Source organism: Schistocerca gregaria, chromosome 6 (assembly GCF_023897955.1).
Source record: "Schistocerca gregaria isolate iqSchGreg1 chromosome 6, iqSchGreg1.2, whole genome shotgun sequence".
NCBI lineage: Eukaryota > Metazoa > Arthropoda > Insecta > Orthoptera > Acrididae > Schistocerca > Schistocerca gregaria.
In genome coordinates, this window is record NC_064925.1 from 24927586 (window position 1) to 24999674 (window position 72089).

The window sequence follows — 72089 nt, forward strand, 5'->3', positions numbered from 1 at the left end:
TGGAGGCATTCTGTGATCTGTGGACCTTCAAAGAGTTGATGAAACACAGAAATTGAATCGGGAGTGAATTCAACAGTCACCATCCGCACTTTCCTCCATGGGAGTAATGACTGAAACAGTCCACGCTTTGATCGTTCCCTGGAAGACCTTTAGTAGTTTCCGATGCACATCTGGTATCATTCTGTCATCTGTGCACTATCAGACAGTTGATGAAACACAGAAATTGCATCGGGATTGAATACAACAGTCACCATGCGCACTTTCCTCCACGGGAGTAATGGCTCAAACAGTCTACGCTTTGATCGTTCCCTGGAAGACCAGTTGTAGTTTCCGATGAACATCTGGTGGCATTCTGTAATCTGTGGACCTTCAAAGTGTTGATGAAACACAGAAATTGCATGGGGATTGAATAAAACAATCACCATGAGCACTTTCCTCCATGGGAGTAACGTCTCAAACGGTCTACGCCTTGATCTTTCCCAGGAAGACCAGTTGTAGTTTCCAATTCACATCTGGAGGCATTCTGTAATCTTAGGATTATCAGAGTGTTGATGAAACACAGAAATTCCATCAGGATTGAATACAACAGTCACCATGAGCACTTTCCCCCATGGGAGTAATGTCTCAAACAGTCTACGCTTTGATCGTTCCCTGGAAGACCAGTAGTAGTTTCCGAAGCACATCTGGAGACAATCTCTAATCTGTGGACTATCAGAGTGTTGATGAAACACAGAAATTGCATCGGGATTGAATACAACAGTCACCATCCGCACTTTCCTCCATGGGAGTAATGTCTGAAACAGTCTACGCTTTGATCGTTCCCAGGAAGACCAGTAGTAGTTTCCGATGCACATCTGGAGACAATCTGTAATCTGTGGACTATCAGAGTGTTGATGAAAAACAGAAATAGCATCGGGATTGAATACAACAGTCACCATCCGCACTTTCCTCCATGGGAGTAACGACTGAAACAGTCTACGCTTTGCTCGTTCACTGGAAGACCAGTAGTAGTTTCCGATATACATCTGGAGGCATTCTGTATCTGTGGACCTTCAAAGTGTTGATGACACACAGAAATTGCATCGAGATTGAATACAACAGTCACCATGCACCCTTTCGTCCATGGGAGTAACGTCTCAAACAGTCTACGCTTTGATCGTTCCCAGGAAGACCAGTAGTAGTTTCCGATGCACATCTGGAGGCAATCTGTAATCTGGGGACTACCAGAGAGTTTAAGAAACACAGAAATTGCATCGGGATTGAATACAACAGTCACCATGCGCACTTTCCTCCATGGGAGTAATGTCACTAACAGTCTACGCTTTGATCGTTCCCTGAAAGACAAGTAGTAGTTTCCGATGCACATCTGGAGACAATCTGTAATCTGTGGACTATCAGAGTGTTGATGAAACACAGAAATTGCATCGGGATTGAATACAACAGTCACCATCCGCACTTTCCTCCATGGGAGTAATGTCTCAAACAGTCTACGCTTTGATCGTTCCCTGGAAGACCAGTAGTAGTTTCCGATGCACATCTGGAGGCATTCTGTAATCTGTGGACCTTCAAAGAGTGGATGAAACACAGAAATTGAATCGGGAGTGAATACAACAGTCACCATCCGCACTTTCCTCCATGGGAGTAATGTCTGAAATAGTCCACGCTTTGATCGTTCCCTGGAAGACCTTTAGTAGTTTCGGATGCACATCTGGTATCATTCTGTCATCTGTGCACTATCAGACTGTTGATGAAACACAGAAATTGCATCGGGATTGAATACAATAGTCACCATGCGCACTTTCCTCCACGGGAGTAATGGCTCAAACAGTCAAAGCTTTGATCGTTCCCTTTAAGACCAGTAGTAGTTTCCGATGCACATCTGGTGGCATTCTGTAATCTGTCGACTATCAGAGTGTTGATGAAACACAGAAATAGCATCGGGATTGAATACAACAGTCACCATCCGCACTTATCCCCATGGGTGTAATGTCTCAAACAGTCTACGCTTTGATCGTTCCCTGGAAGACCAGTAGTGGTTTCCGATGCATATCTGGTGGCGTTCTGTAATCTGAGGATTATCAGAGTGTTGATGAAGCACAGAAATTGCATCGGGATTGAATACAACAGTCACCATGCGCACATTCCTCCATGGCAGTAATGACTGAACAGTCTACGCTTTGATCGTTCCCTGGAAGACCAGTAGTAGTTTCCGATGCAAATTCGGAGGCAATCTGTAATCTGTGGACTATCAGAGTGTTGATGAAACACAGATATTGCATCGGGATTGAATACAACAGTCACCATCCGCACTTTCCTCCATGGGAGTAATGTCTGAAACAGTCTACGCTTTGATCGTTCCCAGGAAGACCAGTAGTAGTTTCCGATGCACATCTGGAGACAATCTGTAATCTGTGGACTATCAGAGTGTTGATGAAAAACAGAAATTGCATCGGGATTGAATACAACAGTCACCATCCGCACTTTCCTCCATGGGAGTAACGACTGAAACAGTCTACGCTTTGCTCGTTCACTGGAAGACCAGTAGTAGTTTCCGATATACATCTGGAGGCATTCTGTATCTGTGGACCTTCAAAGTGTTGATGACACACAGAAATTGCATCGAGATTGAATACAACAGTCACCATGCACCCTTTCGTCCATGGGAGTAACGTCTCAAACAGTCTACGCTTTGATCGTTCCCAGGAAGACCAGTAGTAGTTTCCGATGCACATCTGGAGGCAATCTGTAATCTGGGGACTACCAGAGAGTTGAAGAAACACAGAAATTGCATCGGGATTGAATACAACAGTCACCATGCGCACTTTCCTCCATGGGAGTAATGTCACTAACAGTCTACGCTTTGATCGTTCCCTGAAAGACAAGTAGTAGTTTCCGATGCACATCTGGAGACAATCTGTAATCTGTGGACTATCAGAGTGTTGATGAAACACAGAAATTGCATCGGGATTGAATACAACAGTCACCATCCGCACTTTCCTCCATGGGAGTAATGTCTCAAACAGTCTACGCTTTGATCGTTCCCTGGAAGACCAGTAGTAGTTTCCGATGCACATCTGGAGGCATTCTGTAATCTGTGGACCTTCAAAGAGTTGATGAAACACAGAAATTGAATCGGGAGTGAATTCAACAGTCACCATCCGCACTTTCCTCCATGGGAGTAATGACTGAAACAGTCCACGCTTTGATCGTTCCCTGGAAGACCTTTAGTAGTTTCCGATGCACATCTGGTATCATTCTGTCATCTGTGCACTATCAGACAGTTGATGAAACACAGAAATTGCATCGGGATTGAATACAACAGTCACCATGCGCACTTTCCTCCACGGGAGTAATGGCTCAAACAGTCTACGCTTTGATCGTTCCCTGGAAGACCAGTTGTAGTTTCCGATGAACATCTGGTGGCATTCTGTAATCTGTGGACCTTCAAAGTGTTGATGAAACACAGAAATTGCATGGGGATTGAATAAAACAATCACCATGAGCACTTTCCTCCATGGGAGTAACGTCTCAAACGGTCTACGCCTTGATCTTTCCCAGGAAGACCAGTTGTAGTTTCCAATTCACATCTGGAGGCATTCTGTAATCTTAGGATTATCAGAGTGTTGATGAAACACAGAAATTCCATCAGGATTGAATACAACAGTCACCATGAGCACTTTCCCCCATGGGAGTAATGTCTCAAACAGTCTACGCTTTGATCGTTCCCTGGAAGACCAGTAGTAGTTTCCGAAGCACATCTGGAGACAATCTCTAATCTGTGGACTATCAGAGTGTTGATGAAACACAGAAATTGCATCGGGATTGAATACAACAGTCACCATCCGCACTTTCCTCCATGGGAGTAATGTCTGAAACAGTCTACGCTTTGATCGTTCCCAGGAAGACCAGTAGTAGTTTCCGATGCACATCTGGAGACAATCTGTAATCTGTGGACTATCAGAGTGTTGATGAAAAACAGAAATAGCATCGGGATTGAATACAACAGTCACCATCCGCACTTTCCTCCATGGGAGTAACGACTGAAACAGTCTACGCTTTGCTCGTTCACTGGAAGACCAGTAGTAGTTTCCGATATACATCTGGAGGCATTCTGTATCTGTGGACCTTCAAAGTGTTGATGACACACAGAAATTGCATCGAGATTGAATACAACAGTCACCATGCACCCTTTCGTCCATGGGAGTAACGTCTCAAACAGTCTACGCTTTGATCGTTCCCAGGAAGACCAGTAGTAGTTTCCGATGCACATCTGGAGGCAATCTGTAATCTGGGGACTACCAGAGAGTTTAAGAAACACAGAAATTGCATCGGGATTGAATACAACAGTCACCATGCGCACTTTCCTCCATGGGAGTAATGTTACTAACAGTGTACGCTTTGATCGTTCCCTGAAAGACAAGTAGTAGTTTCCGATGCACATCTGGAGACAATCTGTAATCTGTGGACTATCAGAGTGTTGATGAAACACAGAAATTGCATCGGGATTGAATACAACAGTCACCATCCGCACTTTCCCCCATGGGAGTAATGTCTCAAACAGTCTACGCTTTGATCGTTCCCTGGAAGACCAGTAGTAGTTTCCGATGCACATCTGGATTCATTCTGTAATCTGTGGACCTTCAAAGAGTTGATGAAACACAGAAATTGAATCGGGAGTGAATTCAACAGTCACCATCCGCACTTTCCTCCATGGGAGTAATGACTGAAACAGTCCACGCTTTGATCGTTCCCTGGAAGACCTTTAGTAGTTTCCGATGCACATCTGGTATCATTCTGTCATCTGTGCACTATCAGACAGTTGATGAAACACAGAAATTGCATCGGGATTGAATACAACAGTCACCATGCGCACTTTCCTCCACGGGAGTAATGGCTCAAACAGTCTACGCTTTGATCGTTCCCTGGAAGACCAGTTGTAGTTTCCGATGAACATCTGGTGGCATTCTGTAATCTGTGGACCTTCAAAGTGTTGATGAAACACAGAAATTGCATGGGGATTGAATAAAACAATCACCATGAGCACTTTCCTCCATGGGAGTAACGTCTCAAACGGTCTACGCCTTGATCTTTCCCAGGAAGACCAGTTGTAGTTTCCAATTCACATCTGGAGGCATTCTGTAATCTTAGGATTATCAGAGTGTTGATGAAACACAGAAATTCCATCAGGATTGAATGCAACAGTCACCATGAGCACTTTCCTCCATGGGAGTAATGTCTCAAACAGTCTACGCTTTGATCGTTCCCTGGAAGACCAGTAGTAGTTTCTGAAGCACATCTGGAGACAATCTCTAATCTGTGGACTATCAGAGTGTTGATGAAACACAGAAATTGCATCGGGATTGAAAACAACAGTCACCATCCGCACTTTCCTCCATGGGAGTAATGTCTCAAACAGTCTACGCTTTGATCGTTCCCTGGAAGACCAGTAGTAGTTTCCGATGCACATCTGGAGGCATTCTGTAATCTGTGGACCTTCAAAGAGTTGATGAAACACAGAAATTGAATCGGGAGTGAATTCAACAGTCACCATCCGCACTTTCCTCCATGGGAGTAATGACTGAAACAGTCCACGCTTTGATCGTTCCCTGGAAGACCTTTAGTAGTTTCCGATGCACATCTGGTATCATTCTGTCATCTGTGCACTATCAGACAGTTGATGAAACACAGAAATTGCATCGGGATTGAATACAACAGTCACCATGCGCACTTTCCTCCACGGGAGTAATGGCTCAAACAGTCTACGCTTTGATCGTTCCCTGGAAGACCAGTTGTAGTTTCCGATGAACATCTGGTGGCATTCTGTAATCTGTGGACCTTCAAAGTGTTGATGAAACACAGAAATTGCATGGGGATTGAATAAAACAATCACCATGAGCCCTTTCCTCCATGGGAGTAACGTCTCAAACGGTCTACGCCTTGATCTTTCCCAGGAAGACCAGTTGTAGTTTCCAATTCACATCTGGAGGCATTCTGTAATCTTAGGATTATCAGAGTGTTGATGAAACACAGAAATTCCATCAGGATTGAATACAACAGTCACCATCCGCACTTATCCCCATGGGTGTAATGTCTCAAACAGTCTACGCTTTGATCCTTCCCTGGAAGACCAGTAGTGGTTTCCGATGCACATCTGGTGGCATTCTGTAATCTGTGGATTATCAGAGTGTTGATGAAACACAGAAATTGCATCGGGATTGAAAACAACAGTCACCATGAGCACATTCCTCCATGGCAGTAATGACTGAAACAGTCTACGCTTTGATCGTTCCGTGGAAGACCAGTAGTAGTTTCCGATGCAAATCTGGAGGCATTCTGTAATCTGTGGACTATCAGAGTGTTGATGAAACACAGATATTGCATCGGGATTGAATACAACAGTCGCCATGCGCACTTCCCTCCATGGGAGAAATTCTCAAACAGTCTACGCTTTGATCGCTCCCTGGAAGACCAGTAGTAGTTTCAGATGCACATCTGGTGGCATTCTGTAATCTGTGGACTATTAGAGTGTTCATGAAACACAGATATTCCATCGGGATTGAATACAACAGTCACCATGCGCACTTTCCTCCATGGGAGTAATGTGTCAAACAGTCTACGCTTTGATCGTTTCCTGGAAGACCAGTAGTAGCTTCCGAAGCACATCCGGAGACAATCCGTAATCTGTGGACTATCAGAGTGTTGATGAAACACAGAAATTGCATCGGGATTGAATACAACAGTCACCATGCGCACTTCCCTCCATGGGAGAAATTCTCAAACAGTCTACCCTTTGATCGTTCCCTGGAAGACCAGTAGTAGTTTCCGATGCACATCTGGTGGAGTTCTGTAGTCTGTGGACTATTAGAGTGTTGATGAAGTACAGAAATTCCATCAGGATTGAATACAACAGTCACCATGAGCACTTTGCTCCATGGGAGTAATGTCTCAAACAGTCTATGTTTTGATCGTTCCCTGGAAGACCAGTAGTAGTTTCCGAAGAACATCAGGAGACAATCTGTAATCTGTGGACTATCAGAGTGTTGATGAAACACAGAAATTGCATCGGGATTGAATACAACAGTCACCATCCGCACTTTCCTCCATGGAAGTAATGTCTGAAACAGTCTACGCTTTGATCGTTCCCAGGAAGACCAGTAGTAGTTTCCGATGCACATCTGGAGACAATCTGTAATCTGTGGACTATCATAGTGTTAATGAAAAACAGAAATAGCATCGGGATTGAATACAACAGTCAGCATCCGCACTTTCCTCCATGTGAGTAACGACTGAAACAGTCTACGCTTTGCTCGTTCACTGGAAGACCAGTAGTAGTTTCCGATGCACATCTGGAGGCATTCTGTAATCTGGGGACCTTCAAAGTGTTGATGACACACAGAAATTGCATCGAGATTGAATACAACAGTCACCATGCACACTTTCCTCCATGGGAGTAATGTCTCAAACAGTCTACGCTTTGATCGTTCCCAGGAAGACCAATAGTAGTTTCCGATGCACATCTGGAGGCAATCTGTAATCTGGGGACTACCAGAGAGTTGATGAAACACAGAAATTGCATCGGGATTGAATACAATAGTCACCATGCGCACTTTCCTCCATGGGAGTAATGTCTCAAACAGTCCACGCTTTGATCGTTCCCTGGAAGACCAGTGGTAGTTTCCGATGCACATCTGGAGGCATTGTGTAATCTGTGGACTATCAGACTGTTGATGAAACACTAAGGTTGCATCGGGATTGAATACAAGAGTCAATATTCGCACTTTCCTCCATGGGTGTAATGTCTCAAACTGTATACGCTTTGATCGTTCCCTGGAAGAGCAGTAGTAGTTTCCGATGCACATCTGGAGACAATCTGTAATCTGTGGACTATCAGAGTGTTGATGAAACACAGAAATTGCATCGGGATTGAATACAACAGTCACCATCCGCACTTTCCTCCATGGGAGTAATGTCCCAAACAGTCTACGCTTTGATCGTTCCCTGGAAGACCAGTAGTAGTTTCCGATGCACATCTGGAGGCATTCTGTAATCTGTGGACCATAAGAGTGTTGATGAAACACAGAAATGGCATGGGGATTGATAACAACAGTCACCATGCGCACTTTCCTCCACGTGAGTAATGTCTCAAACAGTCTACGCTTTGATCGTTCCCTGGAAGACCAGTAGTAGTTTCAGAAGCACATCTGGAGACAATCTGTAATCTGTGGACTATCAGAGTGTTGATGAAACACAGAAATTGCATCGGGATTGAATACAACAGTCACCATCCGCACTTTCCTCCATGGGAGTAATGTCTCAAACAGTCTACGCTTTGATCGTTCCCTGGAAGACCAGTAGTAGTTTCCGATGCACATCTGGAGGCATTCTGAAATCTGTGGACCTTCAAAGAGTGGATGAAACACAGAAATTGAATCGGGAGTGAATACAACAGTCACCATCCGCACTTTCCTCCATGGGAGTAATGTCTGAAATAGTCCACGCTTTGATCGTTCCCTGGAAGACCTTTAGTAGTTTCGGATGCACATCTGGTATCATTCTGTCATCTGTGCACTATCAGACTGTTGATGAAACACAGAAATTGCATCGGGATTGAATACAATAGTCACCATGCGCACTTTCCACCACGGGAGTAATGGCTCAAACAGTCAAAGCTTTGATCGTTCCCTGGACGACCAGTAGTAGTTTCCGATGCACATCTGGTGGCATTCTGTAATCTGTCGACTATCAGAGTGTTGATGAAACACAGAAATAGCATCGGGATTGAATACAACTGTCACCATCCGCACTTATCCCCATGGGTGTAATGTCTCAAACAGTCTACGCTTTGATCGTTCCCTGGAAGACCAGTAGTGGTTTCCGATGCACATCTGGTGGCGTTCTGTAATCTGTGGATTATCAGAGTGTTGATGAAGCACAGAAATTGCATCGGGATTGAAAACAACAGTCACCATGCGCACATTCCCCCATGGCAGTAATGACTGAACAGGCTACGCTTTGATCGTTCCCTGGAAGACCAGTAGTAGTTTCCGATGCACATCTGGAGACAATCTGTAATCTGTGGACTATCAGAGTGTTGATGAAAAACAGAAATAGCATCGGGATTGAATACAACAGTCACCATCCGCACTTTCCTCCATGGGAGTAACGACTGAAACAGTCTACGCTTTGCTCGTTCACTGGAAGACCAGTAGTAGTTTCCGATATACATCTGGAGGCATTCTGTATCTGTGGACCTTCAAAGTGTTGATGACACACAGAAATTGCATCGAGATTGAATACAACAGTCACCATGCACACTTTCGGCAATGGGAGTAATGTCTCAAACAGTCTACGCTTTGATCGTTCCCTGGAAGACCAGTAGTAGTTTCCGATGCACATCTGGAGGCATTCTGTAATCTGTGGACCTTCAAAGAGTTGATGAAACACAGAAATTGAATCGGGAGTGAATTCAACAGTCACCATCCGCACTTTCCTCCATGGGAGTAATGACTGAAACAGTCCACGCTTTGATCGTTCCCTGGAAGACCTTTAGTAGTTTCCGATGCACATCTGGTATCATTCTGTCATCTGTGCACTATCAGACAGTTGATGAAACACAGAAATTGCATCGGGATTGAATACAACAGTCACCATTCGCACTTTCCTCCACGGGAGTAATGGCTCAAACAGTCTACGCTTTGATCGTTCCCTGGAAGACCAGTTGTAGTTTCCGATGAACATCTGGTGGCATTCTGTAATCTGTGGACCTTCAAAGTGTTGATGAAACACAGAAATTGCATGGGGATTGAATAAAACAATCACCATGAGCACTTTCCTCCATGGGAGTAACGTCTCAAACAGTCTACGCCTTGATCTTTCCCAGGAAGACCAGTAGTAGTTTCCAATTCACATCTGGAGGCATTCTGTAATCTGAGGACTATCAGAGTGTTGGTGAAACACGGAAATTGCATCGGGATTGAATACAACAGTCACCATTCACAATTTCCTCCATGGGAGTAGTGTCACTAACAGTCTACGCTTTGATCGTTCCCTGAAAGACCAGTAGTAGTTTCCGATGCACATCTGGAGACAATCTGTAATCTGTGGACTATCAGTGTTAATGAAAAACAGAAATAGTATCGGGATTGAATAAAAAAGTCACCATCCGCACTTTCCTCCATGTGAGTAACGACTGAAACAGTCTACGCTTTGCTCGTCCACTGGAAGACCAGTAGTAGTTTCCGATGCACATCTGGAGGCAATCTGTAATCTGACGACTACCAGAGAGTTGATGAAACACAGAAATTGCATCGGGATTGAATACAATAGTCACCATACGCACTTTCCTCCATGGGAGTAAGGTCTCAAAGAGTCCACGCTTTGATCGTTCCCTGGAAGACCAGTGGTAGTTTCCGATGCACATCTGGAGGCATTGTGTAATCTGTGGACTATCAGACTGTTGATGAAACACAAAGGTTGCATCGGGATTGAATACAAGAGTCAATATTCGCACTTTCCTCCATGGGTGTAATGTCTCAAACTGTATACGCTTTGATCGTTCCCTGGAAGAGCAGTAGTAGTTTCCGATGCACATCTGGAGGCATTCTGTAATCTGTGGACCATAAGAGTGTTGATGAAACACAGAAATGGCATGGGGATTGATAACAACAGTCACCATGCGCACTTTCCTCCACGTGAGTAATGTCTCAAACAGTCTACGGTTTGATCGTTCCCTGGAAGACCAGTAGTAGTTTCCGAAGCACATCTGGAGACAATCTGTAATCTGTGGACTATCAGAGTGTTGATGAAACACAGAAATTGCATCGGGATTGAATACAACAGTCACCATCCGCACTTTCCTCCATGGGAGTAATGTCTCAAACAGTCCACGCTTTGATCGTTCCCTGCAAGAATAGTGGTAGTTTCCGATGCACATCTGGAGGCATTCTGTAATCTGAGGACTATCAGAGTGTTGATGAAACACGGAAATTGCATCGGGATTCAATACAACAGTCACCATTCACACTTTCCTCTTTGGGAGAAATGTCACTGACAGTCTACGCTTTGATCGTTCCCTGAAAGACCAGTAGTAGTTTCCGATGCACATCTGAAGGCATTGTGTAATCTGTGGACTATCAGACTGTTGATGAAACACAAAGGTTGCCTCGGGATTGAATACAACAGTCAATATTCGCACTTTCCTCAATGGGTGAAACGTCTCAAACTGTATACGCTTTGATCGTTCCCTGGAAGAGCAGTAGTAGTTTCCGATGCATATCTGGAGGCATTCTGTAATCTGTGGACTTTCAGAGTGTTGATGAAACACAGAAATTTCATCGGGATTGAAAACAACAGTCACCATGCGCACATTCCTCCATGGGAGTAATGTCACTAGCAGTCTACGCTTTGATCGTTCCCTGAAAGACCAGTAGTAGTTTCCGATGCACATCTGGAGGCATTGTGTAATCTGTGGACTCTCAGACTGTTGATGAAACACAAAGGTTGCATCGGGACTGAATACAACAGTCAATATTCGCACTTTCCTCCATGGGTGTAATGTCCTTAACTGTATACGCTTTGATCGTTCCCTGGAAGAGCAGTAGTAGTTTCCGATGCACATCTGGAGGCATTCTGTAATGTGTGGACTTTCAGAGTGTTGATGAAACACAGAAGTTGCATCGGGATTGATAACAACAGTCACCATGCGCACTTTCCTCCATGGGAGTAATGTCTGAAACAGTCTACGCTTTGATCGTTCCCTGGAAGACCAGTAGTAGTTTCCGATGCAAATCTGGAGGCATTCTGTAATCTGTGGACTATCCGAGTGCTAATGAAACACAGAAATTGCATCGGGATTGAATACAACAGTCACCATGATCACTTTCTTCCATGGGAGTAATGTCTCAAACAGTCTACGCTTTGATCGTTCCCTGGAAGACCAGTAGTAGTTTCCGAAGCACATCTGGAGACAATCTGTAATCTGTGGACTATCAGAGTGTTGATGAAACACAGAAATTGCATCGGGATTGAATACAACAGTCACCATCCGCACTTTCCTCCATGGGAGTAATGTCTGAAACAGTCTACGCTTTGATCGTTCCCAGGAAGACCAGTAGTAGTTTCCGATGCACATCTGGAGACAATCTGTAATCTGTGGACTATCAGAGTGTTAATGAAAAACAGAAATAGCATCGGGATTGAATACTAAGGTCACCATCCGCACTTTCCTCCATGTGAGTAACGACTGAAACAGTCTACGCTTTGTTTGTTCACTGGAAGACCAGTAGTAGTTTCCGATGCACATCTGGAGGCATTCTGTAATCTGTGGACCTTCAAAGTGTTGATGACACACAGAAATTGCATCGAGATTGAATACAAGAGTCACCATGAACACTTTCCTCCATGGGAGTAATGTCTCAATCAGTCTACGCTTTGATCGTTCCCAGGAAGACCAATAGTAGTTTCCGATGCACATCTGGAGGCAATCTGTAATCTGGGGACTACCAGAGAGTTGATGAAACACAGAAATTGCATCGGGATTGAATACAATAGTCACCATGCGCACTTTCCTCCATGGGAGTAATGTCTCAAAGAGTCCACGCTTTGATCGTTCCCTGGAAGACCAGTGGTAGTTTCCGATGCAGATCTAGAGGCATTGTGTAATCTGTGGACTATCAGACTGTTGATGAAACACAAAGGTTGCATCGGGATTGAATACAAGAATCAATATTCGCACTTTCCTCCATGGGTGTAATGTCTCAAACTGTATACACTTTGATCGTTCCATGGAAGAGCAGTAGTAGTTTCCGATGCACATCTGGAGGCATTCTGTAATCTGTGGACTTTCAGAGTGTTGATGAAACACAAAAATTGCATCGGGAGTGAAAACAACAGTCACCATGCGCACATTCCTCCATGGGAGTAATGTCTGAAACAGTCTACGCTTTGATCGTTCCCTGGAAGACCAGTAGTAGTTTCCGATGCAAATCTGGAGGCATTCTGTAATCTGTGGACTATCAGAGTGTTGATGAAACACAGATATTGCATCGGGATTGAATACAACACTCACCATGCGCACTTCCCTCCATGGGAGAATTTCTCAAACAGTCTACGCTTTGATCGTTCCCTGGAAGACCAGTAGTAGTTTCCGATGCACATCTGGTGGCATTCTGAAATCTGTGGACCATAAGAGTGTTGATGAAACACAGATATGGCATGGGGATGGATAACAACAGTCACCATGCGCACTTTCCTCCACGTGAGTAATGTCTCAAACTGTCTACGCTTTGAACGTTTACTGGAAGACCAGTAGTAGTTTCCGAAGCACATCTGGAGACAATCTGTAATCTGTGGACTATCTGAGTGTTGATGGAACACAGAAATTACATCGGGATTGAATACAACTGTCACCATCCGCACTTTCCTCAATGGGAGTAATGTCTCAAACAGTCTACGCTTTGATCGTTCCCTGGATGACCAGAAGTAGTTTCCGATGCAAATCTGGAGGCATTCTGTAATCTGTGGACTATCAGAGTGTTGATGAAACACAGAAATTGCATCGGGATTGAATACAACAGTCACCATGCGCACTTCCCTCAATGGGAGAAATTCTCAAACAGTCTACCCTTTGATCGTTCCCTGGAAGACCAGTAGTAGTTTCTGATGCACATCTGGTGGCATTCTGTAATCTGTGGACTATTAGGGTGTTGATGAAGCACAGAAATTCCATCAGGATTGAATACAACAGTCACATGCACACTTTCCTCCATGGGAGTAATGTCTCAAACAGTCTACGCTTTGATCGTTCCCTGGAAGACCAGTTGTAGTTTCCGAAGCACATCTGGAGACAATCTGTAATCTCTGGACTATCAGAGTGTTGATGAAACACAGAAATTGCATCGGGATTGAATACAACAGTCACCATACGCACTTTCCTCCATGCGAGTAATGTCTGAAACAGTCTACGCTTTGATCGTTCCCAGGAAGACCAGTAGTAGTTTCCGATGCACATCTGGAGACAATCTGTAATCTGTGGACTATCAGAGTGTTAATGAAAAACAGAAATAGGATCGGGATTGAATACAACAGTCACCATCCGCACTTTCCTCCATGTGAGTAACAACTGAAACAGTCTACGCTTTGCTCGTCCACTGGAAGACCAGTAGTAGTTTCCGATGCACATCTGGAGGTAATCTGTAATCTGGGGACTACCAGAGAGTTGATGAAACACAGAAATTGCATCGGGATTGAATACAATAGTCACCATACGCACTTTCCTCCATGGGAGTAATGTCTCAAAGAGTCCACGCTTTGATCGTTCCCTGGAAGACCAGTGGTAGTTTCCGATGCACATCTGGAGGCATTGTGTAATCTGTGGACTATCAGACTGTTGATGAAACACAAAGGTTGCATCGGGATTGAATACAAGAGTCAATATTCGCACTTTCCTCCATGGGTGTAATGTCTCAAACTGTATACGCTTTGATCGTTCCCTGGAAGAGCAGTAGTAGTTTCCGATGCACATCTGGAGGCATTCTGTAATCTGTGGACCATAAGAGTGTTGATGAAACACAGAAATGGCATGGGGATTGATAACAACAGTCACCATGCGCACTTTCCTCCACGTGAGTAATGTCTCAAACAGTCTACGGTTTGATCGTTCCCTGGAAGGCCAGTAGTAGTTTCCGAAGCACATCTGGAGACAATCTGTAATCTGTGGACTATCAGAGTGTTGATGAAACACAGAAATTGCATCGGGATTGAATACAACAGTCACCATCCGCACTTTCCTCCATGGGAGTAATGTCTCAAACAGTCCACGCTTTGATCGTTCCCTGCAAGAATAGTGGTAGTTTCCGATGCACATCTGGAGGCATTCTGTAATCTGAGGACTATCAGAGTGTTGATGAAACACGGAAATTGCATCGGGATTCAATACAACAGTCACCATTCACACTTTCCTCTTTGGGAGAAATGTCACTGACAGTCTACGCTTTGATCGTTCCCTGAAAGACCAGTAGTAGTTTCCGATGCACATCTGAAGGCATTGTGTAATCTGTGGACTATCAGACTGTTGATGAAACACAAAGGTTGCCTCGGGATTGAATACAACAGTCAATATTCGCACTTTCCTCAATGGGTGTAACGTCTCAAACTGTATACGCTTTGATCGTTCCCTGGAAGAGCAGTAGTAGTTTCCGATGCATATCTGGAGGCATTCTGTAATCTGTGGACTTTCAGAGTGTTGATGAAACACAGAAATTTCATCGGGATTGAAAACAACAGTCACCATGCGCACATTCCTCCATGGGAGTAATGTCACTAGCAGTCTACGCTTTGATCGTTCCCTGAAAGACCAGTAGTAGTTTCCGATGCACATCTGGAGGCATTGTGTAATCTGTGGACTCTCAGACTGTTGATGAAACACAAAGGTTGCATCGGGACTGAATACAACAGTCAATATTCGCACTTTCCTCCATGGGTGTAATGTCCTTAACTGTATACGCTTTGATCGTTCCCTGGAAGAGCAGTAGTAGTTTCCGATGCACATCTGGAGGCATTCTGTAATGTGTGGACTTTCAGAGTGTTGATGAAACACAGAAGTTGCATCGGGATTGATAACAACAGTCACCATGCGCACTTTCCTCCATGGGAGTAATGTCTGAAACAGTCTACGCTTTGATCGTTCCCTGGAAGACCAGTAGTAGTTTCCGATGCAAATCTGGAGGCATTCTGTAATCTGTGGACTATCCGAGTGCTAATGAAACACAGAAATTGCATCGGGATTGAATACAACAGTCACCATGATCACTTTCTTCCATGGGAGTAATGTCTCAAACAGTCTACGCTTTGATCGTTCCCTGGAAGACCAGTAGTAGTTTCCGAAGCACATCTGGAGACAATCTGTAATCTGTGGACTATCAGAGTGTTGATGAAACACAGAAATTGCATCGGGATTGAATACAACAGTCACCATCCGCACTTTCCTCCATGGGAGTAATGTCTGAAACAGTCTACGCTTTGATCGTTCCCAGGAAGACCAGTAGTAGTTTCCGATGCACATCTGGAGACAATCTGTAATCTGTGGACTATCAGAGTGTTAATGAAAAACAGAAATAGCATCGGGATTGAATACTAAGGTCACCATCCGCACTTTCCTCCATGTGAGTAACGACTGAAACAGTCTACGCTTTGCTCGTTCACTGGAAGACCAGTAGTAGTTTCCGATGCACATCTGGAGGCATTCTGTAATCTGTGGACCTTCAAAGTGTTGATGACACACAGAAATTGCATCGAGATTGAATACAAGAGTCACCATGAACACTTTCCTCCATGGGAGTAATGTCTCAATCAGTCTACGCTTTGATCGTTCCCAGGAAGACCAATAGTAGTTTCCGATGCACATCTGGAGGCAATCTGTAATCTGGGGACTACCAGAGAGTTGATGAAACACAGAAATTGCATCGGGATTGAATACAATAGTCACCATGCGCACTTTCCTCCATGGGAGTAATGTCTCAAAGAGTCCACGCTTTGATCGTTCCCTGGAAGACCAGTGGTAGTTTCCGATGCAGATCTAGAGGCATTGTGTAATCTGTGGACTATCAGACTGTTGATGAAACACAAAGGTTGCATCGGGATTGAATACAAGAATCAATATTCGCACTTTCCTCCATGGGTGTAATGTCTCAAACTGTATACACTTTGATCGTTCCATGGAAGAGCAGTAGTAGTTTCCGATGCACATCTGGAGGCATTCTGTAATCTGTGGACTTTCAGAGTGTTGATGAAACACAAAAATTGCATCGGGAGTGAAAACAACAGTCACCATGCGCACATTCCTCCATGGGAGTAATGTCTGAAACAGTCTACGCTTTGATCGTTCCCTGGAAGACCAGTAGTAGTTTCCGATGCAAATCTGGAGGCATTCTGTAATCTGTGGACTATCAGAGTGTTGATGAAACACAGATATTGCATCGGGATTGAATACAACACTCACCATGCGCACTTTCCTCCATGGGAGAATTTCTCAAACAGTCTACGCTTTGATCGTTCCCTGGAAGACCAGTAGTAGTTTCCGATGCACATCTGGTGGCATTCTGAAATCTGTGGACCATAAGAGTGTTGATGAAACACAGATATGGCATGGGGATGGATAACAACAGTCACCATGCGCACTTTCCTCCACGTGAGTAATGTCTCAAACTGTCTACGCTTTGAACGTTCACTGGAAGACCAGTAGTAGTTTCCGAAGCACATCTGGAGACAATCTGTAATCTGTGGACTATCTGAGTGTTGATGGAACACAGAAATTACATCGGGATTGAATACAACTGTCACCATCCGCACTTTCCTCAATGGGAGTAATGTCTCAAACAGTCTACGCTTTGATCGTTCCCTGGATGACCAGAAGTAGTTTCCGATGCAAATCTGGAGGCATTCTGTAAACTGTGGACTATCAGAGTGTTGATGAAACACAGAAATTGCATCGGGATTGAATACAACAGTCACCATGCGCACTTCCCTCAATGGGAGAAATTCTCAAACAGTCTACCCTTTGATCGTTCCCTGGAAGACCAGTAGTAGTTTCTGATGCACATCTGGTGGCATTCTGTAATCTGTGGACTATTAGGGTGTTGATGAAGCACAGAAATTCCATCAGGATTGAATACAACAGTCACATGCACACTTTCCTCCATGGGAGTAATGTCTCAAACAGTCTACGCTTTGATCGTTCCCTGGAAGACCAGTTGTAGTTTCCGAAGCACATCTGGAGACAATCTGTAATCTCTGGACTATCAGAGTGTTGATGAAACACAGAAATTGCATCGGGATTGAATACAACAGTCACCATACGCACTTTCCTCAATGCGAGTAATGTCTGAAACAGTCTACGCTTTGATCGTTCCCAGGAAGACCAGTAGTAGTTTCCGATGCACATCTGGAGACAATCTGTAATCTGTGGACTATCAGAGTGTTAATGAAAAACAGAAATAGCATCGGGATTGAATACAACAGTCACCATCCGCACTTTCCTCCATGTGAGTAACAACTGAAACAGTCTACGCTTTGCTCGTTCACTGGAAGACCAGATGTAGTTTCCGATGCACATCTGCAGGCATTCTGTAATGTGTGGACTATCCGAGTGCTAATGAAACACAGAAATTGCATCGGGATTGAATACAACAGTCACCATGATCACTTTCTTCCATGGGAGTAATGTCTCAAACAGTCTACGCTTTGGTCGTTCCCTGAAAGGCCAGTAGTAGTTTCCGAAGCACATCTGGAGACAATCTGTAATCTGTGGACTATCAGAGTGTTGATGAAACACAGAAATTGCATCGGGATTGAATACAACAGTCACCATCCGCACTTTCCTCCATGGGAGTAATGTCACTAACAGTCTACGCTTTGATCGTTCCCAGGAAGACCAGTAGTAGTTTCCGATGCACATCTGGAGACAATCTGTAATCTGTGGACTATCAGAGTGTTAATGAAAAACAGAAATAGCATCGGGATTGAATACAAAGGTCACTATCCGCACTTTCCCTCATGTGAGTAACGACTGAAACAGTCTACGTTTTGCTCGTTCACTGGAAGACCAGTAGTAGTTTCCGATGCACATCTGGAGGCATTCTGTAATCTGTGGACCTTCAAAGTGTTGATGACACACAGAAATTGCATCGAGATTGAATACAACAGTCACCATGCACACTTTCCTCCATGGGAGTAATGTCTGAATCAGTCTACGCTTTGATCGTTCCCAGGAAGACCAATAGTAGTTTCCGATGCACATCTGGAGGCAATCTGTAATCTGGGGACTACCAGAGAGTTGATGAAACACAGAAATTGCATCGGGATTGAATACAATAGTCACCATGCGCACTTTCCTCCATGGGAGTAATGTCTCAAAGAGTCCACGCTTTGATCGTTCCCTGGAAGACCAGTGGTAGTTTCCGATGCACATCTGGAGGCATTGTGTAATCTGTGGACTATCAGACTGTTGATGAAACACAAAGGTTGCATCTGGATTGAATACAAGAATCAATATTCTCACTTTCCTCCATGGGTGTAATGTGTCAAACTGTATACGCTTTGATCGTTCCATGGAAGAGCAGTAGTAGTTTCCGATGCACATCTGGAGGCATTCTGTAATCTGTGGACTATCAGAGTGTTGATGAAACACAGAAATTGCATCGGGATTGAATACAACAGTCACCATCCGCACTTTCCTCCATGGGAGTAATGTCACTAACAGTCTACGCTTTGATCGTTCCCAGGAAGACCAGTAGTAGTTTCCGATGCACATCTGGTAGCATTCTGTAATCTGTGGACCATAAGAGTGTTGATGAAACACAGATATGGCATGGGGATTGATAACAACAGTCACCATGCGCACTTTCCTCCACGTGAGTAATGTCTCAAACTGTCTACGCTTTGAACGTTCACTGGAAGACCAGTAGTAGTTTCCGAAGCACATCTGGAGACAATCTGTAATCTGTGGACTATCAGAGTGTTGATGGAACACAGAAATTACATCGGGATTGAATACAACTGTCACCATCCGCACTTTCCTCAATGGGAGTAATGTCTCAAACAGTATACGCTTTGATCGTTCCCTGGATGACCAGTAGTAGTTTCCGATGCACATCTGGAGGCATTCTGTAATCTGTGGACCTTCAAAGAGTTGATGAAACACAGAAATTGAATCGGGAGTGAATACAACAGTCACCATGCGCACTTTCCTCCACGTGAGTAATGTCTCAAACAGTCTACGCTTTGATCGTTCCCTGGAAGACCTTTAGTAGTTTCAGATGCACATCTGGTATCATTCTGTCATCTGTGCACTATCAGACTGTTGATGAAACACAGAAATTGCATCGCGATTGAATACAATAGTCACCATGCGCACTTTCCTCCACGGGAGTAATGGCTCAAACAGTCAACGCTTTGACCGTTCCCTGGAAGACCAGTAGTAGTTTCCGATGCACATCTGGTGGCATTCTGTAATCTGTGGACTATCAGAGTGTTGATGAAACACAGAAATTGCATCGGGATTGAATACAACAGTCACCATCCGCACTTATCCCCATTGGTGTAATGTCTCAAACAGTCTACGCTTTGATCGTTCCCTGGAAGACCAGTAGTGGTTTCCGATGCACATCTGGTTGCATTCTGTAATCTGTGGATTATCAGAGTGTTGATGAAACACAGATATTGCATCGGGATTGAATACAACAGTCACCATGCGAACTTCCCTCCATGGGAGAAATTCTCAAAAAGTCTACGCTTTGATCGTTCCCTGGAAGACCAGTAGTAGTTTCAGATGCACATCTGGTGGCATTCTGTAATCTGTGGACTATTAGATTGTTGATGAAACACAGAAATTCCATCGGGATTGAATACAACAGTCGCCATGCGCACTTTCCTCCATGGGAGTAATGTCTCAAACAGTCTACGCTTTGATCGTTTCCTGGAAGACCAGTAGTAGCTTCCGAAGCACATCTGGAGACAATCTGTAATCTGTGGACTATCAGAGTGTTGATGAAACACAGAAATTGCATCGGGGTTGAATACTGCAGTCACCATGCGCACTTCCCTCAATGGGAGAAATTCTCAAACAGTCTACCCTTTGATCGTTCCCTGGAAGACCAGTAGTAGTTTCAGATGCACATCTGGTGGCATTCTGTAATCTGTGGACTATTAGGGTGTTGATGAAGCACAGAAATTCCATCAGGATTGAATACAACAGTCACCATGCACACTTTCCTCCATGGGAGTAATGTCTCAAACAGTCTACGCTTTGATCGTTCCCTGGAAGACCAGTTGTAGTTTCCGAAGCACATCTGGAGACAATCTGTAATCTCTGGACTATCAGAGTGTTGATGAAACACAGAAATTGTATTGGGATTGAATACAACAGTCACCATCCGCACTTTCCTCCATGGAAGTAATGTCTGAAACAGTCTACGCTTTGATCGTTCCCAGGAAGACCAGTAGTAGTTTCCGATGCACATCTGGAGACAATCTGTAATCTGTGGACTATCAGAGTGTTAATGAAAAACAGAAATAGCATCGGGATTGAATACAACAGTCACCATCCGCTCTTTCCTCCATGTGAGTAACGACTGAAACAGTCTACGCTTTGCTCGTTCACTGGAAGACCAGTAGTAGTTTCCGATGCACATCTGGAGGCCCTCTGTAATCTGTGGACCTTCAAAGTGTTGATGACACACAGAAATCGCATCGAGATTGAATACAACAGTCACCATGCACACTTTCCTCCATGGGAGTAATGTCTCAAACAGTCTACGCTTTGATCGTTCCCAGGAAGACCAATAGTAGTTTCCGATGCATATCTGGAGGCAATCTGTAATCTGGGGACTACCAGAGAGTTGATGAAACACAGAAATTGAATCGGGAGTGAATACAACAGTCACCATCCGCACTTTCCTCCATGGGAGTAATGTCTGAAATAGTCCACGCTTTGATCGTTCCCTGGAAGACCTTTAGTAGTTTCGGATGCACATCTGGTATCATTCTGTCATCTGTGCACTATCAGACTGTTGATGAAACACAGAAATTGCATCGGGATTGAATACAACAGTCACCATGCGCACTTTCCTCCACGGGAGTAATGGCTCAAACAGTCAACGCTTTGATCGTTCCCTGGAAGACCAGTAGTAGTTTCCGATGCACATCTGGTGGCACTCTGTAATCTGTGGACTATCAGAGTGTTGATGAAACACAGAAATAGCATCGGGATTGAATACAACAGTCACCATCCGCACTTATCCCCATGGGTGTAATCTCTCAAACAGTCTACGCTTTGATCGTTCCCTGGAAGACCAGTAGTGGTTTCCGATGCACATCTGGTGGCATTCTGTAATCTGTGGATTATCAGAGTGTTGATGAAACACAAAAATTGCATCGGGATTGAAAACAACAGTCACCATGCGCACATTCCTCCATGGCAGTAATGACTGAACAGTCTACGCTTAGATCGTTTCCTGGAAGACCAGTAGTAGTTTCCGATGCAAATCTGGAGGCACTCTGTAATCTGTGGACTATCAGAGTGTTGATGAAACACAGATATTGCATCGGGATTGGATACAATATTCACCATGCGCACTTCCCTCCGTGGGAGAAATTCTCAAACAGTCTACGCTCTGATTGTTGCCTGGAAGACCAGTAGTAGTTTCAGATGCACATCTGGTATCATTCTGTAATCTCTGGACTATTAGAGTGTTGATAAAAGACAGAAATTCCATCGTGATTGAATACAACAGTCACCATGCGCACTTTCCTCCATGGGAGTAATGTCTCAAACAGTCTACGCTTTGATCGTTTCCTGGATGACCAGTAGTAGCTTCCGAAGCACATCTGGAGACAATCTGTAATCTGTGGACTATCAGAGTGTTGATGAAGCACAGAAATTGCATCGGGATTAAATACAACAGTCACCATCCGCACTTTCCTCCATGGGAGTAATGTCTGAAACAGTCTACGCTTTGATCGTTCCCAGGAAGACCAGTAGTAGTTTCCGATGCACATCTGGAGACAATCTGTAATCTGTGGACTATCACAGTGTTGATGAAACACAGAAATAGCATCGGGAATGAATACAACAGTCACCATCCGCACTTTCCTCCATGGGAGTAACGACTGAAACAGTCTACGCTTTGCTCGTTCACTGGAAGACCAGTAGTAGTTTCCGTTATACATCTGGAGGCATTCTGTATCTGTGGACCTTCAAAGTGTTGATGACACACAGAAATTGCATCGAGATTGAATACAACAGTCACCATGCACACTTTCGTCCATGGGAGTAATGTCTCAAACAGTCTACGCTTTTTTCGTTCCCAGGAAGGCCAGTAGTAGTTTCCGATGCACATCTGAAGGCAATCTGTAATCTGGGGACTACCAGAGAGTTGATGAAACACAGAAATTGCATCGGGATTGAATACAACAGTCACCATGCGCACATTCCTCCATTTGAGTAATGTCTCAAACAGTCTACGCTTTGATCGTTCCCTGGAAGGCCAGTAGTAGTTTCCGATGCACATCTGGAGGCATTCTGTAATCTGTGGACTATCAGAGTGTTCATAAAACAGAGAAATTGCATCGGGATTGAATACAACAGTCACAATCCGCACTTTCCTCCATGGGAGTAATGTCTCAAACAGTCTATGCTTTGATCGTTCCCTGGAAGACCAGTAGTAGTTTCCGATGCACATCTGGAGGCATTCTGTAATCTGTGGACCTTCAAAGAGTTGATGAAACACAGAAATTGAATCGGGAGTGAATACAACAGTCACCATCCGCACTTTCCTCCATGGGAGTAATGTCTGAAACAGTCCACGCTTTGATCGTTCTCTGGAAGACCTTTAGTAGTTTCCGATGCACATCTGGTATCATTCTGTCATCTGTGCACTATCAGACTGTTGATGAAACACAGAAATTGCATCGGGATTGAATACAACAGTCACCATCCGCACTTTCCTCCATGGGAGTAATAACTCAAACAGTCTTCGCTTTGATCGTTCCCTGGAAGACCAGTAGTAGTTTCCGATGCACATCTGGAGGCATTCTGTAATCTGTAGACCTTCAAAGTGTTGATGAAACACAGAAATTGCATGGGGATTGAATACAACAATCACCATAAGCACTTTCCTCCATGGGAGTATCGTCTCAAACAGTCTACGCCTTGATCTTTCCCAGGAAGACCAGTAGTAGTTTCCGATTACATCTGGAGGCATTCTGTAATCTGAGGACTATCAGAGTGTTGATGAAACACGGAAATTGCATCGGGATTGAATACAACAGTCACCATTTACACTTTCCCCCATGGGAGTAGTGTCACTAACAGTCTACGCTTTGATCGTTCCCTGAAAGACCAGTAGTAGTTTCCGATGCACATCTGGAGGCATTGTGTAATCTGTGGACTATCAGACTGTTGATGAAACACAAAGGTTGCATCGGGATTGAATGCAACAGTCACCATGCGCTCTTCCGTACATGGGAGTAATGTCTCAAACATCCTACGCTTTGATCGTTACCTCAAGACCAGTAGTAGTTTCGGATGCACATCTGGAGGCATTCTGTAATCTGTGGACTTTCCGATTGTTGATGAAACACAGAAATTGCATCGGGAATGAATCCAACAGTCACCATGCCCACTTTCCTCCATGGGAGTAATGTCTGAAACAGTCTACGCATTGATCGTTCCCTGGAAGGCCAGTAGTAGTTTCCGATGCACAACTGGAGGCAATCTGTAATCAGTGGACTATCAGAGTATTGTTGAAACACAGAAATTGCATCGCGATTTAATACAACAGTCACCAAGCGCACTTTCCTCAATGGGAGTAACGGCTCAAACATCCTACGCTTTGATCGTTACCTCAAGACCAGTAGTAGTTTCGGATACACATCTGGAGCCATTCTGTAATCTGTGGACTTTCAGAGTGTTGATGAAACACAGATATTGCATCGGGATTGAAAACAACAGTCACCATGCGCATATTCCTCCATGGGAGTAATGTCTGAAACAGTCTACGTTTTGATCATTCCCTCGAAGACCAGTAGTAGTTTCCGAGGCAAATTCTGGAGGCATTCTGTATTCTGTGGACTATCAGATTGTTGATGAAACACAGATATTGCATCGGGATTGAAAACAACAGTCACCATGCGCACATTCCTCCATGGGAGTAATGTCTGAAACAGTCTACGCTTTGATCGTTCCCTGGAAGACCAGTAGTAGTTTCAGATGCACATCTGGAGGCATTCTGTAATCTGTGGACTATCAGAGTGCTGATGATACACAGAAATTGCATCGCGATTGAATACAACAGTCACTAAGCGCACTTTCCTCCATAGGAGTAATGTCTCAAACAGTCTACGATTTGATCGTTCCCTGAAAGACCAGTAGTAGTTTCCGATGCACATCTGGAGGCATTGTGTAATCTGTGGACTATCAGACTGTTGATGAAACACAAAGGTTGCATCGGGATTGAATACAACAGTCACGATGCGCTCTTCCGTACATGGGAGTAATGTCTCAAACAGTTTAGGCTTTAATCGCTCCTTGGAAGGCCAGTTGTAGTTTCCAATGCACATCTGGAGGCATTCTGTAATCTGTAGTCTATCAGAGTGTTGATGAACACAGAAATTGCATCGGGATTGAATACAACAGTCACCATCCGCACTTTCCTCCATGGGAGTAATGTCTCAAACATCCTACGCTTTGATCGTTACCTCAAGACCAGTAGTAGTTTCGGATGCACATCTGGAGGCATTCTGTAATCTGTGGACTTTCCGATTGTTGATAAAACACAGATATTGCATCGGGATTGAAAACAACGGTCACCATGCGCACATTCCTCCATGGGAGTAATGTCTGAAACAGTCTACGCTTTGATCGTTCCCTGGAAGACCAGTTGTAGTTTCCGATGCTAATCTGGAGGCATTCTGTTATCTGTGGACTATCAGAGTGTTGATGAAACACAGATATTGCATCGGGATTAAATACAACAGTCACCATGCGCACTTCCCTCCATGGGAGAAACTCTCAAACAGTCTACGCTTTGATCGTTCCCTGGAAGACCAGTAGTAGTTTCCGATGCACATCTGGAGGCATTCTGTAATCTGAGGACTATCAGTGTGTTGATGAAACACGGAAATTTCACCGGGATTGAAAACAACAGTCACCATGCGCACATTCGTCCATGGGAGTAATGTCTGAAACAGGCTACGCTTTGATCGTTCCCTGGAAGACCAGTAGTAGTTTCCGATGCAAATCTGGAGGCATTCTGTAATCTGTGGACTATCAGAGTGTTGATGAAACACAGATATTGCATCGGGATATAAAACAACAGTCACCATGCGCACATTCCTCCATGGGAGTCATGTCTGAAACAGGCTACGCTTTGATCGTTCCCTGGAAGACCAGTAGTAGTTTCCGATGCACATCTGGAGGCATTGTGTAATCTGTGGACTATCAGACTGTTGATGAAACACAAAGGTTGCATCGGGATTGAATACAACAGTCAATATTCGCACTTTCCTCCATGGGTGTAATGTTTCAAACTGTATACGCTTTGATCGTTCCCTGGAAGAGGAGTAGTAGTTTCCGATGCACATCTGGAGGCATTCTGTAATCTGTGAACTTTCAGAGTGTTGATGAAACATAGAAATTTCATCGGGATTGAAAACAACAGTCGCCATGCGCACATTCGTCCATGGGAGTAATGTCTAAAACAGGCTACGCTTTGATCGTTCCCTGGAAGACCAGTAGTAGTTTCCGATGCAAATCTGGAGGCATTCTGTAATCTGTGGACTATCAGAGTGTTGATCAAACACAGATATTGCATCGGGATTAAATACAACAGTCACCATGCGCACTTCCCTCCATGGGAGAAACTCTCAAACAGTCTACGCTTTGATCGTTCCCTGGAAGACCAGTAGTAGTTTCCGATGCAAATCTGGAGGCATGCTGTAATCTGTGGACCTTCAAAGTGTTGATGAAACACAGAAATTGCATGGGGATTGAATACAACAATCACCATGAGCACTTTCCTCCATGGGAGTAACGTCTCAAACAGTCTACGACTTGATCTTTCCCAGGAAGACCAGTAGTAGTTTCCAATTCACATCTGGAGGCATTCTGTAATCTGAGGACTATCAGAGTGTTGGTGAACCACGGAAATTGCATCGGGATTGAATACAACAGTCACCATTCACAATTTCCTCCATGGGAGTAGTGTCACTAACAGTCTACGCTTTGATCGTTCCCTGAAAGACCAGTAGTAGTTTCTGATGCACATCTGGAGACAATCTGTAATCTGTGGACTATCAGAGTGTTAATGAAAAACAGAAATAGTATCGGGATTGAATAAAAAAGTCACCATCCGCACTTTCCTCCATGTGAGTAACGACTGAAACAGTCTACGCTTTGCTCGTTCACTGGAAGACCAGTAGTAGTTTCCGATGCACATCTGGAGGTAATCTGTAATCTGGGGACTACCAGAGAGTTGATGAAACACAGAAATTGCATCGGGATTGAATACAATAGTCACCATGCGCACTTTCGTCCATGGGAGTAATGTCTCAAAGAGTCCACGCTTTGATCGTTCCCTGGAAGACCGGTGGTAGTTTCCGATGCACATCAGGAGGCATTGTGTAATCTGTGGACTATCAGACTGTTGATGAAACACAAAGGTTGCATCGGGATTGAATACAAGAGTCAATATTCGCACTTTCCTCCATGGGTGTAATGTCTCAAACTGTATACCCTTTGATCGTTCCCTGGAAGAGCAGTAGTAGTTTCCGATGCACATCTGGAGGCATTCTGTAATCTGTGGACCATAAGAGTGTTGATGAAACACAGAAATGGCATGGGGATTGATAACAACAGTCACCATGCGCACTTTCCTCCACGTGAGTAATGTCTCAAACAGTCTACGGTTTGATCGTTTCCTGGAAGACCAGTAGTAGTTTCCGAAGCACATCTGGAGACAATCCGTAATCTGTGGACTATCAGAGTGTTGATGAAACACAGAAATTGCATCGGGATTGAATACAACAGTCACCATCCGCACTTTCCTCCATGGGAGTAATGTCTCAAACAGTCCACGCTTTGATCGTTCCCTGCAAGAATAGTGGTAGTTTCCGATGCACATCTGGAGGCATTCTGTAATCTGAGGACTATCAGAGTGTTGATGAAACACGGAAATTGCATCGGGATTCAATACAACAGTCACCATTCACACTTTCCTCTTTGGGAGAAATGTCACTGACAGTCTACGCTTTGATCGTTCCCTGAAAGACCAGTAGTAGTTTCCGATGCACATCTGGAGGCATTGTGTAATCTGTGGACTATCAGACTGTTGATGAAACACAAAAGTTGCCTCGGGATTGAATACAACAGTCAATATTCGCACTTTCCTCCATGGGTGTAACGTCTCAAACTGTATACGCTTTGATCGTTCCCTGGAAGAGCAGTAGTAGTTTCCGATGCATATCTGGAGGCATTCTGTAATCTGTGGACTTTCAGAGTGTTGATGAAACACAGAAATTTCATCGGGATTGAAAACAACAGTCACCATGCGCACATTCCTCCATGGGAGTAATGTCACTAACAGTCTACGCTTTGATCGTTCCCTGAAAGACCAGTAGTAGTTTCCGATGCACATCTGGAGGCATTGTGTAATCTGTGGACTCTCAGACTGTTGATGAAACACAAAGGTTGCATCGGGACTGAATACAACAGTCAATATTCGCACTTTCCTCCATGGGTGTAATGTCTCTAACTGTATACGCTTTGATCGTTCCCTGGAAGAGCAGTAGTAGTTTCCGATGCACATCTGGAGGCATTCTGTAATGTGTGGACTTTCAGAGTGTTGATGAAACACAGAAGTTGCATCGGGATTGATAACAACAGTCACCATGCGCACTTTCCTCCAAGGGAGTAATGTCTGAAACAGTCTACGCTTTGATCGTTCCCTGGAAGACCAGTAGTAGTTTCCGATGAAAATCTGGAGGCATTCTGTAATCTGTGGACTATCCGAGTGCTAATGAAACACAGAAATTGCATCGGGATTGAATACAACAGTCACCATGATCACTTTCTTCCATGGGAGTAATGTCTCAAACAGTCAACGCTTTGATCGTTCCCTGGAAGACCAGTAGTAGTTTCCGAAGCACATCTGGAGACAATCTGTAATCTGTGGACTATCAGAGTGTTGATGAAACACAGAAATTGCATCGGGATTGAATACAACAGTCACCATCCGCACTTTCCTCCATGGGAGTAATGTCTGAAACAGTCTACGCTTTGATCGTTCCCAGGAAGACCAGTAGTAGTTTCCGATGCACATCTGGAGACAATCTGTAATCTGTGGACTATCAGAGTGTTAATGAAAAACAGAAATAGCATCGGGATTGAATACAAAGGTCACCATCCGCACTTTCCTCCATGTGAGTAACGACTGAAACAGTCTACGCTTTGCTCGTTCACTGGAAGACCAGTAGTAGTTTCCGATGCACATCTGGAGGCATTCTGTAATCTGTGGACCTTCAAAGTGTTGATGACACACAGAAATTGCATCGAGATTGAATACAACAGTCACCATGCACACTTTCCTCCATGGGAGTAATGTCTCAATCAGTCTACGCTTTGATCGTTCCCAGGAAGACCAATAGTAGTTTCCGATGCACATCTAAAGGCAATCTGTAATCTGGGGACTACCAGAGAGTTGATCAAACACAGAAATTGCATCGGGATTGAATACAATAGTCACCATGCGCACTTTCCTCCATGGGAGTAATGTCTCAAAGAGTCCACGCTTTGATCGTTCCCTGGAAGACCAGTGGTAGTTTCCGATGCACATCTGGAGGCATTGTGTAATCTGTGGACTATCAGACTGTTGATGAAACACAAAGGTTGCATCGGGATTGAATACAAGAATCAATATTCGCGCTTTCCTCCATGGGTGTAATGTCTCAAACTGTATACGCTTTGATCGTTCCTTGGAAGAGCAGTAGTAGTTTCCGATGCACATCTGGAGGCATTCTGTAAACTGTGGACTTTCAGAGTGTTGATGAAACACAAAAATTGCATCGGGAGTGAAAACAACAGTCACCATGCGCACATTCCTCCATGGGAGTAATGTCTGAAACAGTCTACGCTTTGATCGTTCCCTGGAAGACCAGTAGTAGTTTCCGATGCACATCTGGTGGCATTCTGAAATCTGTGGACCATAAGAGTGTTGATGAAACACAGATATGGCATGGGGATGGATAACAACAGTCACCATGCGCACTTTCCTCCACGTGAGTAATGTCTCAAACTGTCTACGCTTTGAACGTTCACTGGAAGACCAGTAGTAGTTTCCGAAGCACATCTGGAGACAATCTGTAATCTGTGGACTATCAGAGTGTTGATGGAACACAGAAATTACATCGGGATTGAATACAACTGTCACCATCCGCACTTCCCTCAATGGGAGTAAAGTCTCAAACAGTCTACGCTTTGATCGTTCCCTGGATGACCAGTAGTAGTTTCCGATGCACATATGGAGGCATTCTGTAATCTGTGGACCTTCAAAGAGTTGATGAAACACAGAAATTGAATCGGGAGTGAATACAACAGTCACCATGCGCACTTTCCTCCACGTGAGTAATGTCTCACACAGTCTACGCTTTGATCGTTCCCTGGAGGACCTTTAGTAGTTTCAGATGCACATCTGGTATCATTCTGTCATCTGTGCACTATCAGACTGTTGATGAAACACAGAAATTGCATCGGGATTGAATACAATAGTCACCATGCGCACTTTCCTCCACGGGAGTAATGGCTCAAACAGTCAACGCTTTGACCGTTCCCTGGAAGGCCAGTAGTAGTTTCCGATGCACATCTGGTGGCATTCTGTAATCTGTGGACTATCAGAGTGTTGATGAAACACAGAAATTGCATCGGGATTAAATACAACAGTCACCATCCGCACTTATCCCCATGGGTGTAATGTCTCAAACAGTCTACGCTTTGATCGTTCCCTGGAAGACCAGTAGTGGTTTCCGATGCACATCTGGTGGCATTCTGTAATCTGTGGATTATCAGAGTGTTGATGAAACACAGAAATTGCATCGGGATTGAAAACAACAGTCACCATGCGCACATTCCTCCATGGTAGTAATGACTGAAACAGTCTACGCTTTGATCGTTCCCTGGAAGACCAGTAGTAGTTTCCGATGCAAATCTGGAGGCATTCTGTAATCTGTGGACTATCAGAGTGTTGATGAAACACGGATATTGCATCGGGATTGATTACAACAGTCACCATGCGAACTTCCCTCCATGGGAGAAATTCTCAAACAGTCTACGCTTTGATCGTTCCCTGGAAGACCAGTAGTAGTTTCAGATGCACATCTGGTGGCATTCTGTAATCTGTGGACTATTAGATTGTTGATGAAACACAGAAATTCCATCGGGATTGAATACAACAGTCGCCATGCGCACTTTCCTCCATGGGAGTAATGTCTCAAACAGTCTACGCTTTGATCGTTTCCTGGAAGACCAGTAGTAGCTTCCGAAGCACATCTGGAGACAATCTGTAATCTGTGGCCTATCAGAGTGTTGATGAAACACAGATATTGCATCGGGATTGAATACAACAGTCACCATGCGCACTTCCCTCAATGGGAGAAATTCTCAAACAGTCTACCCTTTGATCGTTCCCTGGAAGACCAGTAGTAGTTTCTGATGCACATCTGGTGGCATTCTGTAATCTGTGGACTATCAGGGTGTTGATGAAGCACAGAAATTCCATCAGGATTGAATACAACAGTCACCATGCACACTTTCCTCCATGGGAGTAATGTCTCAAACAGTCTACGCTTTGATCGTTCCCTGGAAGACCAGTTGTAGTTTCCGAAGCACATCTGGAGACAATCTGTAATCTCTGGACTATCAGAGTGTTGATGAAACACAGAAATTGCATCGGGATTGAATACAACAGTCACCATCCGCACTTTCCTCCATGGGAGTAATGTCTGAAACAGTCTACGCTTTGATCGTTCCCAGGAAGACCAGTAGTAGTTTCCGATGAACATCTGGAGACAATCTGTAATCTGTGGACTATCAGAGTGTAAATGAAAAACAGAAATAGCATCGGGATTGAATACAACAGTCACCATCCGCACATTCCTCCATGTGAGTAACAACTGAAACAGTCTACGCTTTGCTCGTTCACTGGAAGACCAGTAGTAGTTTCCGATGCACATCTGGAGGTATTCTGTAATCTGTGGACTATCAGAGTGTTGATGAAACACAGAAATTGCATCGGGAATGAATACAATAGTCACCATGCGCACTTTCCTCCATGGGAGTAATGTCTCAAACAGTCCACGCTTTGATCGTTCCCTGGAAGACCAGTGGTAGTTTCCGATGCACATCTGGAGGCATTCTGTAATCTGTGGACTATCAGAGTGTTGATGAAACACAGAAATTGCATCGGGATTGAATACAACAGTCACCATCCGCACTTTCCTCCATGGGAGTAATGTCACTAACAGTCTACGCTTTGATCGTTCCCAGGAAGACCAGTAGTAGTTTCCGATGCACATCTGGAGACAATCTGTAATCTGTGGACTATCAGAGTGTTAATGAAAAACAGAAATAGCATCGGGATTGAATACAAAGGTCACTATCCGCACTTTCCTTCATGTGAGTAACGACTGAAACAGTCTACGTTTTGCTCGTTCACTGGAAGACCAGTAGTAGTTTCCGATGCACATCTCAAGGCATTCTGTAATCTGTGGACCTTCAAAGTGTTGATGACACACAGAAATTGCATCGAGATTGAATACAACAGTCACCATGCACACTTTCCTCCATGGGAGTAATGTCTCAATCAGTCTACGCTTTGATCGTTCCCAGGAAGACCAATAGTAGTTTCCGATGCACATCTGGAGGCAATCTGTAATCTGGGGACTACCAGAGAGTTGATGAAACACAGAAATTGCATCGGGATTGAATACAATAGTCACCATGCGCGCTTTCCTCCATGGCAGTAATGTCTCAAAGAGTCCACGCTTTGATCGTTCCCTGGAAGACCAGTGGTAGTTTCCGACGCACATCTGGAGGCATTGTGTAATCTGTGGACTATCAGACTGTTGATGAAACACAAAGGTTGCATCGGGATTGAATACAAGAATCAATATTCGCACTTTCCTCCATGGGTGTAATGTCTCAAACTGTATACGCTTTGATCGTTCCATGGAAGAGCAGTAGTAGTTTCCGATGCACATCTGGAAGCATTCTGTAATCTGTGGACTTTCAGAGTGTTGATGAAACACAAAAATTGCATCGGGAGTGAAAACAACAGTCACCATGCGCACATTCCTCCATGCTAGTAATGTCTGAAACAGTCTACGCTTTGATCGTTCCCTGGAAGACCAGAAGTAGTTTCCGATGCAAATCTGGAGGCATTCTGTAATCTGTGGACTATCAGAGTGTTGATGAAACACAGATATTGCATCGGGATTGAATACAACAGTCACCATGCGCACTTCCCTCCATGGGAGAAATTCTCAAACAGTCTACGCTTTGATCGTTCCCTGGAAGACCAGTAGTAGTTTCCGATGCACATCTGGTGGCATTCTGTAATCTGTGGACCATAAGAGTGTTGATGAAACACAGATATGGCATGGGGATGGATAACAACAGTCACCATGCGCACTTTCCTCCACGTGAGTAATGTCTCAAACTGTCTACGCTTTGAACGTTCACTGGAAGACCAGTAGTAGTTTCCGAAGCACAACTGGAGACAATCTGTAATCTGTGGACTATCAGAGTGTTGATGGAACACAGAAATTACATCGGGATTGAATACAACTGTCACCATCCGCATTTTCCTCAATGGGAGTAATGTCTCAAACAGTCTACGCTTTGATCGTTCCCTGGATGACCAGTAGTAGTTTCCAATGCACATCTGGAGGCATTCTGTAATCTGTGGACCTTCAAAGAGTTTATGAAACACAGAAATTGAATCGGGAGTGAATACAACAGTCACCATCCGCACTTTCCTCCATGGGAGTAATGTCTGAAACACTCTACGCTTTGATCGTTCCCAGGAAGACCAGTAGTAGTTTCCGATGAACATCTGGAGACAATCTGTAATCTGTGGACTATCAGAGTGTAAATGAAAAACAGAAATAGCATCGGGATTGAATACAACAGTCACCATCCGCACATTCCTCCATGTGAGTAACAACTGAAACAGTCTACGCTTTGCTCGTTCACTGGAAGACCAGTAGTAGTTTCCGATGCACATCTGGAGGTATTCTGTAATCTGTGGACTATCAGAGTGTTGATGAAACACAGAAATTGCATCGGGAATGAATACAATAGTCATTATGCGCACTTTCCTCCATGGGAGTAATGTCTGAAACAGTCTACGCTTTGATCGTTCCCTGGAAGACCAGTAGTAGTTTCCGATGCAAATCTGGAGGCATTCTGTAATCTGTGGACTATCCGAGTGCTAATGAAACACAGAAATTGCATCGGGATTGAATACAACAGTCACCATGATCACTTTCTTCCATGGGAGTAATGTCTCAAACAGTCTACGCTTTGGTCGTTCCCTGAAAGACCAGTAGTAGTTTCCGAAGCACATCTGGAGACAATCTGTAATCTGTGGACTATCAGAGTGTTGATGAAACACAGAAATTGCATCGGGATTGAATACAACAGTCACCATCCGCACTTTCCTCCATGGGAGTAATGTCACTAACAGTCTACGCTTTGATCGTTCCCAGGAAGACCAGTAGTAGTTTCCGATGCACATCTGGAGACAATCTGTAATCTGTGGACTATCAGAGTGTTAATGAAAAACAGAAATAGCATCGGCATTGAATACAAAGGTCACTATCCGCACTTTCCTTCATGTGAGTAACGACTGAAACAGTCTACGTTTTGCTCGTTCACTGGAAGACCAGTAGTAGTTTCCGATGCACATCTCAAGGCATTCTGTAATCTGTGGACCTTCAAAGTGTTGATGACACACAGAAATTGCATCGAGATTGAATACAACAGTCACCATGCACACTTTCCTCCTTGGGAGTAATGTCTCAATCAGTCTACGCTTTGATCGTTCCCAGGAAGACCAGTGGTAGTTTCCGACGCACATCTGGAGGCATTGTGTAATCTGTGGACTATCAGACTGTTGATGAAACACAAAGGTTGCATCGGGATTGAATACAAGAATCAATATTCGCACTTTCCTCCATGGGTGTAATGTCTCAAACTGTATACGCTTTGATCGTTCCATGGAAGAGCAGTAGTAGTTTCCGATGCACATCTGGAAGCATTCTGTAATCTGTGGACTTTCAGAGTGTTGATGAAACACAAAAATTGCATCGGGAGTGAAAACAACAGTCACCATGCGCACATTCCTCCATGGGAGTAATGTCTGAAACAGTCTACGCTTTGATCGTTCCCTGGAAGACCAGAAGTAGTTTCCGATGCAAATCTGGAGGCATTCTGTAATCTGTGGACTATCAGAGTGTTGATGAAACACAGATATTGCATCGGGATTGAATACAACAGTCACCATGCGCACTTCCCTCCATGGGAGAAATTCTCAAACAGTCTACGCTTTGATCGTTCCCTGGAAGACCAGTAGTAGTTTCCGATGCACATCTGGTGGCATTGTGTAATCTGTGGACCATAAGAGTGTTGATGAAACACAGATATGGCATGGGGATGGATAACAACAGTCACCATGCGCACTTTCCTCCACGTGAGTAATGTCTCAAACTGTCTACGCTTTGAACGTTCACTGGAAGACCAGTAGTAGTTTCCGAAGCACAACTGGAGACAATCTGTAATCTGTGGACTATCAGAGTGTTGATGAAACACAGATATTGCATCGGGATTGAATACAACAGTCACCATGCGCACTTCCCTCCATGGGAGTAATGTCTCAAACAGTCTACGCTTTGATCGTTCCCTGGATGACCAGTAGTAGTTTCCAATGCACATCTGGAGGCATTCTGTAATCTGTGGACCTTCAAAGAGTTTATGAAACACAGAAATTGAATCGGGAGTGAATACAACTGTCACCATGCGCACGTTCCTCCACGTGAGTAATGTCTCAAACAGTCTACGCTTTGATCGTTCCCTGGAAGACCTTTAGTAGTTTCAGATGCACATCTGGTATCATTCTGTCATCTGTGCACTATCAGACTGTTGATGAAACACAGAAATTGCATCGCGATTGAATACAATAGTCACCATGCGCACTTTCCTCCACGGGAGTAATGGCTCAAACAGTCAACGCTTTGACCGTTCCCTGGAAGACCAGTAGTAATTTCCGATGCACATCTGGTGGCATTCTGTAATCTGTGGACTATCAAAGTGTTGATGAAACACAGACATTGCATTGGGATTGAATACAACAGTCACCATGCGAACTTTCCTCCATGGGAGTAATGTCTCAAACAGTCTACGCTTTGATCGTTTCCTGGAAGACCAGTAGTAGCTTCCGAAGCACATCTGGAGACAATCTGTAATCTGTGGACTATCAGAGTGTTGATGAAACACAGAAATTGCATCGGGATTGAATACTAGACTCACCATGCGCACTTCCCTCAATGGGAGAAATTCTCAAACAGTCTACCCTTTGATCGTTCCCTGGAAGACCAGTAGTAGTTTCTGATGCACATCTGGTGGCATTCTGTAATCTGTGGACTATTAGGGTGTTGATGAAGCACAGAAATTCCATCAGGATTGAATACAACAGTCACCATGCACCTTTTCCTCCATGGGAGTAATATCTCAAATAGTCTACGCTTTGATCGTTCCCTGGAAGACCAGTTGTAGTTTCCGAAGCACATCTGGAGACAATCTGTAATCTCTGGACTATCAGAGTGTTGATGAAACACAGAAATTGCATTGGGATTGAATACAACAGTCACCATCCGCACTTTCCTCCATGGGAGTAATGTCTGAAACAGTCAACGCTTTGATCGTTCACTGGAAGACCAGTAGTAGTTTCCGATGCACATCTGGAGGCATTCTGTAATCTGTGGACCTTCAAAGTGTTGATGACACACAGAAATTGCATCGAGATTGAATACAACAGTCACCATGCACACTTTCCTCCATGGGAGTAATGTCTCAAACAGTCTACGCTTTGATCGTTCCCAGGAAGACCAATAGTAGATTCCGATGCACATCTGGAGGCAATCTGTAATCTGGGGACTACCAGAGAGTTGATGAAACACAGAAATTGAATCGGGAGTGAATACAACAGTCACCATCCGCACTTTCCTCCATGGGAGTAATGTCTGAAATAGTCCACGCTTTGATCGTTCCCTGGAAGACCTTTAGTAGTTTCGGATGCACATCTGGTATCATTCTGTCATCTGTGCACTATCAGACTGTTGATGAAACACAGAAATTGCATCGGGAATGAATACAATAGTCACCATGCGCACTTTCCTCCACGGGAGTAATGGCTCAAACAGTCAACGCTTTGATCGTTCCCTGGAAGACCAGTAGTAGTTTCCGTTGCACATCTGGTGGCACTCTGTAATCTGTGGACTATCAGAGTGTTGATGAAACACAGAAATAGCATCGGGATTGAATACAACAGTCACCATCCGCACTTATCCCCATGGGTGTAATGTCTCAAACAGTCTACGCTTTGATCGTTCCCTGGAAGACCAGTAGTGGTTTCCGATGCACATCTGGTGGCATTCTGTAATCTGTGGATTATCAGAGTGTTGATGAAACACAAAAATTGCATCGGGATTGAAAACAACAGTCACCATGCGCACATTCCTCCATGGCAGTAATGACAGAACAGTCTACGCTTTGATCGTTTCCTGGATGACCAGTAGTAGTTTCCGAAGCACATCTGGAGACAATCTGTAATCTGTGGACTATCAGATTGTTGATGAAACACAGAAATTGCATTGGGATTGAATACAACAGTCACCATCCGCACTTTCCTCCATGGGAGTAATGTCTGAAACAGTCAACGCTTTGATCGTTCCCAGGAAGACCAGTAGTAGTTTCCGATGCACATCTGGGGCCAATCTGTAATCTGTGGACTATCAGAGTGTTAATGAAAAACAGAAATAGCATCGGGATTTAATACAACAGTCACCATCCGCACTTTCCTCCATGTGAGTAACGACTGAAACAGCCTACGCTTTGCTCGTTCACTGGAAGACCAGTAGTAGTTTCCGATGCACATCTGGAGGCATTCTGTAATCTGTGGACCTTCAAAGTGTTGATGACACACAGAAATTGCATCGAGATTGAATACAACAGTCACCATGCACACTTTCCTCCATGGGAGTAATGTCTCAAACAGTCTACGCTTTGATCGTTCCCAGGAAGACCAATAGTAGTTTCCGATGCACATCTGGAGGCAATCTGTAATCTGGGGACTACCAGAGAGTTGATGAAACACAGAAATTGAATCGGGAGTGAATACAACAGTCACCATCCGCACTTTCCTCCATGGGAGTAATGTCTGAAATAGTCCACGCTTTGATCGTTCCCTGGAAGACCTTTAGTAGTTTCGGATGCACATCTGGTATCATTCTGTCATCTGTGCACTATCAGACTGTTGATGAAACACAGAAATTGCATCGGGAATGAATACAATAGTCACCATGCGCACTTTCCTCCACGGGAGTAATGGCTCAAACAGTCAACGCTTTGATCGTTCCCTGGAAGACCAGTAGTAGTTTCCGATGCACATCTGGTGGCACTCTGTAATCTGTGGACTATCAGAGTGTTGATGAAACACAGAAATAGCATCGGGATTGAATACAACAGTCACCATCCGCACTTATCCCCATGGGTGTAATGTCTCAAACAGTCTACGCTTTGATCGTTCCCTGGAAGACCAGTAGTGGTTTCCGATGCACATCTGGTGGCATTCTGTAATCTGTGGATTATCAGAGTGTTGATGAAACACAGAAGTTGCATCGGGATTGATAACAACAGTCACCATGCGCACTTTCCTCCAAGGGAGTAATGTCTGAAACAGTCAACGCTTTGATCGTTCCCTGGAAGACCAGTAGTAGTTTCCGAAGCACATCTGGAGACAATCTGTAATCTGTGGACTATCAGAGTGTTGATGAAACACAGAAATTGCATCGGGATTGAATACAACAGTCACCATCCGCACTTTCCTCCATGGGAGTAATGTCTGAAACAGTCTACGCTTTGATCGTTCCCAGGAAGACCAGTAGTAGTTTCCGATGCACATCTGGAGACAATGTGTAATCTGTGGACTATCAGAGTGTTAATGAAAAACAGAAATAGCATCGGGATTGAATACAAAGGTCACCATCCGCACTTTCCTCCATGTGAGTAACGACTGAAACAGTCTACGCTTTGCTCGTTCACTGGAAGACCAGTAGTAGTTTCCGATGCACATCTGGAGGCATTCTGTAATCTGTGGACCTTCAAAGTGTTGATGACACACAGAAATTGCATCGAGATTGAATACAACAGTCACCATGCACACTTTCCTCCATGGGAGTAATGTCTCAATCAGTCTACGCTTTGATCGTTCCCAGGAAGACCAATAGTAGTTTCCGATGCACATCTAAAGGCAATCTGTAATCTGGGGACTACCAGAGAGTTGATGAAACACAGAAATTGCATCGGGATTGAATACAATAGTCACCATGCGCACTTTCCTCCATGGGAGTAATGTCTCAAAGAGTCCACGCTTTGATCGTTCCCTGGAAGACCAGTGGTAGTTTCCGATGCACATCTGGAGGCATTGTGTAATCTGTGGACTATCAGACTGTTGATGAAACACAAAGGTTGCATCGGGATTGAATACAAGAACCAATATTCGCGCTTTCCTCCATGGGTGTAATGTCTCAAACTGTATACGCTTTGATTGTTCCATGGAAGAGCAGTAGTAGTTTCCGATGCACTTCTGGAGGCATTCTGTAAACTGTGGACTTTCAGAGTGTTGATGAAACACAAAAATTGCATCGGGAGTGAAAACAACAGTCACCATGCGCACATTCCTCCATGGGAGAAATTCTCAAACAGTCTACGCTTTGATCGTTCCCTGGAAGACCAGTAGTAGTTTCCGATGCACATCTGGTGGCATTCTGAAATCTGTGGACCATAAGAGTGTTGATGAAACACAGATATGGCATGGGGATGGATAACAACAGTCACCATGCGCACTTTCCTCCACGTGACTAATGTCTCAAACTGTCTACGCTTTGAACGTTCACTGGAAGACCAGTAGTAGTTTCCGATGCACATCTGGAGACAATCTGTAATCTGTGGACTATCAGAGTGTTGATGGAACACAGAAATTACATCGGGATTGAATACAACTGTCACCATCCGCACTTTCCTCAATGGGACTAATGTCTCAAACAGTCTACGCTTTGATCGTTCCCTGGATGACCAGTAGTAGTTTCCGATGCACATATGGAGGCATTCTGTAATCTGTGGACCTTCAAAGAGTTGATGAAACACAGAAATTGAATCGGGAGTGAATACAACAGTCACCATGCGCACTTTCCTCCACGTGAGTAATGTCTCAAACAGTCTACGCTTTGATCGTTCCCTGGAAGACCTTTAGTAGTTTCAGATGCACATCTGGTATCATTCTGTCATCTGTGCACTATCAGACTGTTGATGAAACACAGAAATTGCATCGGGATTGAATACAATAGTCACCATGCGCACTTTCCTCCACGGGAGTAATGGCTCAAACAGTCAACGCTTTGACCGTTCCCTGGAAGACCAGTAGTAGTTTCCGATGCACATCTGGTGGCATTCTGTAATCTGTGGACTATCAGAGTGTTGATGAAACACAGAAATTGCATCGGGATTAAATACAACAGTCACCATCCGCACGTATCCCCATGGGTGTAATGTCTCAAACAGTCTACGCTTTGATCGTTCCCTGGAAGACCAGTAGTGGTTTCCGATGCACATCTGGTGGCATTCTGTAATCTGTGGATTATCAGAGTGTTGATGAAACACAGAAATTGCATCGGGATTGAAAACAACAGTCACCATGCGCACATTCCTCCATGGTAGTAATGACTGAAACAGTCTACGCTTTGATCGTTCCCTGGAAGACCAGTAGTAGTTTCCGATGCAAATCTGGAGGCATTCTGTAATCTGTGGACTATCAGAGTGTTGATGAAACACGGATATTGCATCGGGATTGAATACAACAGTCACCATGCGAACTTCCCTCCATGGGAGAAATTCTCAAACAGTCTACGCTTTGATCGTTCCCTGGAAGACCAGTAGTAGTTTCAGATGCACATCTGGTGGCATTCTGTAATCTGTGGACTATTAGATTGTTGATGAAACACAGAAATTCCATCGGGATTGAATACAACAGTCGCCATAAGCACTTTCCTCCATGGGAGTAATGTCTCAAACAGTCTACGCTTTGATCGTTTCCTGGAAGACCAGTAGTAGCTTCCGAAGCACATCTGGAGACAATCTGTAATCTGTGGCCTATCAGAGTGTTGATGAAACACAGATATTGCATCGGGATTGAATACAACAGTCACCATGCGCACTTCCCTCAATGGGAGAAATTCTCAAACAGTCTACACTTTGATCGTTTCCTGGAAGACCAGTAGTAGTTTCTGATGCACATCTGGTGGCATTCTGTAATCTGTGGACTATCAGGGTGTTGATGAAGCACAGAAATTCCATCAGGATTGAATACAACAGTCACCATGCACACTTTCCTCCATGGGAGTAATGTCTCAAACAGTCTACGCTTTGATCGTTCCCTGAAAGACCAGTTGTAGTTTCCGAAGCACATCTGGAGACAATCTGTAATCTCTGGACTATCAGAGTGTTGATGAAACACAGAAATTGCATCGGGATTGAATACAACAGTCACCATCCGCACTTTCCTCCATGGGAGTAATGTCTGAAACACTCTACGCTTTGATCGTTCCCAGGAAGACCAGTAGTAGTTTCCGATGAACATCTGGAGACAATCTGTAATCTGTGGACTATCAGAGTGTTAATGAAAAACAGAAATAGCATCGGGATTGAATACAACAGTCACCATCCGCACATTCCTCCATGTGAGTAACAACTGAAACAGTCTACGCTTTGCTCGTTCACTGGAAGACCAGTAGTAGTTTCCGATGCACATCTGGAGGTATTCTGTAATCTGTGGACTATCAGAGTGTTGATGAAACACAGAAATTGCATCGGGAATGAATACAATAGTCACCATGCGCACTTTCCTCCATGGGAGTAATGTCTCAAACAGTCCACGCTTTGATCGTTCCCTGGAAGACCAGTGGTAGTTTCCGATGCACATCTGGAGGCATTGTGTAATCTGTGGACTATCAGACTGTTGATGAAACACAAAGGATGCAACGGGATTGAATACAAGAGTCAATATTCGCACTTTCCTCCATGGGTGTAATGTCTCAAACTGTATACGTTTTGATCGTTCCCTGGAAGAGCAGTAGTAGTTTCCGATGCACATCTGGAGGCATTCTGTAATGTGTGGACTTTCAGAGTGTTGATGAAACACAGAAGTTGCATCGGGATTGATAACAACAGTCACCATGCGCACATTCCTCCATGGGAGTAATGTCTGAAACAGTCTACGCTTTGATCGTTCCCTGGAAGACCAGTAGTAGTTTCCGATGCAAATCTGGAGGCATTCTGTAATCTGTGGACTATCCGAGTGCTAATGAAACACAGAAATTGCATCGGGATTGAATACAACAGTCACCATGATCACTTTCTTCCATGTGAGTAATGTCTCTAACAGTCTACGCTTTGGTCGTTCCCTGAAAGACCAGTAGTAGTTTCCGAAGCACATCTGGAGACAATCTGTAATCTGTGGACTATCAGAGTGTTGATGAAACACAGAAATTGCATCGGGATTGAATACAACAGTCACCATCCGCACTTTCCTCCATGGGAGTAATGTCACTAACAGTCTACGCTTTGATCGTTCCCAGGAAGACCAGTAGTAGTTTCCGATGCACATCTGGAGACAATCTGTAATTTGTGGACTATCAGAGTGTTAATGAAAAACAGAAATAGCATCGGGATTGAATACAAAGGTCACTATCCGCACTTTCCTTCATGTGAGTAACGACTGAAACAGTCTACGTTTTGCTCGTTCACTGGAAGACCAGTAGTAGTTTCCGATGCACATCTCAAGGCATTCTGTAATCTGTGGACCTTCAAAGTGTTGATGACACACAGAAATTGCATCGAGATTGAATACAACAGTCACCATGCACACTTTCCTCCATGGGAGTAATGTCTCAATCAGTCTACGCTTTGATCGTTCCCAGGAAGACCAATAGTAGTTTCCGATGCACATCTGGAGGCAATCTGTAATCTGGGGACTACCAGAGAGTTGATGAAACACAGAAATTGCATCGGGATTGAATACAATAGTCACCATGCGCACTTTCCTCCATGGCAGTAATGTCTCAAAGAGTCCACGCTTTGATCGTTCCCTGGAAGACCAGTGGTAGTTTCCGATGCACATCTGGAGGCATTGTGTAATCTGTGGACTATCAGACTGTTGATGAAACACAAAGGTTGCATCGGGATTGAATACAAGTATCAATATTCGCACTTTCCTCCATGGGTGTAATGTCTCAAACTGTATACGCTTTGATCGTTCCATGGAAGAGTAGTAGTAGTTTCCGATGCACATCTGGAGGCATTCTGTAATCTGTGGACTTTCAGAGTGTTGATGAAACACAAAAATTGCATCGGGAGTGAAAACAACAGTCACCATGCGCACATTCCTCCATGGGAGTAATGTCTGAAACAGTCTACGCTTTGATCGTTCCCTGGAAGACCAGTAGTAGTTTCCGATGCAAATCTGGGGGCATTCTGTAATCTGTGGACTATCAGAGTGTTGATGAAACACAGATATTGCATCGGGATTGAATACAACAGTCACCATGCGCACTTCCCTCCATGGGAGAAATTCTCAAACAGTCTACGCTTTGATCGTTCCCTGGAAGACCAGTAGTAGTTTCCGATGCACATCTGGTGGCATTCTGTAATCTGTGGACCATTAGAGTGTTGATGAAAAACAGATATGGCATGGGGATTGATAACAACAGTCACCATGCGCACTTTCCTCCACGTGAGTAATGTCTCAAACTGTCTACGCTTTGAACGTTCACTGGAAGACCAGTAGTAGTTTCCGAAGCACATCTGGAGACAATCTGTAATCTGTGGACTATCAGAGTGTTGATGGAACACAGAAATTACATCGGGATTGAATACAACTGTCACCATCCGCACTTTCCTCAATGGGAGTAATGTCTCAAACAGTCTACGCTTTGATCGTTCCCTGGATGACCAGTAGTAGTTTCCGATGCACATCTGGAGGCATTCTGTAATCTGTGGACCTTCAAAGAGTTGATGAAACACAGAAATTGAATCGGGAGTGAATACAACAGTCACCATGCGCACGTTCCTCCACGTGAGTAATGTCTCAAACAGTCTACGCTTTGATCGTTCCCTGGAAGACCTTTAGTAGTTTCAGATGCACATCTGGTATCATTCTGTCATCTGTGCACTATCAGACTGTTGATGAAACACAGAAATTGCATCGCGATTGAATACAATAGTCACCATGCGCACTTTCCTCCACGGGAGTAATGGCACAAACAGTCAACGCTTTGACCGTTCCCTGGAAGACCAGTAGTAATTTCCGATGCACATCTGGTGGCATTCTGTAATCTGTGGACTATCAGAGTGTTGATGAAACACAGAAATTGCATCGGTATTGAATACAACAGTCACCATCCGCACTTATCCCCATGGGTGTAATGTCTCAAACAGTCTACGCTTTGATCGTTCCCTGGAAGACCAGTAGTGGTTTCCGATGCACATCTGGTGGCATTCTGTAATCTGTGGATTATCAGAGTGTTGATGAAACACAGAAATTGCATCGGGATTGAAAACAACAGTCACCATGCGCACATTAATCCATGGTAGTAATGACTGAAACAGTCTACGCTTTGATCGTTCCCTGGAAGACCAGTAGTAGTTTCCGATGCAAATCTGGAGGCATTCTGTAATCTGTGGACTATCAAAGTGTTGATGAAACACAGATATTGCATCGGGATTGAATACAACAGTCACCATGCGAACTTCCCTCCATGGGAGAAATTCTCAAACAGTCTACGCTTTGATCGTTCCCTGGAAGACCAATAGTAGTTTCAGATGCACATCTGGTGGCATTCTGTAATCTGTGGACTATTATATTGTTGATGAAACACAGAAATTCCATCGGGATTGAATACAACAGTCGCCATGCGCACTTTCCTCCATGGGAGTAATGTCTCAAACAGTCTACGCTTTGATCCTTTCCTGGAAGACCAGTAGTAGCTTCCGAAGCACATCTGGAGACAATCTGTAATCTGTGGACTATCAGAGTGTTGATGAAACACAGAAATTGCATCGGGATTGAATACTAGAGTCACCATGCGCACTTCCCTCAATGGGAGAAATTCTCAAACAGTCTACCCTTTGATCGTTCCCTGGAAGACCAGTAGTAGTTTCTGATGCACATCTGGTGGCATTCTGTAATCTGTGGACTATTAGGGTGTTGATGAAGCACAGAAATTCCATCAGGATTGAATACAACAGTCACCATGCACACTTTCCTCCATGGGAGTAATGTCTCAAATAGTCTACGCTTTGATCGTTCCCTGGAAGACCAGTTGTAGTTTCCGAAGCACATCTGGAGACAATCTGTAATCTCTGGACTATCAGAGTGTTGATGAAACACAGAAATTGCATTGGGATTGAATACAACAGTCACCATCCGCACTTTCCTCCATGGGAGTAATGTCTGAAACAGTCTACGCTTTGATCGTTCCCTGGAAGACCAGTAGTAGTTTCCGATGCACATCTGGAGCCAATCTGTAATCTGTGGACTATCAGAGTGTTAATGAAAAACAGAAATAGCATCGGGATTGAATACAACAGTCACCATCCGCACTTTCCTCCATGTGAGTAACGACTGAAACAGTCTACGCTTTGCTCGTTCACTGGAAGACCAGTAGTAGTTTCCGATGCACATCTGGAGGCATTCTGTAATCTGTGGACCTTCAAAGTATTGATGACACACAGAAATTGCATCGAGATTGAATACAACAGTCACCATGCACACTTTCCTCCATGGGAGTAATGTCTCAAACAGTCTACGCTTTGATCGTTCCCAGGAAGACCAATAGTAGTTTCCGATGCACATCTGGAGGCAATCTGTAATCTGGGGACTACCAGAGAGTTGATGAAACACAGAAATTGAATCGGGAGTGAATACAACAGTCACTATCCGCACTTTCCTCCATGGGAGTAATGTCTGAAATAGTCCACGCTTTGATCATTCCCTGGAAGACCTTTAGTAGTTTCGGATGCACATCTGGTATCATTCTGTCATCTGTCCACTATCAGACTGTTGATGAAACACAGAAATTGCATCGGGAATGAATACAATAGTCACCATGCGCACTTTCCTCCACGGTAGTAATGGCTCAAACAGTCAACGCTTTGATCGTTCCCTGGAAGACCAGTAGTAGTTTCCGATGCACATCTGGTGGCACTCTGTAATCTGTGGACTATCAGAGTGTTGATGAAACACAGAAATAGCATCGGGATTGAATACAACAGTCACCATCCGCACTTATCCCCATGGGTGTAATGTCTCAAACAGTCTACGCTTTGATCGTTCCCTGGAAGACCAGTAGTGGTTTCCGATGCACATCTGGTGGCATTCTGTAATCTGTGGATTATCAGAGTGTTGATGAAACACAAAAATTGCATCGGGATTGAAAACAACAGTCACCATGCGCACATTCCTCCATGGCAGTAATGACTGAACAGTCTACGCTTTGATCGTTTCCTGGAAGACCAGTAGTAGTTTCCGATGCAAATCTGGAGGCACTCTGTAATCTGTGGACTATCAGAGTGTTGATGAAACACAGATATTGCATCGGGATTGAATACAACAGTCACCATGCGCACTGCCCTCCATGGGGGAAATTCTCAAACAGTCTACGCTCTGATTGTTGCCTGGAAGACTAGTAGTAGTTTCAGATGCACATCTGGTATCATTCTGTAATCTGTGGACTATTAGAGTGTTCATGAAAGACAGAAATTCCATCGTGATTGAATACAACAGTCACCATGCGCACTTTCCTCCATGGGAGTAATGTCTCAAACAGTCTACGCTTTGATCGTTTCCTGGAAGACCAGTAGTAGCTTCCGAAGCACATCTGGAGACAATCTGTAATCTGTGGACTATCAGAGTGTTGATGAAACACAGAAATTGCATTGGGATTGAATACAACAGTCACCATCCGCACTTTCCTACATGGGAGTAATGTCTGAAACAGTCAACGCTTTGATCGTTCCCAGGAAGACCAGTAGTAGTTTCCGATGCACATCTGGAGCCAATCTGTAATCTGTGGACTATCAGAGTGTTAATGAAAAACAGAAATAGCATCGGGATTGAATACAACAGTCAACATCCGCACTTTCCTCCATGTGAGTAACGACTGAAACAGCCTACGCTTTGCTCGTACACTGGAAGACCAGTAGTAGTTTCCGATGCACATCTGGAGGCATTCTGTAATCTGTGGACCTTCAAAGTGTTGATGACACACAGAAATTGCATCGAGATTGAATACAACAGTCACCATGCACACTTTCCTCCATGGGAGTAATGTCTCAAACAGTCTACGCTTTGATCGTTCCCAGGAAGACCAATAGTAGTTTCCGATGCACATCTGGAGGCAATCTGTAATCTGGGGACTACCAGAGAGTTGATGAAACACAGAAATTGAATCGGGAGTGAATACAACAGTCACCATCCGCACTTTCCTCCACGGGAGTAATGGCTCAAACAGTCAACGCTTTGATCGTTCCCTGGAAGACCAGTAGTAGTTTCCGATGCACATCTGGTGGCACTCTGTAATCTGTGGACTATCAGAGTGTTGATGAAACACAGAAATAGCATCGGGATTGAATACAACAGTCACCATCCGCACTTATCCCCATGGGTGTAATGTCTCAAACAGTCTACGCTTTGATCGTTCCCTGGAAGACCAGTAGTGGTTTCCGATGCACATCTGGTGGCATTCTGTAATCTGTGGATTATCAGAGTGTTGATGAAACACAAAAATTGCATCGGGACTGAAAACAACAGTCACCATGCGCACATTCCTCCATGGCAGTAATGACTGAACAGTCTACGCTTTGATCGTTTCCTGGAAGACCAGTAGTAGTTTCCGATGCAAATCTGGAGGCACTCTGTAATCTGTGGACTATCAGAGTTTTGATGAAACACAGATATTGCATCGGGATTGAATACAACAGTCACCATGCGCACTTCCCTCCATGGGAGAAATTCTCAAACAGTCTACGCTCTGATTGTTGCCTGGAAGACCAGTAGTAGTTTCAGATGCACATCTGGTATCATTCTGTAATCTGTGGACTATTAGAGTGTTGATGAAAGACAGAAATTCCATCGTGATTGAATACAACAGTCACCATGCGCACTTTCCTCCATGGGAGTAATGTCTCAAACAGTCTACGCTTTGATCGTTTCCTGGAAGACCAGTAGTAGCTTCCGAAGCACATCTGGAGACAATCTGTAATCTGTGGACTATCAGAGTGTTGATGAAACACAGAAATTGCATCGGGATTGAATACAACAGTCACCATCCGCACTTTCCTCCATGGGAGTAATGTCTGAAACAGTCTACGCTTTGATCGTTCCCAGGAAGACCAGTAGTAGTTTCCGATGCACATCTGGAGACAATCTGTAATCTGTGGACTATCACAGTGTTGATGAAACACAGAAATAGCATCGGGATTGAACACAACAGTCACCATCCGCACTTTCCTCCATGGGAGTAACGACTGAAACAGTCTACGCTTTGCTCGTTCACTGGAAGACCAGTAGTAGTTTCCGTTATATATCTGGAGGCATTCTGTATCTGTGGACCTTCAAAGTGTTGATGACACACAGAAATTGCATCGAGATTGAATACAACAGTCACCATGCACACTTTCGTCCATGGGAGTAATGTCTCAAACAGTCTACGCTTTTTTCGTTCCCAGGAAGGCCAGGAGTAGTTTCCGATGCACATCTGGAGGCAATCTGTAATCTGGGGACTACCAGAGAGTTGATGAAACACAGAAATTGCATCGGGATTGAATACAACAGTCACCATGCGCACATTCCTCCATTCGAGTAATGTCTCAAACAGTCTACGCTTTGATCGTTCCCTGGAAGGCCAGTAGTAGTTTCCGATGCACATCTGGAGGCATTCTGTAATCTGTGGACTATCAGAGTGTTCATAAAACAGAGAAATTGCATCGGGATTGAATACAACAGTCACCATCCGCACTTTCCTCCATGGGAGTAATGTCTCAAACAGTCTATGCTTTGATCGTTCCCTGGAAGACCAGTAGTAGTTTCCGATGCACATCTGGAGGCATTCTGTAATCTGTGGACCTTCAAAGAGTTGATGAAACACAGAAATTGAATCGGGAGTGAATACAACAGTCACCATCCGCACTTTCCTCCATGGGAGTAATGTCTGAAACAGTCCACGCTTTGATCGTTCCCTGGAAGACCTTTAGTAGTTTCCGATGCACATCTGGTATCATTCTGTCATCTGTGCACTATCAGACTGTTGATGAAACACAGAAATTGCATCGGGATTGAATACAACAGTCACCATCCGCACTTTCCTCCATGGGAGTAATGTCTCAAACAGTCTACGCTTTGATCGTTCCCTGGAAGACCAGTAGTAGTTTCCGATGCACATCTGGAGGCATTCTGTAATCTGTAGACCTTCAAAGTGTTGATAAAACACAGAAATTGCACGGGGATTGAATACAACAATCACCATGAGCACTTTACTCCATGGGAGTATCGTCTCAAACAGTCTACGCCTTGATCTTTCCCAGGAAGACCAGTAGTAGTTTCCGATTACATCTGGAGGCATTCTGTAATCTGAGGACTATCAGAGTGTTGATGAAACACGGAAATTGCATCGGGATTGAATACAACAGTCACCATTCACACTTTCCCCCATGGGAGTAGTGTCACTAACAGTCTACGCTTTGATCGTTCCCTGAAAGACCAGTAGTAGTTTCCGATGCACATCTGGAGGCATTGTGTAATCTGTGGACTATCAGACTGTTGATGAAACACAAAAGTTGCATCGGGATTGAATACAACAGTCACCATGCGCTCTTCCGTACATGGGAGTAATGTCTCAAACAGTTTAGGCTTTAATCGCTCCTTGGAAGGCCAGTTGTAGTTTCCAATGCACATCTGGAGGCATTCTGTAATCTGTAGTCTATCAGAGTGTTGATGAACACAGAAATTGCATCGGGATTGAATACAACAGTCACCATCCGCACTTCCCTCCATGGGAGAAACTGTCAAACAGTCTACGCTTTGATCGTTCCCTGGAAGACCAGTAGTAGTTTCCGATGCACATCTGGAGGCATTCTGTAATCTGAGGACTATCAGAGTGTTGACGAAACACGGAAATTGCATCGGGATTGAAAACAACAGTCACCATGCGCACATTCGTCCATGGGAGTAATGTCTGAAACAGGCTACGCTTTGATCGTTCCCTGGAAGACCAGTAGTAGTTTCCGATGCATATTGTAATCTGTGGACTATCAGAGTGTTGATGAAACACAGATATTGCATCGGGATATAAAACTACAGTCACCATGCGCACATTCCTCCATGGGAGTCATGTCTGAAACAGGCTACGCTTTGACCGTTCCCTGGAAGACCAGTAGTAGTTTCCGATGCACATCTGGAGGCATTGTGTAATCTGTGGACTATCAGACTGTTGATGAAACACAAAGGTTGCATCGGGATTGAATACAACAGTCAATATTCGCACTTTCCTCCATGGGTGTAATGTTTCAAACTGTATACGCTTTGATCGTTCCCTGGAAGAGCAGTAGTAGTTTCCGATGCAAATCTGGAGGCATTCTGTAATCTGTGGATTATCAGAGTGTTGATGAAACACAGATATTGCATCGGGATTGAATACAACAGTCACCATGCGCACTTCCCTCCATGGGATTAATGTCTGAAACAGTCCACGCTTTGATCGTTAACTGGAAGACCTTTAGTAGTTTCCGATGCACATCTGGTATCATTCGGTCATCTGTGCACTATCGGACTGTTGATGTAACACAGAAATTTTATCGGGATTGAATACAACAGCCACCATGGGCAGTTTCCCCCACGGGAGTAGTGTCTCAAACAGTCTACGCTTTGATCGTTCCCTGGAATACCAGTAGTAGTTTCCGATGCACATCTGTTGGCATTCTGTAATCTGTTTAATATCAGAGTGTTGATGAAACACAGAAATTGCATCGGGAATGAATCCAACAGTCACCATGCCCACTTTCCTCCATGGGAGTAATGTCTGAAACAGTCTACGCATTGATCGTTCCCTGGAAGGCCAGTAGTAGTTTCCGATGCACATCTGGAGGCAATCTGTAATCAGTGGACTATCAGAGTGTTGTTGAAACACAGAAATTGCATCGCGATTTAATACAACAGTCACCAAGCGCACTTTCCTCAATGGGAGTAACGGCTCAAACATCCTACGCTTTGATCGTTACCTCAAGACCAGTAGTAGTTTCGGATACACATCTGGAGCCATTCTGTAATCTGTGGACTTTCAGAGTGTTGATGAAACACAGATATTGCATCGGGATTGAAAACAACAGTCACCATGCGCACATTCCTCCATGGGAGTAATGTCTGAAACAGTCTACGCTTTGATCATTCCCTGGAAGACCAGTAGTAGTTTCCGATGCAAATCTGGAGGCATTCTGTATTCTGTGGACTATCAGATTGTTGATGAAACACAGATATTGCATCGGGATTGAAAACAACAGTCACCATGCGCACATTCCTCCATGGGAGTAATGTCTGAAACAGTCTACGCTTTGATCGTTCCCTGGAAGACCAGTAGTAGTTTCCGATGCAAATCTGGAGGCATTCTGTAATCTGTGGATTATCAGAGTGTTGATGAAACACAGATATTGCATCGGGATTGAATACAACAGTCACCATGCGCACTTCCCTCCATGGGAGAAATTCTCAAACAGTCTACGCTTTGATCGTTCCCTGGAACACCAGTAGTAGTTTCCGATGCACATCTGGTGGCATTCTGTAATCTGTGGACCATAAGAGTGTTGATGAAACACAGAAATGGCATGGGGATAGATTACAACAGTCACCATGCGCACTATCCTCCACGTGAGTAATGTCTCAAACAGGCTACGGTTTGATCGTTCCCTGGAAAACCAGTAGTAGTTTCCGAAGCACATCTGGAGACAATCTGTAATCTGTGGACTATCAGAGTGTTGATGAAACACAGAAATTGCATCGGGATTGAATACAACAGTCACCATCCGCACTTTCCTCCATGGGAGTAATGTCTCAAACAGTCTACGCTTTGATCGTTCCCTGGAAGACCAGTAGTAGTTTCCGATGCACATCTGGAGGCATTCTGTAATCTGTGGACCTTAAAAGAGTTGATGAAACACAGAAATTGAATCGGGAGTGAATACAACAGTCACCATCCGCACTTTCCTCCATGGGAGTAATGTCTGAAACAGTCCACGCTTTGATCATTCCCTGGAAGACCTTTAGTAGTTTCCGATGCACATCTGGTATCATTCTGTCATCTGTGCACTATCAGACTGTTGATGAAACACAGCAATTGCATCGGGATTGAATACAACAGTCACCATGAGCACTTTCCTCCACGGGAGTAATGGCTCAAACAGTCTACGCCTTGATCATTCCCAGGAAGACCAGTAGTAGTTTCCGATGCAAATCTGGAGGCATTCTGTAATCTGTGGACTATCAGAGTGTTGATGAAACACAGATATTGCATCGGGATTGAAAACAACAGTCACCATGCGCACATTCCTCCATGGGAGTAATGTCTGAAACAGTCTACGCTTTCATCGTTCCCTGGAAGACCAGTAGTGGTTTCCGATGCAAATCTAAAAGCATTCTGTAATCTGTGGACCTTGAAAGTGTTGATGAAACACAGAAATTGAATCGGGAGTGAATAGAACAGTCACCATTTGCACTTTCCTCCATGGGAGTAATATCTGAAACAGTCCACGCTTTGATCGTCCCCTGGAAGACCAGTAGTAGTTTCCGATGCATATCTGGAGGCATTCTGTAATCTGTGGACCTTCAGAGTGTTGATGAAACACGGAAATTGCATCGGGATTGAATTTAACAGTCACCATTCACACTTTCCTCCATGGGAGTAGTGCCACTAACAGTCTACGCTTTGATCGTTCCCTGAAACACCAGTAGTAGTTTCCGATGCACATCTGGAGGCATTGTGTAATCTGTGGACTATCAGACTGTTGATGAAACACAAAGGTTGCATCGGGATTGAATACAACAGTCAATATTCGCACTTTCCTCCATGGGTGTAATGTTTCAAACTGTATACGCTTTGATCGTTCCCTGGAAGAGCAGTAGTAGTTTCCGATGCACATCTGGAGGCATTCTGTAATCTGTGGACTTTCAGAGTGTTGATGAAACACAGAAATTGCATCGGGATTGAAAACAACAGTCACCATGCGCACATACGTCCATGGGAGTAATGTCTGAAACAGGCTACGCTTTGATCGTTCCCTGGAAGACCAGTAGTAGTTTCCGATGCAAATCTGGAGGCATTCTGTAATCTGTGGACTATCAGAGTGTTGATGAAACACAGATATTGCATCGGGATTGAAAACAACAGTCACCATGCGCACATTCCTCCATGGGAGTAATGTCTGAAACAGTCTACGATTTGATCGTTCCCTGGAAGACCAGTAGTAGTTTCCGATGCAAATCTGGAGGCATTCTGTAATCTGTGGACCTTCAAAGTGTTGATGAAACACAGAAATTGAATCGGGAGTGAATACAACAGTCACCATCCGCACTTTCCTCCATGGGAGTAATGTCTGAAACAGTCCACGCTTTGATCGTTCCCTGGAATACCTTTGGTAGTTTCCGATGCACATCTGGCATCATTCTGTCATCTGTGCACTATCGGACTGTTGATGTAACACAGAAATTGCATCGGGATAGAATACAACAGCCACCATGGGCAGTTTCCTCCACGGAAGTAGTGTCTCAAACAGTCTACGCTTTGATCGTTCCCTGGAATACCAGTAGTAGTTACCGATGGACATCTGTTGGCATTCTGTAATCTGTGTAATATCAGAGTGTTGATGACACACAGAAATTGCATCGGGAATGAATCCAACAGTCACCATGCCCACTTTACTCCATGGGAGTAATGTCTCAAATAGTCTACGCTTTGATCGTTCCCTGGAAGACCATTAGTAGTTTCCGAAGCACATCAGGGGGCATTCTGTAATGTGTGGACTTTCAGAGTGTCGATGAAACACAGAAAATGCATCGGGATTGAATATAAGAGTCACCATGCGCACTTTCCTAAATGGGAGTAATTTCTCATACAGTCTACGCATTGAGCGTTCGCAGGAAGGCCAGTAGTAGTTTCCGATGCACATCTGGAGGCAATCTGTAATCAGTGGACTATCAGAGTGTTGTTGAAACACAGAAATTGCATCGCGATTTAATACAACAGTCACCAAGCGCACTTTCCTCAATGGGAGTAACGGCTCAAACAGTCTACGATTTGATCGTTCGCAGGAAGACCAGTAGTAGTTTCCGATGCACATCTGGAGACAGTCTGTAATTTGTGTACTATCAGAGTGTTGATGAAACACAGAAATTGCATCGGGATTGAATACAACATTCACCATCCGCACTTTCCTCCATGGGAGTAACGTCTGAAACAGTCTACGCTTTGATCGTTCCCGGGAAGACCAGTAGTAGTTTCCGATGCACATCTGGATGCAATCTGTAATCTGGGGACTACCAGAGAATTGATGAAACACAGAAACTGCATGGGGATTGAATACAACAATCACCATGAGCACTTTCCTCCATGGGAGTAACGTCTCAAACAGTCTACGCCTTGATCTTTCCCAGGAAGACCAGTAGTAGTTTCCGATTCACATCTGGAGGCATTCTGTAATCTGAGGACTATCAGAATTTGATGAAACACGGAAATTGCATCGGGATTGAATACAACCGTCACCATTCAAACTTTCCTCCATGGGAGTAGTGTCACTAACAGTCTACGCTTTGATCGTTCCCTGAATGACCAGTAGTAGTTTCCGATGCACATCTGGAGGCATTGTTTAATCTGTGGACTATCAGACTGTTGATGAAACACAAAGGTTGCATCGGGACTGAATACAACAGTCACCATCCGCACTTTCCACCATGGGAGTAATGTCTCAAACATCCTACGCTTTGATCGTTACCTCAAGACCAGTACTAGTTTCGGATGCACATCTGGAGGCATTCTGTAATCTGTGGACTTTCAGAGTGTTGATGAAACACAGATATTGCATCGGGATTGAAAACAACAGTCACCATGCGCACATTCCTCCATGGGAGTAATGTCTGAAACAGTCTACGCTTTGATCGTCCCCTGGAAGACCAGTAGTAGTTTCCGATGCAAATCTGGAGGTATTCTGTATTCTGTGGACTATCAGATTGTTGATGAAACACAGATACTGCATCGGGATTGAAAACAACAGTCACCATGCGCACATTCCTCCATGGGAGTAATGTCTGACACAGTCTACGCTTTGATCGTTCCCTGGAAGACCAGTAGTAGTTTCCGATGCAAATCTGGAGGCATTCTGTAATTTGTGGACTATCAGAGTGTTGATGAAACACAGATATTGCATCGGGATTGAATACAACAGTCACCATGCGCACTTCCCTCCATGGGAGAAATTCTCAAACAGTCTACGATTTGATCGTTCCCTGGAAGACCAGTAGCAGTTTCCGATGCAGATCTGGTGGCATTCTGTAATCTGTGGACCATAAGAGTGTTGATGGAACACAGAAATGGCATGGGGATAGATAACAACAGTCACCATGCGCACATTCCTCCACGTGAGTAATGTCTCAAACAGTCTACGGTTTGATCGTTCCCTGGAAGACCAGTAGTAGTTTCCGAAGCACATCTGGAGACAATCTGTGGACTATCAGAGTGTTGATGAAACACAGAAATTGCATCGGGATTGAATACAACAGTCAACATTCGCACTTTCCTCTATGGGTGTAATGTTTCAAACTGTATACGCTTTGATCGTTCCCTGGAAGAGCAGTAGTAGTTTCCGATGCATATCTGGAGGCATTCTGTAATCTGTGGACTTTCAGAGTGTTGACGAAACACAGAAATTGCATCGGGATTGAAAAAAACAGTCACCATGCGCACATACGTCCATGGGAGTAATGTCTGAAACAGGCTACGCTTTGATCGTTCCCTGGAAGACCAGTAGTAGTTTCCGATGCAAATCTGGAGGCATCCTGTAATCTGTGGACCTTCAAAGTGTTGATGAAACACAGAAATTGAATCGGGAGTGAATACAACAGTCACCATCCGCACTTTCCTCCATGGGAGTAATGTCTGAAGCAGTCCACGCTTTGATCGTTCCCTGGAAGACCTTTAGTAGTTTCCGATGCACATCTGGTATCATTCTGTCATATGTGCACTATCTGACTGTTGATGTAACACAGAAATTGCATCGGGATTGAATACAACAGTCACCATGGGCAGTTTCCTCCACGGGAGTAGTGTCTCAAACAGTCTACGCTTTGATCGTTCCCTGGAATACCAGTAGTAGTTTCCGATGCACATCTGTTGGCATTCTGTAATCTGTTTAATATCAGAGTGTTGATGAAACACAGAAATTGCATCGGGAATGAATCCAACAGTCACCATGCCCACTTTCCTCCATGGGAGTAATGTCTCAAATAGTCTACGCTTTGATCGTTCCCTGGAAGACCATTAGTAGTTTCCGATGCACATCTGGGGGCATTCTGTAATGTGTGGACTTTCAGAGTGTCGATGAAACACAGAAAATGCATCGGGATTGAATATAAGAGTCACCATGTGCACTTTCCTAAATGGGAGTAATGTCTCAAACAGTCTACGCATTGATCGTTCCCAGGAAGACCATTAGTAGTTTCCGATGCCCATCTGGAGGCCGTCTGTAATCTGTGGACTATCAGAGTGTTGATGAAACACAGAAATTGCATCGGGATTGAATACAACATTCACCATCCGCACTTTCCTCCATGGGAGTAACGTCTGAAACAGTCTACGCTTTGATCGTTCCCTGAATGACCAGTAGTAGTTTCCGATGCACATCTGGAGGCATTGTGTAATCTGTGGACTATCAGACTGTTGATGAAACACAAAGGTTGCATCGGGATTGAATACAACAGTCAATATTCGCACTTTCCTCCATGGGTGTAATGTCTCAAACTGTATACGCTTTGATCGTTCCCTGGAAAAGCAGTAGTAGTTTCCGATGCACATCTGGAGGCATTCTGTAATCTGTGGACATTCAGAGTGTTGATGAAACACAGAAATTCCATCGGGATTGAAAACAACAGTCACCATGCGCACATTCGTCCATAGGAGTAATGTCTGAAACAGTCTACGCTTTGATCGTTCCCTGGAAGACCAGTAGTAGTTTCCGATGCAAATCTGGAGGCATTCTGTAACCTGTGGACTATCAGAGTGTTGATGAAACACAGATATTGCATCGGGATTGAAAACAACAGTCACCATGCGCACATTCCTCCATGGGAGTAATGTCTGAAACAGTCTACGCTTTGATCGTTCCCTGGAAGACCAGTAGTAGTTTCCGATGCAAATCTGGAGGCATTCTGTAATCTGTGGACTATCAGAGTGTTGATGAAACACAGATATTGCATCGGGATTGAATACAACAGTCACCACGCCCACTTTCCTCCACGAGAGTAATGGCACAAACAGTCTACGATTTGATCGTTCCCTGGAATACCAGTAGTAGTTTCCGATGCACATCTGTTGGCATTCTGTAATCTGTTTAATATCAGAGTGTTGATGAAACACAGAAATTGCATCGGGAATGAATCCAACAGTCACCATGCCCACTTTCCTCCATGGGAGTAATGTCTCAAATAGTCTACGCTTTGATCGTTCCCTGGAAGACCATTAGTAGTTTCCGATGCACATCTGGGGGCATTCTGTAATGTGTGGACTTTCAGAGTGTCGATGAAACACAGAAAATGCATCGGGATTGAATATAAGAGTCACCATGCGCACTTTCCTAAATGGGAGTAATGTCACATACAGTCTACGCATTGATCGTTCCCAGGAAGACCATTAGTAGTTTCCGATGCACATCTGGAGGCCGTCTGTAATCTGTGGACTATCAGAGTGTTGATGAAACACAGAAATTGCATCGGGATTGAATACAGCAGTGACAATTTGCCCTTTCCGCCATGGGAGTTATGTGTGAAACAGTCTACGCATTGATCGTTCCCTGGAAGGCCAGTAGTAGTTTCCGATGCACATCTGGAGGCAATCTGTAATCAGTGGACTATCAGAGTGTTGTTGAAACACAGAAATTGCATCGCGATTCAATACAACAGTCACCAAGCGCACTTTCCTCAATGGGAGTAACGGCTCAAACAGTCTACGATTTGATCGTTCGCAGGAACACCAGTAGTAGTTTCCGATGCACATCTGGAGACAGTCTGTAATTTGTGTACTATCAGAGTGTTGATGAAACACAGAAATTGCATCGGGATTGAATACAACATTCACCATCCGCACTTTCCTCCATGGGAGTAACGTCTGAAACAGTCTACGCTTTGATCGTTCCCGGGAAGACCAGTAGTAGTTTCCGATGCACATCTGGAGGCATTCTGTCATCTGTGGACCTTCAAAGTGTTGCTGACACACTGAAATTGCGTCGAGATTGAATACAAATGTCTCCATGCACACTTTCCTCCATGGGAGTAATGTCTCAAACAGTCTACGCTTTGATCGTTCCCAGGAAGACCAGTAGTAGTTTCCGATGCACATCTGGATGCAATCTGTAATCTGGGGACTACCAGAGAATTGATGAAACAGAGAAATTGCGTCGGGATCAGATATAACAGTCACGATGCGCACTTTCCTCCATGAGAGTAATGTCTCAAACAGCCCACGATTTGATCGTTCCCTGGAAGACCAGTGGTAGTTTCCGATGCACATCTGGAGGCATTCTGTAATCTATGGACTATCAGAGTGTTGATGAAACACGGAAATTGCATAGCGATTGAATACAACAGTCACCATGCACACTTTCCTCCATGGGAGTAATGTCACTAACAGTCTACGCTTTGATCGTTCCCTAAAAGACCAGTAGTAGTTTCCGATGCACATCTGGAGGCAATCTGTAATCAGTGGACTATCAGAGTGTTGTTGAAACACAGAAGTTGCATCGCGATTCAATACAACTGTCACCAAGCGCACTTTCCTCAATGGGAGTAACGACTCAAACAGTCTACGATTTGATCGTTCGCAGGAACACCAGTAGTAGTTTCCGATGCACATCTGGAGACAGTCTGTAATTTGTGTACTATCAGAGTGTTGATGAAACATAGAAATTGCATCGAGATTGAATACAACAGTCACCATGCGCACTTTCCTCCATGGGAGTAATGTCTCAAACAGTCTACCCTTTGATCGTTCCAAGGAAGACCAGTAGTAGTTTCCGATGCACATCTGGTGGCATTCTGTAATCTGTGGACCTTCAAAGTGTTGATGAAACACAGAAATTGCATGGGGATTGAATACAGCAATCACCATGAGCACTTTCCTCCATGGGAGTAACGTCTCAAACAGTCTACGCCTTGATCTTTCCCAGGAAGACCAGTAGTAGTTTCCGATTCACATCTGGAGGCATTCTGTAATCTGAGGACTATCAGAATGTTGATGAAACACGGAAATTGCATCGGGATTGAATACAACAGTCACCATTCAAACTTTCCTAAATGGGAGTAGTGTCACTAACAGTCTACGCTTTGATCGTTCCCTGAATGACCAGTAGTAGTTTCCGATGCACATCTGGAGGCATAGTGTAATCTGTGGACTATCAGACTGTTGATGAAACACAAAGGTTGCATCGGGATTGAATACAACAGTCAATATTCGCACTTTCCACCATGGGTGTAATGTCTCAAACTGTATACACTTTGATCGTACCCTGGAAGAGCAGTAGTAGTTTCCGATGCACATCTGGAGGCATTCTGTAATCTGTGGACATTCAGAGTGTTGATGAAACACAGAAATTCCATCGGGATTGAAAACAACAGTCACCATGCGCACATTCGTCCATGGGAGTAATGTCTGAAACAGTCTACGCTTTGATCGTTCCCTGGAAGACCAGTAGTAGTTTCCGATGCAAATCTGGAGGCATTCTGTAATCTGTGGACTATCAGAGTGTTGATGAAACACAGATATTGCATCGGGATTGAAAACAACAGTCACCATGCGCACATTCCTCCATGGGAGTAATGTCTGAAACAGTCTACGCTTTGATCGTTCCCTGGAAGACCAGTAGTAGTTTCCGATGCAAATCTGGAGGCATCCTGTCATCTGTGGACCTTCAAAGTGTTGCTGACACACTGAAATTGCGTCGAGATTGAATACAAATGTCTCCATGCACACTTTCCTCCATGGGAGTAATGTCTCAAACAGTCTACGCTTTGATCGTTCCCAGGAAGACCAGTAGTAGTTTCCGATGCACATCTGGATGCAATCTGTAATCTGGGGACTACCAGAGAATTGATGAAACAGAGAAATTGCGTCGGGATCAGATATAACAGTCACGATGCGCACTTTCCTCCATGAGAGTAATGTCTCAAACAGCCCACGATTTGATCGTTCCCTGGAAGACCAGTGGTAGTTTCCGATGCACATCTGGAGGCATTCTGTAATCTATGGACTATCAGAGTGTTGATGAAACACGGAAATTGCATCGCGATTGAATACAACAGTCACCATGCACACTTTCCTCCATGGGAGTAATGTCACTAACAGTCTACGCTTTGATCGTTCCCTAAAAGACCAGTAGTAGTTTCCGATGCACATCTGGAGGCAATCTGTAATCAGTGGACTATCAGAGTGTTGTTGAAACACAGAAGTTTTATCGCGATTCAATACAACTGTCACCAAGCGCACTTTCCTCAATGGGAGTAACGACTCAAACAGTCTACGATTTGATCGTTCGCAGGAACACCAGTAGTAGTTTCCGATGCACATCTGGAGACAGTCTGTAATTTGTGTACTATCAGAGTGTTGATGAAACATAGAAATTGCATCGAGATTGAATACAACAGTCACCATGCGCACTTTCCTCCATGGGAGTAATGTCTCAAACAGTCTACCCTTTGATCGTTCCAAGGAAGACCAGTAGTAGTTTCCGATGCACATCTGGTGGCATTCTGTAATCTGTGGACCTTCAAAGTGTTGATGAAACACAGAAATTGCATGGGGATTGAATACAGCAATCACCATGAGCACTTTCCTCCATGGGAGTAACGTCTCAAACAGTCTACGCCTTGATCTTTCCCAGGAAGACCAGTAGTAGTTTCCGATTCACATCTGGAGGCATTCTGTAATCTGAGGACTATCAGAATGTTGATGAAACACGGAAATTGCATCGGGATTGAATACAACAGTCACCATTCAAACTTTCCTAAATGGGAGTAGTGTCACTAACAGTCTACGCTTTGATCGTTCCCTGAATGACCAGTAGTAGTTTCCGATGCACATCTGGAGGCATAGTGTAATCTGTGGACTATCAGACTGTTGATGAAACACAAAGGTTGCATCGGGATTGAATACAACAGTCAATATTCGCACTTTCCACCATGGGTGTAATGTCTCAAACTGTATACACTTTGATCGTACCCTGGAAGAGCAGTAGTAGTTTCCGATGCACATCTGGAGGCATTCTGTAATCTGTGGACATTCAGAGTGTTGATGAAACACAGAAATTCCATCGGGATTGAAAACAACAGTCACCATGCGCACATTCGTCCATGGGAGTAATGTCTGAAACAGTCTACGCTTTGATCGTTCCCTGGAAGACCAGTAGTAGTTTCCGATGCAAATCTGGAGGCATTCTGTAATCTGTGGACTATCAGAGTGTTGATGAAACACAGATATTGCATCGGGATTGAAAACAACAGTCACCATGCGCACATTCCTCCATGGGAGTAATGTCTGAAACAGTCTACGCTTTGATCGTTCCCTGGAAGACCAGTAGTAGTTTCCGATGCAAATCTGGAGGCATCCTGTAATCTGTGGACCTTCAAAGTGTTGATGAAACACAGAAATTGAATCGGGAGTGAATACAACAGTCACCATGCCCACTTTCCTCCATGGGGGTAATGTCTCAAATAGTCTACGCTTTGATCGTTCCCTGGAAGACCATTAGTAGTTTCCGATGCACATCTGGGGGCATTCTGTTATGTGTGGACTTTCAGAGTGTCGATGAAACACAGAAAATGCATCGGGATTGAATATAAGAGTCACCATGCGCACTTTCCTAAATGGGAGTAATGTCTCATACAGTCTACGCATTGATCGTTCCCAGGAAGACCATTAGTAGTTTCCGATGCACATCTGGAGGCCGTCTGTATTCTGTGGACTATCAGAGTGTTGATGAAACACAGAAATTGCATCGGGATTGAATACAGCAGTGACAATGGGCCCTTTCCTCCATGGGAGTTATGTCTGAAACAGTCTACGCATTGATCTTTCCCTGGAAGGCCAGTAGTAGTTTCCGATGCACATCTGGAGGCAATCTGTAATCAGTGGACTATCAGAGTGTTGTTGAAACACAGAAATTGCATCGCGATTCAGTACAACAGTCACCAAGCGCACTTTCCTCATTGGGAGTAACGGCTCAAACAGTCTACGATTTGATCGTTCGCAGGAAGAGCAGTAGTAGTTTCCGATGCACGTCTGGAGACAGTCTGTAATTTGTGTACTATCAGAGTGTTGATGCAACACAGAAATTGCATCGGGATTGAATACAACATTCACCATCCGCACTTTCCTCCATGGGAGTAACGTCTGAAACAGTCTACGCTTTGATCGTTCCCGGGAAGACCAGTAGTAGTTTCCGATGCACATCTGGAGGCATTCTGTAATCTGTGGACCTTCAAAGTGTTGATGACACACAGAAATTGCGTCGAGATTGAATACAAATGTCACCATGCACACTTTCCTCCATGGGAGTAATGTCTCAAACAGCCCACGATTTGATCGTTCCCTGGAAGACCAGTGGTAGTTTCCGATGCACATCTGGAGGCATTCTGTAATCTATGGACTATCAGAGTGTTGATGAAACACGGAAATTGCATCGCGATTGAATACAACAGTCACCATGCACACTTTCCTCCATGGGAGTAATGTCACTAACAGTCTACGCTTTGAACGTTCCCTGAAAGACCAGTAGTAGTTTCCGATGCACATCTGGAGGCATTCTGTAATCTGTGGACTATCAGAGTGTTGATGAAACACAGATATTGCATCGGGATTGAAGACAACAGTCACCATGCGCACATTCCTCCATGGGAGTAATGTATGAAACAGTCTACGCTTTGATCGTTCCCTGGAAGACCAGTAGTAGTTTCCGATGCAAATCTGGAGGCATTCTGTAATCTGTGGACCTTCAAAGTGTTGATGAAACACAGAAATTGAATCGGGAGTGAATACAACAGTCACCATCCGCACTTTCCTCCATGGGAGTAATGTCTGAAACAGTCCACGCTTTGATCGTTCCCTGGAATACCTTTGGTAGTTTCCGATGCACATCTGGCATCATTCTGTCATCTGTGCACTATCGGACTGTTGATGTAACACAGAAATTGCATCGGGATAGAGTACAACAGCCACCATGGGCAGTTTCCTCCACGGAAGTAGTGTCTCAAACAGTCTACGCTTTGATCGTTCCCTGGAATACCAGTAGTAGTTACCGATGGACATCTGTTGGCATTCTGTAATCTATGGACTATCAGAGTGTTGATGACACACAGAAATTGCATCGGGAATGAATCCAACAGTCACCATGCCCACTTTACTCCATGGGAGTAATGTCTCAAATAGTCTACGCTTTGATCGTTCCCTGGAAGACCATTAGTAGTTTCCGAAGCACATCAGGGGGCATTCTGTAATGTGTGGACTTTCAGAGTGTCGATGAAACACAGAAAATGCATCGGGATTGAATATAAGAGTCACCATGCGCACTTTCCTAAATGGGAGTAATTTCTCATACAGTCTACGCATTGAGAGTTCGCAGGAAGGCCAGTAGTAGTTTCCGATGCACATCTGGAGGCAATCTGTAATCAGTGGACTATCAGAGTGTTGTTGAAACACAGAAATTGCATCGCGATTTAATACAACAGTCACCAAGCGCACTTTCCTCAATGGGAGTAACGGCTCAAACAGTCTACGATTTGATCGTTCGCAGGAAGACCAGTAGTAGTTTCCGATGCACATCTGGAGACAGTCTGTAATTTGTGTACTATCAGAGTGTTGATGAAACACAGATACTGCATCGGGATTGAAAACAACAGTCACCATGCGCACATTCCTCCATGGGAGTAATGTCTGACACAGTCTACGCTTTGATCGTTCCCTGGAAGACCAGTAGTAGTTTCCGATGCAAATCTGGAGGCATTCTGTAATTTGTGGACTATCAGAGTGTTGATGGAACACAGATATTGCATCGGGATTGAATACAACAGTCACCATGCGCACTTCCCTCCATGGGAGAAATTCTCAAACAGTCTACGATTTGATCGTTCCCTGGAAGACCAGTAGCAGTTTCCGATGCAGATCTGGTGGCATTCTGTAATCTGTGGACCATAAGAGTGTTGATGGAACACAGAAATGGCATGGGGATAGATAACAACAGTCACCATGCGCACATTCCTCCACGTGAGTAATGTCTCAAACAGTCTACGGTTTGATCGTTCCCTGGAAGACCAGTAGTAGTTTCCGAAGCACATCTGGAGACAATCTGTGGACTATCAGAGTGTTGATGAAACACAGAAATTGCATCGGGATTGAATACAACAGTCAACATTCGCACTTTCCTCTATGGGTGTAATGTTTCAAACTGTATACGCTTTGATCGTTCCCTGGAAGAGCAGTAGTAGTTTCCGATGCATATCTGGAGGCATTCTGTAATCTGTGGACTTTCAGAGTGTTGATGAAACACAGAAATTGCATCGGGATTGAAAACAACAGTCACCATGCGCACATACGTCCATGGGAGTAATGTCTGAAACAGGCTACGCTTTGATCGTTCCCTGGAAGACCAGTAGTAGTTTCCGATGCAAATCTGGAGGCATCCTGTAATCTGTGGACCTTCAAAGTGTTGATGAAACACAGAAATTGAATCGGGAGTGAATACAACAGTCACCATCCGCACTTTCCTCCATGGGAGTAATGTCTGAAGCAGTCCACGCTTTGATCGTTCCCTGGAAGACCTTTAGTAGTTTCCGATGCACATCTGGTATCATTCTGTCATATGTGCACTATCTGAGTGTTGATGTAACACAGAAATTGCATCGGGATTGAATACAACAGTCACCATGGGCAGTTTCCTCCACGGGAGTAGTGTCTCAAACAGTCTACGCTTTGATCGTTCCCTGGAATACCAGTAGTAGTTTCCGATGCAAATCTGGAGGCATCCTGTAATCTGTGGACCTTCAAAGTGTTGATGAAACACAGAAATTGAATCGGGAGTGAATACAACAGTCACCATGCCCACTTTCCTCCATGGGGGTAATGTCTCAAATAGTCTACGCTTTGATCGTTCCCTGGAAGACCATTAGTAGTTTCCGATGCACATCTGGGGGCATTCTGTTATGTGTGGACTTTCAGAGTGTCGATGAAACACAGAAAATGCATCGGGATTGAATATAAGAGTCACCATGCGCACTTTCCTAAATGGGAGTAATGTCTCATACAGTCTACGCATTGATCGTTCCCAGGAAGACCATTAGTAGTTTCCGATGCACATCTGGAGGCCGTCTGTATTCTGTGGACTATCAGAGTGTTGATGAAACACAGAAATTGCATCGGGATTGAATACAGCAGTGACAATGGGCCCTTTCCTCCATGGGAGTTATGTCTGAAACAGTCTACGCATTGATCTTTCCCTGGAAGGCCAGTAGTAGTTTCCGATGCACATCTGGAGGCAATCTGTAATCAGTGGACTATCAGAGTGTTGTTGAAACACAGAAATTGCATCGCGATTCAGTACAACAGTCACCAAGCGCACTTTCCTCATTGGGAGTAACGGCTCAAACAGTCTACGATTTGATCGTTCGCAGGAAGAGCAGTAGTAGTTTCCGATGCACGTCTGGAGACAGTCTGTAATTTGTGTACTATCAGAGTGTTGATGCAACACAGAAATTGCATCGGGATTGAATACAACATTCACCATCCGCACTTTCCTCCATGGGAGTAACGTCTGAAACAGTCTACGCTTTGATCGTTCCCGGGAAGACCAGTAGTAGTTTCCGATGCACATCTGGAGGCATTCTGTAATCTGTGGACCTTCAAAGTGTTGATGACACACAGAAATTGCGTCGAGATTGAATACAAATGTCACCATGCACACTTTCCTCCATGGGAGTAATGTCTCAAACAGCCCACGATTTGATCGTTCCCTGGAAGACCAGTGGTAGTTTCCGATGCACATCTGGAGGCATTCTGTAATCTATGGACTATCAGAGTGTTGATGAAACACGGAAATTGCATCGCGATTGAATACAACAGTCACCATGCACACTTTCCTCCATGGGAGTAATGTCACTAACAGTCTACGCTTTGAACGTTCCCTGAAAGACCAGTAGTAGTTTCCGATGCACATCTGGAGGCATTCTGTAATCTGTGGACTATCAGAGTGTTGATGAAACACAGATATTGCATCGGGATTGAAGACAACAGTCACCATGCGCACATTCCTCCATGGGAGTAATGTCTGAAACAGTCTACGCTTTGATCGTTCCCTGGAAGACCAGTAGTAGTTTCCGATGCAAATCTGGAGGCATTCTGTAATCTGTGGACCTTCAAAGTGTTGATGAAACACAGAAATTGAATCGGGAGTGAATACAACAGTCACCATCCGCACTTTCCTCCATGGGAGTAATGTCTGAAACAGTCCACGCTTTGATCGTTCCCTGGAATACCTTTGGTAGTTTCCGATGCACATCTGGCATCATTCTGTCATCTGTGCACTATCGGACTGTTGATGTAACACAGAAATTGCATCGGGATAGAATACAACAGCCACCATGGGCAGTTTCCTCCACGGAAGTAGTGTCTCAAACAGTCTACGCTTTGATCGTTCCCTGGAATACCAGTAGTAGTTACCGATGGACATCTGTTGGCATTCTGTAATCTATGGACTATCAGAGTGTTGATGACACACAGAAATTGCATCGGGAATGAATCCAACAGTCACCATGCCCACTTTACTCCATGGGAGTAATGTCTCAAATAGTCTACGCTTTGATCGTTCCCTGGAAGACCATTAGTAGTTTCCGAAGCACATCAGGGGGCATTCTGTAATGTGTGGACTTTCAGAGTGTCGATGAAACACAGAAAATGCATCGGGATTGAATATAAGAGTCACCATGCGCACTTTCCTAAATGGGAGTAATTTCTCATACAGTCTACGCATTGAGAGTTCGCAGGAAGGCCAGTAGTAGTTTCCGATGCACATCTGGAGGCAATCTGTAATCAGTGGACTATCAGAGTGTTGTTGAAACACAGAAATTGCATCGCGATTTAATACAACAGTCACCAAGCGCACTTTCCTCAATGGGAGTAACGGCTCAAACAGTCTACGATTTGATCGTTCGCAGGAAGACCAGTAGTAGTTTCCGATGCACATCTGGAGACAGTCTGTAATTTGTGTACTATCAGAGTGTTGATGAAACACAGATACTGCATCGGGATTGAAAACAACAGTCACCATGCGCACATTCCTCCATGGGAGTAATGTCTGACACAGTCTACGCTTTGATCGTTCCCTGGAAGACCAGTAGTAGTTTCCGATGCAAATCTGGAGGCATTCTGTAATTTGTGGACTATCAGAGTGTTGATGAAACACAGATATTGCATCGGGATTGAATACAACAGTCACCATGCGCACTTCCCTCCATGGGAGAAATTCTCAAACAGTCTACGATTTGATCGTTCCCTGGAAGACCAGTAGCAGTTTCCGATGCAGATCTGGTGGCATTCTGTAATCTGTGGACCATAAGAGTGTTGATGGAACACAGAAATGGCATGGGGATAGATAACAACAGTCACCATGCGCACATTCCTCCACGTGAGTAATGTCTCAAACAGTCTACGGTTTGATCGTTCCCTGGAAGACCAGTAGTAGTTTCCGAAGCACATCTGGAGACAATCTGTGGACTATCAGAGTGTTGATGAAACACAGAAATTGCATCGGGATTGAATACAACAGTCAACATTCGCACTTTCCTCTATGGGTGTAATGTTTCAAACTGTATACGCTTTGATCGTTCCCTGGAAGAGCAGTAGTAGTTTCCGATGCATATCTGGAGGCATTCTGTAATCTGTGGACTTTCAGAGTGTTGATGAAACACAGAAATTGCATCGGGATTGAAAACAACAGTCACCATGCGCACATACGTCCATGGGAGTAATGTCTGAAACAGGCTACGCTTTGATCGTTCCCTGGAAGACCAGTAGTAGTTTCCGATGCAAATCTGGAGGCATCCTGTAATCTGTGGACCTTCAAAGTGTTGATGAAACACAGAAATTGAATCGGGAGTGAATACAACAGTCACCATCCGCACTTTCCTCCATGGGAGTAATGTCTGAAGCAGTCCACGCTTTGATCGTTCCCTGGAAGACCTTTAGTAGTTTCCGATGCACATCTGGTATCATTCTGTCATATGTGCACTATCTGAGTGTTGATGTAACACAGAAATTGCATCGGGATTGAATACAACAGTCACCATGGGCAGTTTCCTCCACGGGAGTAGTGTCTCAAACAGTCTACGCTTTGATCGTTCCCTGGAATACCAGTAGTAGTTTCCGATGCACATCTGTTGGCATTCTGTAATCTGTTTAATATCAGAGTGTTGATGAAACACAGAAATTGCATCGGGAATGAATCCAACAGTCACCATGCCCACTTTCCTCCATGGGAGTAATGTCTCAAATAGTCTACGCTTTGATCGTTCCCTGGAAGACCATTAGTAGTTTCCGATGCACATCTGGGGGCATTCTGTAATGTGTGGACTTTCAGAGTGTCGATGAAACACAGAAAATGCATCGGGATTGAATATAAGAGTCACCATGTGCACTTTCCTAAATGGGAGTAATGTCTCAAACAGTCTACGCATTGATCGTTCCCAGGAAGACCATTAGTAGTTTCCGATGCCCATCTGGAGGCCGTCTGTAATCTGTGGACTATCAGAGTGTTGATGAAACACAGAAATTGCATCGGGATTGAATACAGCAGTGACAATGAGCCCTTTCCTCCATGAGAGTTATGTCTGAAACAGTCTACGCATTGATCGTTCCCTGGAAGGCCAGTAGTAGTTTCCGATGCACATCTGGAGGCAATCTGTAATCAGTGGACTATCAGAGTGTTGTTGAAACTCAGAAATTGCATCGCGATTCAATACAACTGTCACCAAGCGCACTTTCCTCAATGGGAGTAACGGCTCAAACAGTCTACGATTTGATCGTTCGCAGGAAGACCAGTAGTAGTTTCCGATGCACATCTGGAGACAGTCTGTAATTTGTGTACTATCAGAGTGTTGATGAAACACAGAAATTGCATCGGGATTGAATACAACATTCACCATCCGCACTTTCCTCCATGGGAGTAACGTCTGAAACAGTCTACGCTTTGATCGTTCCCTGAATGACCAGTAGTAGTTTCCGATGCACATCTGGAGGCATTGTGTAATCTGTGGACTATCAGACTGTTGATGAAACACAAAGGTTGCATCGGGATTGAATACAACAGTCAATATTCGCACTTTCCTCCATGGGTGTAATGTCTCAAACTGTATACGCTTTGATCGTTCCCTGGAAGAGCATTAGTAGTTTCCGATGCACATCTGGAGGCATTCTGTAATCTGTGGACATTCAGAGTGTTGATGAAACACAGAAATTCCATCGGGATTGAAAACAACAGTCACCATGCGCACATTCGTCCATAGGAGTAATGTCTGAAACAGTCTACGCTTTGATCGTTCCCTGGAAGACCAGTAGTAGTTTCCGATGCAAATCTGGAGGCATTCTGTAACCTGTGGACTATCAGAGTGTTGATGAAACACAGATATTGCATCGGGATTGAAAACAACAGTCACCATGCGCACATTCCTCCATGGGAGTAATGTCTGAAACAGTCTACGCTTTGATCGTTCCCTGGAAGACCAGTAGTAGTTTCCGATGCAAATCTGGAGGCATTCTGTAATCTGTGGACTATCAGAGTGTTGATGAAACACAGATATTGCATCGGGATTGAATACAACAGTCACCACGCCCACTTTCCTCCACGAGAGTAATGGCACAAACAGTCTACGATTTGATCGTTCCCTGGAATACCAGTAGTAGTTTCCGATGCACATCTGTTGGCATTCTGTAATCTGTTTAATATCAGAGTGTTGATGAAACACAGAAATTGCATCGGGAATGAATCCAACAGTCACCATGCCCACTTTCCTCCATGGGAGTAATGTCTCAAATAGTCTACGCTTTGATCGTTCCCTGGAAGACCATTAGTAGTTTCCGATGCACATCTGGGGGCATTCTGTAATGTGTGGACTTTCAGAGTGTCGATGAAACACAGAAAATGCATCGGGATTGAATATAAGAGTCACCATGCGCACTTTCCTAAATGGGAGTAATGTCTCATACAGTCTACGCATTGATCGTTCCCAGGAAGACCATTAGTAGTTTCCGATGCACATCTGGAGGCCGTCTGTAATCTGTGGACTATCAGAGTGTTGATGAAACACAGAAATTGCATCGGGATTGAATACAGCAGTGACAATGGGCCCTTTCCTCCATGGGAGTTATGTCTGAAACAGTCTACGCATTGATCTTTCCCTGGAAGGCCAGTAGTAGTTTCCGATGAACATCTGGAGGCAATCTGTAATCAGTGGACTATCAGAGTGTTGTTGAAACACAGATATTGCATCGGGATTGAATACAGCAGTGACAATGGGCCCTTTCCTAAATGGGAGTAATGTCTCATACAGTCTACGCATTGATCGTTCCCAGGAAGACCATTAGTAGTTTCCGATGCACATCTGGAGGCCGTCTGTAATCTGTGGACTATCAGAGTGTTGATGAAACACAGAAATTGCATCGGGATTGAATACAGCAGTGACAATGGGCCCTTTCCTCCATGGGAGTTATGTCTGAAACAGTCTACGCATTGATCTTTCCCTGGAAGGCCAGTAGTAGTTTCCGATGCACATCTGGAGGCAATCTGTAATCAGTGGACTATCAGAGTGTTGTTGAAACACAGAAATTGCATCGCGATTCAGTACAACAGTCACCAAGCGCACTTTCCTCATTGGGAGTATCGGCTCAAACAGTCTACGATTTGATCGTTCGCAGGAAGAGCAGTAGTAGTTTCCGATGCACATCTGGAGACAGTCTGTAATTTGTGTACTATCAGAGTGTTGATGCAACACAGAAATTGCATCGGGATTGAATACAACATTCACCATCCGCACTTCCCTCCATGGGAGTAACGTCTGAAACAGTCTACGCTTTGATCGTTCCCGGGAAGACCAGTAGTAGTTTCCGATGCACATCTGGAGGCATTCTGTAATCTGTGGACCTTCAAAGTGTTGATGACACACAGAAATTGCGTCGAGATTGAATACAAATGTCACCATGCACACTTTCCTCCATGGGAGTAATGTCTCAAACAGCCCACGATTTGATCGTTCCCTGGAAGACCAGTGGTAGTTTCCGATGCACATCTGGAGGCATTCTGTAACCTGTGGACTATCAGAGTGTTGATGAAACACAGATATTGCATCGGGATTGAAAACAACAGTCACCATGCGCACATTCCTCCATGGGGGTAATGTCTGAAACAGTCTACGCTTTGATCGTTCCCTGGAAGACCATTAGTAGTTTCCGATGCACATCTGGAGGCATTCTGTAATCTGTGGACATTCAGAGTGTTGATGAAACACAGAAATTCCATCGGGATTGAAAACAACAGTCACCATGCGCACATTCGTCCATAGGAGTAATGTCTGAAACAGTCTACGCTTTGATCGTTCCCTGGAAGACCAGTAGTAGTTTCCGATGCAAATCTGGAGGCATTCTGTAACCTGTGGACTATCAGAGTGTTGATGAAACACAGATATTGCATCGGGATTGAAAACAACAGTCACCATGCGCACATTCCTCCATGGGAGTAATGTCTGAAACAGTCTACGCTTTGATCGTTCCCTGGAAGACCAGTAGTAGTTTCCGATGCAAATCTGGAGGCATTCTGT